Raw genomic sequence first — 72,089 nt, forward strand, 5'->3', positions numbered from 1 at the left:
AAATAACAACATATTCATGGTTCTGATAATGACTCGTGCTGCAACTAGAGGGCTCATACGAGAGCTGCCTCAGATTGTGAGCAAGCATTTATTAGTACTCTCATAACCCAGAGGCATCATTGAGGGTATTTGTACATGTAAAATTGCATAATTAATTAGCACTTAGGAATGAAAGGGCGGTACAAAAAAAAAAATAAGTACTTTGCTTATACAATAATAGCTAGTGCAGTAAACAGCAATGCAGAAATCAGTGGGGGTGTAACAAAGAATAAGATTACTCATGGTGCGGTGTCAGCTAAAAGAACGTGAACACAAATGTTCTTGAATTGGGTGGAGGGATCCTGGCTCCACACTTCACTATAATTTTAACAAAATGATACTACGTTCGTTGTTCGCTAAGACTTTCACTGCCTATCTTTCGCCTCTGTTTACATACGTTTCCCGACTGTAGCACTAAATCTACTGTTGAAGCCATTTGAATGAAGCTGTGCAACAGACAAAAAAAAAACCAAGCGACATTTTAATGGGCTCGAGTTTAAGGTCGTTCAGCATCTAGCCAAAGATTAGAAGATTTTTCGTTCTTGGTTCTCGTTTATAACTTCAGTGCTGAAGGAAGTAGGTGAATGAATTTTAACGTTATGTTTGTAATTTACACACTGCTGCAAACATGCTGAGACGTTTCTGAAATACGATATTTTGGAAGGTGAAACACAGAAGAAAGAAAAGACGAAGTTTGGATTTAGCACGTCAGTCTGGGGTATCGCTTTTTAAAAGCATGATATAATTAAGAGAGACGTCTTAGCAGAAAGCTGCGAAAATTTTGACCATCTGGTGATCTTTGACGTATAGAATACATGGGTTCCTCACGTGTATTTACATCGCATAATACATGGGCTCCTGCCACTTTGCCTCCATCGAAAAGCGACTGCCGAAGCCAAAATGTAACCCGTGACCTTCTGGTCAACAGCGGAGCGCCATAACCATAGGTCGATCGAAGCGGACGTCAGCACGTCAGTCCAGATGTGACTGGCATGTACATGCATGATACACCTAAATTATCCGCAATTATATTTGTATGCAGACAAAGTAGCTGCATTGCAGCTGTTCCAAGTAAAGAAGCTAAATTTGTACGTAGGTGTCCAACTCTCTGACATATGTAGTACTTAGTATTTCCTTGCTTAAATATGCATAAAATCTCTAGTAAGGAAATGACTATTGTTAAGGGCTAACCGCTGTAACTTCCTTGCTCGGTGAGCTGACACCTGTAGAGTACCGAGCAGTAAGGAAAGGGTTAACATGTCCTGCAATTGAGAGGCGATAAGCGGAAACGCTAGTAGAGGACGCAGATTGTTACCTCTTGCGAGGCCTCTAATTAGTGAACCATATAGTAAGTGCGCGGTTTGTGAAGCTGTAATATCGTTTCTTCCATTGGAAGTTCACTTTTGAAAAGAATGACAAGCAGTGTCAGCCTTCTTTTGCTTTTTTTCATGACTAGGCTATTTATTTGTAGTTTAAAAGCAAAACAATGTGCTAGGAGAAACTAGCTTTGATGCAGAATTAGTAAAAGTCATCGCGTGAGTGTGCCTGAAGTGCACTGTTAGCGATAACTCTGGTATGAATGGTTAGAGTGCTCAGAATATTTTTTGTCTACTTTGTTCCAAGTCCCGTCACTTTTCATTTTGTTTGACAGCTCTATGTTCTTTCTTTGGACTCTCTGCCCGAAGTCCGGCGCCGCTGTAAAACACGGAGAATAGTGAACGTTCGTATGAATGCTCTTCTTTCCGTATTTCCGACATAATAGGATTTTTTGTTTAGTAATTTTAAGCTTTCACACAAAACCGCTTTTTATTATAACTAATACACCTGTAAAGTTACGATACGTTGGCACATAAAACTTATTTTGTTTTACTCATTTGGTTTTGCACGATGCGGTTTAATGAAATTGCGCGTTTCTACGTGCTCGTCCACATGTCCCTCTAGAAGAGTGGGTCCGTCATTTAAAACGTGAACGACCATGATTTAGAAAGTACGTACGCTTTGAGAACCATACCAATCCGATTCGCTGACCTGGCGAACCGCCTGCGTTTCAACACCGAACATCCCCAACAGGTCTGTAAAGCTGGCTTCTTTAACTTTCAACTCTTTGTATGGAGAAGCATGCTTTCAAGAAGAACGCGCACCATTGAAAAGCATTCACCACTTGGGAAAAATGTGACTAGTATGGCGTGCTCTCAATAACCCCAGTTATAAAAGACATTAATTAGTGTGTGAAGTCCGCAGTGGTCCTTCTTTTGAACTTGTACACGAGTGTTGACACAGGTAGATATTGGGCTCCTAAGCATGTGAAGGGTTCTCGTTCAGGGGAGGGGGGGGGGGGGTGAAGGTTCGTCACAGTGCCCGCCCTCTATCCTTATTATGTCAATGTATGCGGCTTAATTTGCACCCCCCTCCCCACGAGTTGCAGCGCCCAATCTGTATTCTGTAAATGTATAAAAAGTATAGGGTGCCCCCCCCCCCCCTCTTGGGTGACCAGGGGCGGCGGCTGCCCCACGCCTATGTTTCGAGCTATTTCAAATCCCATTTCATTATACTTGCGCCATTTCACATATTCCGCCATACAACTGATTTCCAACTTCTCAACTGTTTTATTTTTTTAAGGCCTACGCGATCATTCTGTAGTATGCGTCTGTCTTCAGGCTGTCTTTGACCTTTTCTTTTTATTCGAGGACCATGTCGTGGTATTCATCCCTAAGTCGACATTTAAAAATAGATATAATGGTAGAAGAAGTAATTCGATTGTCACATTTAGGTCTAATGTTCATTTGCTGCGTACGTCATACCACATTTGTTCGATCTGTGACTTCCTTGTCTTCACTCGGCATCAACTGGAGGATGGTTTAGGAATATCTGCTACATCATTAGTACCATGTATCCATTAGTATTAACACAGAAAAAAAAAATGATGCACCCTCCCTCAGAAAGTTTTCACATCGAGCCTACAATACTGTATTTATCTATCTTTAGCAAAAAAAAAAACAAAAAAGTACGGTGACTTATTCTATATCGTGATTATTATTGTCTATATAACTTTTCTAAACAAGAAAACATATCAAACTCAAGCATTGTCTCCCGAGAGGGTGCCGATTTCGCGATAGATGCTATGTATAAAGCGTTGCGTTTGTGAACGTCCCCCTCCCCCCCCACCCTTTCTCCCCATCCGTGCTTGTTTTTCAACTTATCCTCCCTAAAGTGGCCATGACACCGAAATTTAGATCCCAACCTGCGTTATGTGGTTTATTATATGTGCGTTTGCAAACAAACTGGCGAAATTTCAGTGAATTTGGTGGAGCGCGTACCAGTTAACTGACTATTTTTATTAGCGAGCGAGTGGCCTGAGAGTCTAGCAACACTGAGAGCACTCGCAAGACGTGACGCAGTAGGCTGCTCGCTTTGCGAGCGTCCGCATTGCGGGCGAATGGTTCGCTACCTTGCTCAGCTGCGCGCGCACTCTGGCCATTTCAGGTTTGTTGAGCTTGGCATGGAAACTGAACGATTTGTAACGGCCGAAACGTTGATAGAGGACGGCGCCTCACTTTCACGCAGCAAATCACGTGACACACACCATGGCAAAATAGTACTCGTTTTGGGGGGGGGGAGGGTGTGTAGCTGGTGACTTCTAGGACTTATTTTTCGCACTGAAATACTCCTTTGAAGTATATTTTTTTCATACATGCATTGGCACAAATCACGTTTCGCTGAAAACAGCCAACTTGTGAGAGATTGTGCCATGGTCCCTTTAATCGGAACATAAAGTGGCAAGCATTGCTGTTTTTACCCATCCGTGTGATTGATGTTCCGGCAGTCCGGTCCTTGTTATATATCTTACAGAACTATGTCACTTGTTTATGTTTTTTTAGAAAGTTTATGTCTCTTGCGACATTCTTTCGTTTCTCGTGTAACGCTATTGCGCCATTTTTTTTTTCTTCTTTACATTTCATTTTTCATTCGTCCCACAAAGATATGTTGTTTGAAGCTCATCACTCGATGTAGAGAAACGGAGTAGCCGTCCACAGGCTCTAACATTCTGTCAACGCCGACGACAGTAATGACACTGAGGAAACAAAAACCCCAGTTCTTCCGCCCCTTCTGCAATGACCTCCCAAACAAGCCAGAAAACAGTCGCCTTTTCTCAACTTCGCAATCAGTGTACGTTCCACAGAGCGAGAAACCGCTAACGCATCACACAGATTGCACACAGCCCGCCAAGCGTATGACGTAAGCGCGATGCATCGTTTCAAGCAGTTACAGTGACAACCGGGTCTACCAGAGCTCAAGCACGCCCCTATAGGTTCTCTCCCAACAGTCCCGGCTAACCTTCTTTACTGCGCTCTTCTTTTACCCTTCCTTGATTGATTCGGTACTGCTCAAAGTGGCCCCCTTCGTCTCTCCTGTTCTTTCCTTTTTCTATTTCTTCCCTCCTCCACTTGGCTCTCTACACACCCTCACGCCAGTGATCGGGGAAGAGGAGAGTTCGCGAGGCAGTGACGTCAGTACGACGCATCACTTGCGTAAGCGGCACGCCCGTTTTCTCCGCCCCTTTTCGACCGCTATACGCCCTCGGCTCGTGGCGCCAGAGACACGGTAGTTGGCGCAAGTGTACCGGCTTCCCCTCTGCGTTGTTGGTGGCTGTGGGAATGTTACTTCGTTCTGCATGTGCTGCCACCGAGTCATTATTTTCCTAATTCGACCTTCGCAGCGCTTTTCTGACCATCACATTGAAACTATCGTTGCGGTAAAATTTGCCATTTCAGCTTACTTTTGTTTTCGTTTTCGTGTTTTTTTTTTGCGGGCAATATGCATTAAATTATTGCTGGCAAAAATAGTGACCACGTACGTTTCGTGTGATTTAAGAACGCTTGACACGTGCCTATATGAGCCATTTCTCGATAGAGATTTGTCTTCGTGTAGGGATTAGTAAACAAAGATATCAAGGTTACAAAAAGCAGTGGCTACCTCAAGCCACCATAAGAATATAATTGCAAGTCACTTTTACACTTTCTAAAGCCATGCTAACGAGGCTTTAAAAGTAAGCAAAAATTAGTTGGTGCAATACAAATAAAAATACAAGAATAACCCCAATAGCATTACTTATCACCGGCAAGCCTTTCAAGCGCTTTCAATAAATGCACTAACATAAACTAAACATTTCTAGGCGCACTGCTGTGGAACAGTGCACGCAGGTATAGCGACGGCATTTGATGCTTTGTTCTGTTGCTTCGTAATTTACCCAGATTAAGTCCGGAAAACTGGTCGCGGAGGCCGCATTTCGATACAGGTCGAATTCGAGAAAACCGTTTTAAGACCGTGGTGCATGTTACCTCTTTCATGCAAAGAACTCTATTTTTGGCGGAGACAGAGTTGTTTGGGAAAAAAAATGAAGTCTTTTGCGGAAAATTATTTTCTCGCAAGAAACACAAACACAAGAAACACAAGAGAGAAAGATAGAGAAAAAGGAAGGCCGGAAGGTTAACCAGATATTGGCATCTGGTTTTGCTCCCAGCACTGTGGGTGTACAAATAGGGGCAACAAAGAGAAGGTAGATAGAGAGAGAAAAAAACGTAAAAAACGCACAAAATCGGTAATTTCAGTTCAAAATATATCACGTGCTCACCTGGCGTCACTACTATGCAGTAAGGGTCTACTGGTCACTTTCGGTGATTGGTGATTGATTTGTGGGGTTTAACGTCCTAAAACCACCATATGATTATGAGAGACGCACCCACTTTCGGTGACAGTACAGCTCTTCATTGCTATAGTCCTTGGTGTCAGCTATTCACAGAACATGCTTTCCTGCTCTGTCAACATAGTAGGAACATCACAGTATATCTATAAAAATAACTCGGGCCCACCGTCAAGCGTGCCTTGAAAGTGACGGCAGCCAAAAAAAAAATAAAACGTAACTTGTCACATTGAAGCTCAAATGAAGTAATCTGTCAGATTTGCAAATGATTTAAAATATGCGCCACTTAAAATCCGACATGCGGGGCTCACGTGTTTCAAGTGGGATAAAAAGAAAAGATGGTTACCTGGGGAGACCACCATGTTGAAAAGAGTTAAGCAACCCTAAGTGGTGTAAATCAATCTGGAGTCCCCCACCATGGCGTGCTCCGCAATATTATTGCGGTTATATGGCACGTAAGAACCCCCAAAAAATTTTATAATCTCTTGAAATCGAGGAATTGAACGTTGCTTCACTTTCAGGCACGCCTGAAGAATTATAGCGGGCGCTTGGAACAAGAACGGCAGTTATGGACTTTTTGACGTGATGAGAACGTGATTGTGTTGAACACCAACAAAAAGATAAAATAAAAAGAAAACAAACAAAGAGAGAGGGAGGGAGAGAGCGACGGGAGTAAACAGAGGCACAACGATAAATCAATTTTTCTCTGGAATGTCATGTGGTGCACCAGCTCGCTTAACGCATGCAGACGCAAAGCTGTATCTGTTCAGTGAAGCAGCTTACTAACTTACTTTCCCGGAACAGGGAACGGACAGAGAACTTAATCAAAGGTATATTCAGCACGACATGCCGAGTGCCTCGGGGATCCCGGCGCGGAAACGAAGCCACGTTCCCCGCGCTCTTCACGTTGGCTCAATCCGATCGAGCCCACGTAAACACCCTCGGCTCCATTTATTGCGCGCACAAGATTGATTCGCCGCGCCCTCCATAAGGCCTCGCTTTCACTCTTTGCAGCGGTACACCCACGATTTCGTTCGGCTACTGTATGTCGCGATCACAGAAGCTGGAGCGATAAAAAACAGTTAACAAAACAGTAGAAGTATCAAACGCCACCTAGCTGCAAGGCGGGCTCGCTGGAAGAATTGTTGCCTTCAGTATGCTCCGGGGCATGTGGATAAACGTCTCACTGGCATAGTTGGCTGTACCGACGCTGGCCTTACCGCTCGGTTTTGTTGTCAATAACTAGTAGGAGTAGTACGAAGACCACTGTCCGAAGGAGTGTTTGTGTGGTATCACAGATATTCGCCCTGAGCAGCCCTTAAGGCCACTGAGCGATGTATGTTGAATGCACAGCTGAGAGTAGAATTGAGACGGGCTATTATGCGAGCATGCACCCAGAAATGAGGCAATGCGAAACGCCACGGTTTGTTCCCAGTCGGAACTTGCGGAGTGGCTCGTCGACTGTGTCGATGACTCGTTCACATCTCAGTCATCTAACGTGAAGCGACCCGCTTTTGTTTTCTTTAATAGCATTTTTCTTGAGGTTCGGTGTGTTTGATGCTGTTTTTAGATGCGGAGCATCTTATACTCGCGCCTTGTAGTGCGCCGTCCGCACCGCTTCTCGAACATTCGACAGCTGACGCGCGCGCATGCGCCGTCGCGCCGTCGCCCACTCTTCCACCATCTGTGCATCCCTTCCTCCTCTACACACCGCGCGCGCTTCACTCCTCCACCATCTGTGCACCCTTCCTCCTCTACACACCGCGTTCGACATCTACAATTCTCCTGATTCTCCAGTGGACGCGCATGTGGCGTCGCGCTTCGAGAACATTCAACAGCTGACAGTGCATGCGCCGTCGTGCTGTATATATACTCAAGGTCGGCGCTCGCTCGCTCAGTTGCCGCTCGTCGGTTGGTTTGTACGGCGCGTCGACGTCCAAGGTCGCGGTGAAATGAATTCCAACGAATCCACAAACACAATGATCGACGTCCCTTCGACCAGCGCCGCCCTTTCGCATACGTGTGTACGTGTTCACTCATTTAACACCCCCTCCTACAACCACGTTAACCAATTTAGCCATCGACCCAAGTAAGTCGCAATTTAACACCCCATTTCACAACCACGTTAACCAATTTAGCCATCGACCCAAGTAAGTCGCACTTTAACACCCCGTTAACCAATTATATGGTCCGCATCCTCCTCAGTGTTCCCGCGAGGGAAGGTGCGGGCAATTTTTTCCTCGACAGTGCATCTGAAGTGTCGTATAGCAATGATTCAGAAATGACATGGTGGGCACTGCGGCTATATGCAATTACGGGAAATGATCGAAGGGACGTGACGTGCTGTGCTGTGAACGGGTAATCATAACCAAGGCGAATAGAAAGGTTTCTTACCGTTAGATACAGGTGTTGATAATTTGTGCCCACGGCGCAAATATTTCTGACAGAATAATTAGGCTATGTTGACACAAACAATGCCGCAAGCATCGAAGAATTTTGTTCGGTTCCCAGTAGCCTGATCAGCATTTCTTTCAGATGTCAACGTCATATCAAAGACAAATAGCAGGAGCTTAAGCCGAATGAGATGTTCTCTTGACACTTATCACACTTCATTTATTCCACCTTAAAGCCCTTGATGAATTACAAGTGCTGGTTATCTGACGCTATTTATCGGGAAATGACATGTAGTGATTAAACTCAGTCCTTGCGTTTCATTTCGTTTTCTGTAAACTAGAAGGCCCCACCGCGGTGGTCTAGTGGCTAAGGTACTCGGCGGCTGACCCGCAGGTCGCGGGATGGAATCCCGGCTGTGGCAGTTGCATTTCCGATGGAGGCGGAAATGTTGTAGGCCCATGTGCTCAGATTTGGGTGCACGTCAAAGAGCCCCAGGTGGTCGAAATTTCCGGAGCCCTCCACTACGGCGTCTCTCATAATCATATGGTGGTTTTTGGACGTTAAACCCCACATGTCAATCAATCAATCAATCAATCAATCAATAGATCAATTGATCAATCAATCAATCAATCTGTAAACTAGAAGAGCACTGCTTTTGTATTTTTTCAGTCCGACCATTTAAGGTTGCTTAGCCATGCTAGGTATAGCTTATTTTTAAGGTATGCTTCAGCGGATAGGACACGGTCATAAGCGATTGTTCATATTCACTTAGTTGCTTAAGACACTGACACTACTTCATGAAAATGCCTTCACTGTTTCATACGAAGATTCGCCTCATGTACCTACGCTAAGAGTAACAATAAAGCTCGTGATAAACAAATAATTGACACTGTTTTGCTATGAGCATTTGCAACGTACTGTCAGAGAAGGCATGCTACGTAGGCGTTCGTTATCAGAGGCGTGTGAGAACTGTTTTACGTGAAGTCTGAGAAGCAGACCTACAGAGACCAGATTGCTACAGTGACTATAATGGACCGTGAATTACGGCTTCGGCTGAGGAACAACATCCTACATATTAAGAGTTTCAGTTGGTGAAGCGGGACTGTGATGACACTGGATGAGTCAGTTTGTGCGTTGTTCGTCGGACAGTGCTATTGTAGCGACTAATGAGTTTGTGGTATTGTTTCGTGAGCTGTTTTTTCTTTCCATGGTAGGTGCTACGAAACTGCAGACTTCCTTTCGTGGACTTCCTTGTCTATCATTTACCATTTTCTATCTTCTTAAACATAAAATTTCTGTTATAACTGGCATTGACAACGCACCATCTGTCAGAAAAAAATGTATTTTGAGTCATCCTGAGAAGCCAACTTGTGTTAATAGATGATCTAGAAAAAGTTATTTATCTATTTTTTTGGCATACACGTGTACACAAGAACACAAATAAATGAGAGAGAGAGAAAGAGAAAGGTGGCTACTGACTCCTAGAGAGAAACAAGTACTGCTTGTTCTTTCGGGAGGAGGAAGAGGAAAGAGACAGAGGGAAAGAAGACAAGAGGAAAGAAAAATGGAAGAAGAGAGGGAAGTAAAGGAAAAAAAACAATTGACGAAGAATTAGACAAGCATAAGTAAACGCGAAAAAAATAAAACGTTTATAAACGGGTGATCAGGTCTGTTTGGTCTATAAAATACTACAAAGCTCAATAGCCCTGGTCGCTTTAAAAAACACACACATCGCAAAGACAATAAGCGCGAAAAATCAATAAAGGAAAAGCTTCAGGCTACAATATTCAATGCAACGCGAGATTGTACAAAACAAATGCACGCAATTACACATGTTTATTTTCCTTTCCTTCCAGCGACTCGCAGCGTAGGCAGCAGGACTAATTCTGTTCTGAGCTCGGCCACCTGAAACCGAACAAGGTGAGTCTGCCGCTCACGATTTATTTTTCCACACAACACAGCACAATTCTGGGCTGCTTCGCTGTTCGCTTCAGTTCCCTGCTGGGATTCATTCATCCAACTTGCTTCGTTAGCAAAGCGCGAGCTATCATAGCAACAGGATCCGCTGACATCATCGACCGAGGATGTGCTTACGCCTTCGCCGCTTCCGAAGGAGTGTGACAGATGTATGCCGCACCGGAAAGTTGGCAGTGGTTGGCACTTACGCCTTCTCGGGCGCTGTGATCTGCTTCGCAAGCAAAGCAGAAATGCACCGAGCAGGTCTACGTAAATCCGAAAGACGGCAAGACTAGAATATGCAATGCAATAAAAGCGAGTGCAAGGCAAGCTGTTACGAAACGTGATATGTTCCAGGAACACTTTCGAAATCAGCTCATTGCGGTACTTTGTAAACACTGTGCGTCTGCTGCTTTGCTCGAAGCGCTGGCCCGTCCCCGCAAAATGGAAATAAGATAACGAATTACAGGCTAAAATAACGGATGCTTAGCAAGCGTGGTAGTGCGAAAGGATCGTGCACTTAAGTGCAAGGCATAGCATTATGCAAGCTTCAACCTGCCCTTACAAGTTGTCCTACTACGAAGCTTAGTGAATAAGGTGTTGTTCTCCAGAGACCTAGGTCGTGGTTTCGAATCTGGGCTACATCTAACCCCAGTTGGTCGTAATAAATCCTGTTCTTAGTATGGTGGGCTTCAGGATATTCTCCTTATGACTCACCCACTGAACAGGCTAGGAGCATTCCATGCCTTGCACTGAGGCGGAAAACCACACGTTTGAAATTTCATTATTTGCTTGGAAATTGCAAACTAGTGATTAACCGCTCACCTTATCTTTCATCTTGAACACCAACTCATTCACCTCCATTACCGCAATTCAGTGACACGATATTTTACGCGTACATATTTATTCAAATTTTCTCTTTATCCGCGCACTGTAACAGATTGTAATAATTCTTTGTTGTCTTCCATTACATTGTGAATGTTTCGAACTGTATTAACTATCTCTATGTTTGCTTTGTTTGTTTCCTATTGTTTATCTCACCCAGCATAGACCTACATATGGTCTGCGGTATTAAATAAAGCAAAAATCACATTATGGTCCTGTGACACAAAACACCAGATTTTTTTTTTTGCCCTGACAAGACTTTAGTTATCTACGTCATGAATATTTTTACCTTCAATCGCAAATGTTTGTTATTACACTTGAACAGAACTTTGTGCTAACAAGCGCGTTAACCTGTTTCGATTTCCACGCGAAATGCGAAGGGAGGCGGTTACGGCTAACTGAAAGTGTTAACCCACCCGATTACTTGGAATGCTAGACCCCGTTACGGCTACCAATTACTCCATGTGCAGTGATCACAAGCGGAGAAAGAGGAATAGAAGAAATATCATCACAGGACTAATGAGATATTGTAGGAATTGTTGAGGAAAGGATGAGCCGCTGTGCCTATGGCGAAGCCCACCCGTCGACCTTTTCTTTATTCTGAATGCCGGTCTAATCCTCTAATGATGATTGTGACTATCTTCATCTTTCACACAATATTTAACAGGAATAATGTCGTGCTGATAACAGCGAATATCTGCAATTAACTCTGCGAGTCAACGCAAGCAAATACGATTCACTGCCAGCTGCCATCTTCTATATTGTGAAAAAAGTATCAAGAAAACCTGGATGCGTATGCTGTAAGATGTACGTACGCATATTATTAATAATTTGTATCTCAGCCTCTAGAAACTACAGGGGCAAGGAAAGGTCAGAAGAAGCTGTCACAGACATGTCGACCAAGCCACTGCCCCTAAACACAAGGCAACAGCGAAGGACAGTTCAAAGCAAAGCCGTCACACACACACGGCATCATGTAAAAGTAAAAAGAAAATAAAAATGCTGCTCAGGAGAACAGACAAGAAAATCAGGAGCCGAGTCGTTATCTACACTTTCTACACACAACGTAAATTGCTTCGTAAAAATTCTTGTAGTTTGGCAGAAAACACTGTCATAAAAAAGAAAACTTTCCCATGTCTGAAGTACATGTTACTCCTGAAGGAGATTTGGTGCCAGTATTTAGACAACATGTCGAATACTGATCTTTAAAATGACGAAAGATGCTGCTTGTTTAATATAATGCTTCTTTAACGGTTCTGTTCAGAAACACGTGAGATGCACTCACGTAAACAATGCCTTAAACCATTGAGATGCGTGCAGGTCGTGATGATACTTAATTGGAAAGCGGAAACAAAAATGTTGGGTGAAGAGTGTCATGTGGGGGCCACGGGCGGGCAACCATCGAGAGACTCGCGGGCCGCGTATTTGAAACCCCTGCACTTGAGCATTATGGGGGGTCATTTTATTTTTAGGGGCGAAGCTCCTTACAGCGGCACCCGTTCGTCCCCCGTAGTATGTAACGAGTATAACATTTATACCTCCAAGGTGGTGCCGGTGAAAGACTTCTTTGGTGCGTTGTTGAACAATAAAAAATAATGCTCAATGTACACGTCAATGGCTGCTAATGGGGAATGAGAGACAGGAGCATTCGGCTTTTAGTTAACGCGCAGGCTGCGATCACCATTAGCAGCCATTGCATGTACATTGAGGACTATCTGACAAGAAAGGGTTGCTACGTTATACTCGCTGGGTGTAAACTCCTTAGCTTTAGAAAGGTTTAGCGAGCGTTGAGCCGCAGTGCCATGAATACAATGAACTTGTATATACTATGAATGAACTCGAGGTGGTTAAAAATGGGAAGTAGATACGAAGCGCAAGCCGTGAGAAAGTAAAAGCCGAATTCTCCGCCTCTCATTTCCCATTAGCAGCCATTGGCATGTACATTGAGCACTATCTGACTGAAAAAGTTTGCTACGTCATACTCGCTGGGCGTAACCTCCTTGGTTTTCGAAAGGTTTAGCGAGCGTTCGGCCGCAGTGCCATGAATACAGTGAACTAGTATATACCATGAACTCGAGGTGCTTAAAGGTGGGAAGTGGACCCGAAGCGCAAGCCGTCAGAAAGTGTGCGTGTGCCACATCTCGTTTAGTCCTTGGAATGTCCGCTGGATGGCGGTGCTTCTATATGGGGAATATATGAGGAAAAGATGCGAGATGGTGGTACTTGGAGTGATGAATAGATGGACGAACGGACACATAGACAGATGCATGGATAGACGCATGAACGGACGCAGGGGCGGCTGCATGGACGTACGCAGGGACAGACGCACGAACAGACGCACGCACGGACGGGCTGATGGACGCATGGATGGTCACACAGACGGACGCATGGCGGACGGAAGCAAGAACGAATGGACGGATGAATGCTTCGCCCCACTCTCCATCATTCACTCCGTGGATATGCTGCCATTTTTTTGAACAACTTCAAGTGAATTCCGGCAGCAGGAAGCATGCATCTCGCTTTTGCACCCTTGCTTTTTCGTCGAGCGAATCCTCAACTGACCGTCAGACCTACGTCAAGGTGTACGTTGGACTAGTCGGTTCACATTTGCAGTAAAGAGGGAAGATACCTAAATGATAGATTAAAGAACACGAATAATACGCAACTAAATCAGTTTCAGGGCATCTAGATATTCATTGTTGGAACTGTGGTCACTCACCTTGATTTAAAAACACAAACGTCACGTGCAAATTAGCTGACCGATTGACGAAAGATGTTGTTGAAGAACTAGAGATTAAAAAAAAAACTTGAGGAATTTTGTGTCAGAATGCCATCGGTATTGCTGTCTGAAAATGATGTCAGATTTCTTACATGGACTCTTTTGCACGCGCAGTATATGTAGAAGCAATCACATGATAATCTCACACATCACTTGTTTTTCCTGTTTTCTGTTTATTCGTGCACAGTTCGCGTTTGTTCGGCGCAACTACTGAAAAAAGCCTTCTGTTGCTAGTGCGCCTTTGTACGTCACGTTGCTCCTTGCCTGGTGCGCTTTTTTTGCTGGTCGCTCTGTTACTGCAGGGGCGTAGGTGTTACTTTCCAGCACGTTGTGGTTATAATGATGGCAGCCGCCGCTAGCCAGATGTATCCCCACGAGGACAGTGCATCGCATAAGGCGGAAACGCGCGCCGAGTTTCATGCAGATTGCCGTATGAGCCAATCTGGGCGCATTCCTCGCCTTGCCGTATAACAAATCGAGCGAGCCGACAACGAACCGAAGCCGGCGCGATGCCGCCTCACTTATTCAACTAAACCGCATATGCTGCTGCATATTCATAAACCGCGTGTGGTTGCGCATTCACACGCGAACAACAAGCACTGGTGGGCGCTTCCCTGGAGGTTCATGCGGTACAGAAACGAACCTACGGCATCCACCTCATTTCCCACACGGTCTGAAAGAAAACCGCGCCAAAGTAAAATAAGAGAACGCCCGAGGACAGGCCGGTTGGGGTGGCACGTTAGTTGACTAGCAGAACGGGGACGCGCCGTTGTCATTATGCTGCCGGGTTCAATGTCTTCCCGAGAGCCCTCTGAAAATGCTTCCGGCAGTTGGACATCGCAGACGCTGCGGCGGTGGCGTTGTAGTTACCGGGTGTAGAAAGCGTGTTTGTTAGTAATAAAGACAGCGGCGTAGTTAGAATAAAGCATACAAGTAAAACAAGAAAAGAAAAGCGATGACAAAAAAACACGCCTAACCACTTAGTACAGGCGCTGTGAGTCTGAAACAAAAGTCATTACCATCGAGCCGCAGACACACTTTCCCATCGGTTTGCAGAACTAACGCGGGTCGTACGTTTTTGCGTCTATCGCTAGAATCACACGCGGTGGCCGAGCGAATCGTTTTTTTTTTCGGCTGGTTAGTTTTGTCAGTGATGTAATAGTTTTTTTACCCCAAACTTTTAGCACGTATCCGGGGGGCGCGTAAGGTAGTGTTTAGGTTCTACCAGCTGCTAATGACGATGATGGCGAAACAAACGTTTAATGCAGGGAAAAAATGGAAGAATACAAATAGCAAAACAACCGTGCCCCACTTTTGGTGTCTTGAAAGCAAAGATGTACTAGAATGAAGAACCGTGCTAGTAGAAATTAAAGCTTCAGGACGTTTTCATTTACTTTGGAAGAGGGCTCTACTGTCGGTTATAGCGTAAGAAAAAATAGGAGGGGCTAATCAACTTTAGCCAAAGCTTTATCTATACAAAGAAGTTTTATTAAACCAGTGAGTTGGTGTTCGTTAAGTAAAGAACAACGCAAACCAAGGGTATGTGTAGAATTGACAATTACATGCAAAAATACTGTGATATAGCACTGCACATATATTAGCATACATGTGTTAAAGGCAAAACAAAGCGGAAACCGATGCAGAAAGTATTCACTCAGAAGAATGGGTCAATGCAGTCGACTAACACTGAAAAGGAGACAAACTTCAAGTCACCTTGAGGCGAATGCTTGAGGGACTGCATGCATTTTTTGGCTTTTCAGTATCTGCAGGGGAGTTTGTGACGCTTCTGACGTTCATCCTCTTTAAAGATGGGGATACATACGCGAGTCTTCCAACCACTTGCATTGACCCTTGTCAAAAAATAAAGAGCCTGTTAAGTCCACGTCATTAGATCTAGAAAGTCAATCTGGGGTCCCGAGACTGCAATATATCGGCGTGTGTGTGACGAACGCGGTCACTAAATATATGGGAGTAATGTAGGGTTACAAGGTGCCAGTAAAAAGCTTTCCCTTATCAAGACGTCGGAAACAGTGTCACAGTCAAATCGCAGCGTTCATCATGGCAGCCTTACTATCCTGTATATTTTTATTACCTGTATATTGGTTAGCGAAAAATAAACTTCCGTTGTTGCAGCGGAGACGGCTTTATGCTCTCCCATAGTGGAGCACTAAGTACTCTAAATCATTACCACTTCTTCCGCCCCCCCCCCTACCCTCCCCCAGCTTGATTGATCAGTGGTGACGAGCTAAGCAGCATGCTTCAAGGCATCCTTGGGCTGGTGGGCACCCCTCACGGCAAGCCAGCCACCGAAAAAGGTATTAGCTTTTGATGTCGTCGTACCTGAGGAGGCAAGTCCTGAAGACGTCGTTGACGTGACCTCTTAAATAGTAGGAATCGAAGAAGCATACTGTGTGCAGCACTTCGGAGGCCGGAATTATAAAGTTACCGTGAACAGCGAAGCCTCCCTGGCTGAAATCGTGGACGCGTCACATCTCACCATCTGAGGAGAGTGCGTCGCCATCGTACCCCTAGGACCCCAAGTCACCCAAGTAACTATCGTGTTCCTGCTGTGCCGCGTCCCCAGCGAAGATCTCGCACAAGCACCATCCCCCTACGCGAGAATGCTACATATGACCAGAGGACTCATGGGATCGCGCCCAACCGTGACCACTGGGACGTGATACGTCTGCATGGAAATGAAGGCATTGTCACCTGTACACAACTACTTCAATGTCACCGGCCACCGTGTGACCTGCGGCTATAAAGGAATACGATGGGTGTGCTGACGATGTGGTGACAGTGGTCACTTTCGTACGAACTGCACCTCTCCCATTGTGGTCAGTGTGGAGTCTATGGCCATGACGGGAAGGGCTGCTCACAGCCGTGCCACCGCTAAGGCGACCCACATGCCACTCTAACTTGCACAAAGAAACAGTCGTACTCGGAGGCGGCATCGACGGATTTCCCTTGACTTCAGCCAGGAATGCCGTCTAATAACAGGTGCGACGGTTCGTCAACACGAGCTGCAGCAACCGACGACGACCAAAGCGCGCCAATAGTGACGCTGCACCAGACGCCCACTCCGTCCCCAACAATCCTGTACCTGGTAATTCCTCCAGTTTCTGAAAATTCAAGTTTCCTGCGTCTGGTGACCATTCCTGAAGAACCGCAGGCTGAGCCCTCGTCAGACCTTGTGAGGAAGGCGTCTCGGATGACATTGTTACATCTGACGCTCATAGCGTGGCTGCTCAGTTGACCACAAGTTCAGATGTCATCGAGGAGCCTACATCCCAACACGACGACACCTGCGTCTACGAGGACTCAAACACCACCACGAGTGAGGCGGCCCTTACAAATTGACGAAGACACCAGCCCCATGCAGCGACGTAAGCTAGGACTATGTAGACCCTTTTGTATCATCCTCGCTCAAGAACCCGGGCACCAAGTGTCACCGGTTATATATTGGCTTAGAAGGCCCCAGCAGAGACTGTAGTCACCTGCGGACTTCGACGTGGCCTCGCGAGCCCCAAGCCTTCGGTGGATCGCCTGGCCGTAAAAAATTTAGTCAGCCGCTCACGGGGCAGCCGCTCCCGCGTCTGATAAAGGTGCCTCTGCCGCTTTTCTGTGTTTTCATATCGGATTTTACTTTGTGCGAATTCTTCAACTCTAAATGTTCTAACGTTTAACGTTAAGGGTTTCCAAAACCCACGAAAACAGACTGAAGTATTGGCTTCCGCACGTTCAGTGTCCTGTGACTTACTATTCGTGAAAGAAACTCTTTTTTTTTTAGCTCTCTTACGTACTCGCTTTCAAACGCGCGTTCGGTGTCCATTGTTTCTATTCGTGCGCCAACACGCGTTCGACTGGCGTCCGAGTCATTGTATTTAACCGAAGTCTTTTGCGTGACCATCATGTTTCTTCCGATGCCTTCGAACGGGTGCTTGCGTTCGACTGTACCTTCTTTTCGTTGCGTATAACATTTGTCGGTGTGTACACCCCAGCGGTGTCTGTGAATTCTGGCGCATTTTTTTACTCTCTTGATGCATACCTTTTAAATTCACATGTGGTACTCTTAGGGGACTTTAATTGTGGCTTACGCTTTCACGCAGACATTAGAGGCCCGGGTCGCGGCTGGCCAAACTGGAACGCCAGAGAACTTGAACGTCTAGTGCAGCGATTAGCATTGAGTGAGACACATGAAAGTGTACATAGTATCGCAACTTTCACAGATGGTGGCGTCGCCATGCGGCATCCGTCGTAACTGTCGTTTGGGGGATGTCCACGCAGCCAGCCCATGCCATCGTTTAGTCGGCCTCACTTTGGCGGCTCGCTGGTGTTTTATATTTTGTCGCTGGCAATTTCTACTACGGTTATTGTGAAGTCAGACAGTTACTGCGAGTCGTAGTAGCAATGATTTAATCTTTATTGTTTGCTTGCTGAGCTAGAAGAATCGCAATAAAAAAAAACTCCCAAGCATTTCCCCGAGGGTGAACATGGTTAAGTGCGAATGCACGGGGTGATGCTATGAGAGGGAGTAAAGTTAAAATCCGTTGGCATTCACCACTGAGTTAACGTAAACTCCCCCGTGTGATCACATTGCGATTCCCAGGAACTATTAGACCCTCTCGGGAAATCTTGGTGAGTTTAGGCGTATATGTGAGAGTATATTCGCACTATAATGATGTTTATGCCCGCGGCCCGCTTCGCCCGTCTGCTCTCGGCATCACGGGCCCTTCGCCGCGCTGCCTTGTTTTCAACCGGCGCGACATCTTAAACGACGCGTGCAATGCTCGCATTTGATTGCGTTGTACTCGTTGTTGGAGGTATCGCAGTTGAGGTTGATGCCTGCGATGGATCCATACCTATGAAGACTTGCCGATCTCGAGCAAGTCATAGAGAAAGAAGAAGACAAGAGCGGACACTCCGCGAAACCTGGCCTCAGGAAGTGCGTCACGACTATGTAACGAACTAGTGCTCTCACCAAACGTCAGAGGGCGCAAGCGCAAAAAAAACTGTTATAATCAATGCAACAAAATTGTTTTTACAAAATAATAATTATACGCCCAAATTTGGTATGTTCTTTATACATAAAAACAATTTATTCAACACACCTTACGCGATTATTTTTCTTCAGCCGTACTGTCATAAACACCATCTACCCAGCGACAAGCCCATGCATGACTGACAGCGAGAAGCTTTCGTCGCTTTCATCAACGTCGGCTGCGTCAGCGTTTTCGTGCGTGAGATAACAGGTGAGGCACGTTTTCAAGCGAAGCTTGTTGAATGACATGTTGTTGGGCTTGTTGGGTCATTTTTTCAGAAAACGGTTACACCTGCGCGAATAAGACACCATGCAACAAACATAGAAAGATGCACACACACACGTTGCGCTTCGTGTGTGCGAGTTTGTTTCTTACGTGTTTCTTACGTGTTTCTTACGTGTTTCTTACGTGTTTCTTACGCTCAAGGGTACCCACCAGTATTTCACAATGCTCAAAGCATACGACGTCCCCAGCAAACTTTTTGGGAATCTCACTGTGCCATCAGAAGCAGCTTTTGCATACGTACAACAACTTGAATCTCACTTTCTTGCCATGATTGAGGCCACTGTACATCACCTGAAAGTGTGCGATATTTTGTATCACCTTCTGTCAAGTGTTGGCGATTTTAATTTCTGCTATGCTGGGTGTCGCGCGAAGTTTCTGAAATTGTTTTGCCGGGTTCGTTTATGTTGGCATGTGCGTTTTGTGAACCGAAACTTAGATAGGGTTAGGTTCCAGTCTTCAATCTCAGGCATACGGCTTGACAAGTTCAAAGGTTAGCAATTAGCGGTGGGTTTACACTAAAGTATTCGAGTTGAGCCGAATCCTGCAATAGCTTTGTTATGTTATTACTTCGTTACAGCAGACTTCATTATGGTCTTATATGCTTATATTGAGTTCAACTGGACTAACCACTCCTTCGTTGCATGCATTGTTTTGGTTACCCGCTATGAGGAGTAGGGACACTGTGTATTCGCTCGAAGTGATTTGCACAACCTTAAAAAGAATGTTGGGTATCCTGTCTGTATTTTCGTAGCAAATGCGGGCGAACTGTACACTTTACTGTGGCTCGCTTGGTCACTGTGTATGCTTTATCTCTCCAGCTCAAGTAATATATTGATAAAAAAACCGCTTGTTGAAGTGTCTTCGAGCGAGTAAGGAACACAGTATGAAGTGGGCACGGTTCACGTTATCACGCTTTTCGTATTTTAGCTTCTCATCAACCTCCTCATCTCGCCCATCAAAATTTTCAAAAGAATACTCAGACTTGTAGCGTTTGATGGGGCTGCGGACGCTGCCATTTTATTTTTATATAGCTTGTGAGTGATAACGTACGATGTAGAGCTTTTGTGAAAAATAATGAGCCAAAGTGGTTTCCTTCTGCTATTTATTAGCCCTGTAATACCGCTCTCGTAGCACCAATTAAGGTCCACAATTCTGGATAAGTGATGACTACAACATATTTTAGCTCGCAAGCGTCACAGCAACACCCAGACGCAAATCGCTTGGGATCTTAAGTTTTTGATGAAGGCGACGCATAAGAAGAGCCGCAAGACCTGCCAGTGTTGTAGCATAAAGCTTGTCTTTCACGTAGTGAGCAAGCTGCAAAGCCCTACCTTTCGGTGGACAAGCAGGCATCAAGTCTGCTTTTTTTTTCATTTTGGACTAGCTGTTCTTAAGCACAGCCAGCACACTGCACCTTTGCCTTTCTGCTATATTGTGTCGTGTGGTTTCTGTGTGCTCTTTTTTTATATGCATTATTTCGGTTAACCCCAGGCGTGATTCGCGACTTCATTGCTGTGTATATGTCACTTCTTCCTTCTTCATCAGCATTGTGCGCTGTGTTTTTGCCATAGATCCTTACTTACCCACTGGCCCGGTGTGTCATACTTCACCAGCTTCTCGGCTTCTGCCAACTCTAGCGATGTGTGCGTTGTCTGTGTTCTCTCTGTATTTGTTACAATTTATTTGTAAGGCGAGATGCATTTGTTGTCTACCTCTGTCATATTGTGCTTTTTATATTCTCAGACTCTACCTTGCCTTTGAATAAAACATTACGGATACTCGGTCTCTTTGACTGATATATACATTGATCACTCGTTCCAAAAGAAAAACACAAGCGCGATCAATAAAACCGTAGTGAATTATTATTACCTGCATCTCTTTTTATTATAACTTAATCGAAATAAAAATTACGTCACGACCGATTCGCACAAACCACTGAACAAAACAAAACAGGGAATCGCCAAATCAAAACGACCTACAAAAACTATCCATTTGGGCGATGATAGTGGTCTGAAATCATGAACTTTCGTCATAGCCAAACGTCGGTTATGCAAAGTAATTCAAAATTTGCGCCAGTGAAACCGAAACAGGAAGCGCACGCCACTTGCTCTCACCAACCACTAGGTGTGCTAGGGTCGATTGGGCCGCTGGGGTCTACGGGAGTGTCCACTCTTAACCTTTATTTCTCGATGAGCAAGTCGTGGGGGTGCGCGCAGCCACGGAGCGGAGGGCGGAGCGCGCGCAGTCACGTGGTGTGTGACGTCGCTGCGCCGTTGCTACAGACGCTCCTCTCTGCTCCTCGCGCCGTTGCATGGGGAGAGGAAGAGGCGCACTGCGGACGGCGGATTCATAGTCGCTTATAAAGGGCATTCGCACCTAAACTATGTTGGATGGCGCTGCGCAGACGCCATGCAGTCAAAGGTGAGGTTTCCTGCTTTGCACGAGCACCGCCGCTCGGTCTTCCCCACGTGGCATGAGCAGCGTTCACAAAGCTGTACACCGCAGCAGACGATGTGCCCAGTGTTCTAAACTTCTTTTCCTTCAATATACGCTGCACACACGTTTCTCAACACGCATTGTGGGATATAATACATGCTAGAGTCAGTGACCTTCTCAGCAAAGCCTTGACAACACGGTGGCTGCAGCCGAAAATACTACGCAGGTCGAAGTGACGGGCACACCAGTGGCGGCTGCCGGCGCGCCGGCTGCACGATCCCCCAAACGACAACCATGTTGGGCTTGCACCAGCGCCTACTCTAGGTGGGGAAAGTTGCTAATACTTGGTGTCGAGCAGAGTAGAGAAGCAGACATCTTTTAACCATATGGTGTAGTAGCGCAAATTCACGGGGACGAAGAGGACAAGAAAACACGACACTCGCTACTTGTCCTCTTCGTCCTCTTCTCTTGTCCTCTTCGTCCCCGTGAATTTGCGCTACTACACCATATGGTTAAAAGATGTCTCACCAACTAGCCCAGCTCTCAACCCTACTAGAGAAGCAGAATCGATCGTGTGTACGCATCCGCCCATATCATTACCTACGTTCACGACACTGGGATAATGTCATTGCCACCGACAATAGTGTATATTAGCGACCATCACCCAGTTGTGCTCTCTCTCCACCTACCAGCGGGGTGTTGCGACGCGCGCTTCCGACGACGTTACGAAGGGCGCCTCGAATCTCACCGCTGCAACCACTGTTGCTACGCGCGCCTCCGACGACGTTACGAAGGGCGCCTCGAAATCTCACCGCTGCAACCACTATTTCGAAAGACGGCGACGCCAACACGGTCCCGAAGGCGCCACTGCTTCGAACTCCGCCGGGAAGGTCACCAGCCGTTTGGTAGCGTAGGTTTCTCAGCTCGCGACTGCTTCTGCGCAGAGCTGATAGACGAGCGGACGAGACGACGGTGAGTTAAACAAGGTTTATGTACAGCATATATACACAGGCGTTAGAAATTCGGAACTGGGGCTGACAGAGACTCAAAGAGCCGAGCTCTCCTCTCTAACACATAGGTCTGCTCTCAAATGGGTCTGCTGTCAAAGGGGTCTGCTGCTTACACATAGCTCAACTCTTTGTCACATAGCTCTCTTCTCTGACAAACAGCTCAACTGCGACACACATATCTGCTCTCACAAAGGACTGGTAACACATAGCTCAACTGCGACACACATATCTGCTCTCACACAGGACTGCTAACACATAGCTCAACTGCGACACACATATCTGCTCTCACACAGGACTGCTAACACATAGCTCAACTGCGACACACATATCTGCTCTCACACAGGACTGCTAACACATAGCTCAACTGCGACACACATATCTGCTCTCACACAGGACTGCTAACACATAGCTTACGTAGGACTGCTGCTAACACAAAGCTCAACTGCGACACAACAACAAAGCTCTCCAACAAGGCTGCTGCTAACACATAGCTGCTTTCCAACAGGGCTGCTGCTCGCGACGCACCGCAAGGCTTCTTTTATATGCCCCGGGTCCAACCCAAATGTCCAACCCGAAGCGCCGCTGGTCGCGAGGTCAGAATCCTCCAATGAGGTCGCCGCTGGGCCGCGTCCTTCTTTCTCATCGAATCTGGAGAGGCTGCGCTGCAGGTGGCTGCACCCAAGGACGAGTGACGTCGCCGCGCATTGCGTCAGCTGCCAGACAGGAAGACGCCGGTTGTTTACTCGACGGGCTCGCTTGCTGAGGTGACTCACTGCACGTGGGCGACAGAAAAGCGCCGCGCGTGTTTACGCCGTTGAGTTGTTCGCGTCAGGCGGGCTGGCCTTGACACAGATTGCCTTTTTCAGAGGCAAGGACGTTCGCTGTGGACTCGCACACATAACAGGGGACGCCAACGATTCACAGCCCGTGGCGTCTCGATTTCCGTGTCCTCCAGGACTCTGTCTACGAAAAAAATGTCGCGAGCATTACACGCATCGCTCATTGATTGGGGCGGAAATAGGTGATTGAGATCGCCTCAAAGAACAGTGGCGCCATTATTGCAGTGCATCGGACAGGGGACTTCACGAACGTATGTCCAAAGCTGCGTCATTGTTAATCCAAAAAAATACGCATTGCCCACCTTGATCATAACCTTTCCCCCGTAATGCGGGCATGGCAAGAGGAGCTCGTCGAACGGTACCAACGTACTATACGCGTTTGTTCGCGCTCGGCTGCAGCTCGTCACTGTAGACGTGCACCGTGTGCGCACCCTGAGGTAATAAAGTATGCACGCAGAGCTCTGCTTCGTGCATCAGGCTCGCCTGCCCACTTACGGAACTCTGCCACGCCAGCTGCTGCGGGTACGCGCGACTTTCAGGCATTCACTCAACACTTTCAGTCAATGGCTCAATCTGTCGCTAATGTCTGTTACCCAGGATCTGTTTCTTCGCATCCACTGCTAAAAGACTTACCTCATGATTCCAACATGTCACATGATGTTCTGCTATCACCGCCATCCGATGACGAAATAAAGGGTACATTAGACGCAATGAAAAGGGGTTTGGCCCCAGGGCCTGGCGGACTCCCTGCAGAGTTTTATCTACAGTTCTGGCCTACCCCTGGTACAAATATGTGACGCGTCATTCACAAGCCTCTTTCCACAAAGGCCGTATAACACTAGTTCCCAAGAAAGACCCAATTTTCACGTGACCAGAAGATTGGTGCCCTATTACCCTGCTTAATGTAGATTAAAAACTCTTGGCCAACATTCTGGTGCGACGAATCAGACCGTCTCTTGCAACATTAATCGCTCCCAACCAAGTATGTTCCAATACGGGCCGAGAAATAGACACCCATACGTGGTTGACGCAAGACATCATTCAGTACACCCCTCGCTGAAGAGCACAAGGACTGCTGGTTTCCTTAGATAAGGAGAAAGCTTTTGATTTCATAGAACATGGCTGCTTACTACTTGTTTTACATGCATTTAGGTTTTCGGATAAGTTCATTGACCTCCTTCACGCGATGTACACTAATTCAGAAAGTACCCTTTACATCGAGTTCTATGAGAGTCACCCATTTAATTAAAGTCACGCGTTGGGTCCCTAAAGGGTGTCCCCTCTCACCAGTTCTATTAATCCTTGCATTGAAACCCTTCTTAAGGGCCGTTGAACGTGACCCGCAGCTTATCGCTACCTAGTAACACTCAAGTAAAGGTCACTGCATATGCAGATGACATTACTCTATATGTACATAATGAACAGTCGCTGCAGCATGCTCGTGATACTTTCTATGATTTCGTCATAATCTCCGGTGCAAGGTTAAAGTATTCTAAAAGCCAGTACTTGTTTTTATTCGCAACCTCAGTGGTCGTATCAGCATCACGTCGCCGTTACAGGGGTCTCCTAACATTGCGATTCTGGGAGCTACTTTCACTGCATTTGGTGTACAGGACAGCATCTGGTCATCCGTTGTGCAAACTATTGAAAGTGATATAAAAGCAGCCAGGTACTTCGAATTCCCCCTCTTGGAACGCCGATACTTATCGCAAACGGTGTACCTGGGAAAAGTTTGGTACCTTTGCCGTTCTGTTAAGCCGCCGCTCCACGTCTGCAGGGAAGTGCAAAGCTGCATCATTTCATTTTTTTTTTTTGATCTGGTGGCACAGACATGTTATCTCGTTCGGCGTTAGCTCAACCGCGAGATCAAGGCGGTTTTGCATTCCCCGACGCATCCGTCACGGCTTCTACCATGTGCCTCCGCACTCTGTTGCGAATACTAAGCAATGATGGCACGCCCACTCAGACACTGACTCGCTACCATCTGGGGCCGTCACTACGTATCTTCCTGACAGCTGGCCAAATTAACCAAGGTCTCCAATCAACTGAATTACCATCTTTTTATCGATCCCTTGTGGCATTTCATTGACGTTTGGAGGCTACGTGCTGAATAAATAAAATAGAGGTGGCTGAATCTAAAGTGGTGGACACAATGGTCGCTCTTCTACGACCCATGGTGCCTCAGCATGGTCAATCTATGATGAACCGAGCTTGGAAACCAATAACTGCAACAGCGTTGCAAGGGTACCTCCGGGACTTTGTCTGGCGGCTGGGGCTTGCTCCCCACTCGAGATTGGTTGCAGCGGTGGCAGGTGGTTCACACTTCCACTTGCCCCAACTGCGTCATAGTTGAGTCCAATCGACATGTGACGATTGCTTGTGTGGTCTCCCACCGTTTTTTTTTTTTTTTTTTTTGGCGAGCGGTCCATGCGGTTTTCGGGGACAGGGTGCGCGAACATTCTCGTCCTACAGCCGATTTCCGCGTGGGCGCTTTTCGGTTCTTTTGATTCATAGTTGCAGGGCTGTTCAGCCTTTGGCGACACCGATGCGAGGCTGTAGCTGAGAATTGCCGCCGGCGTGCTTTGTGGTCGATAATGGGCCGAACTAGGCGAGAAATTCTAGCGTTTCTCTCTGAGGAACTTTTTTTTTTCGGGGAGCACGAGTTTCTGCGGCATGGGTCGCCCTTTGATCAGCGTTGAACACGGAAGGTTACAACTTATTTTTCGACCGACGTGGGGCTAAGTAGCTCCCGTTGAGTAGCTATTACAGAGCTTGTTTGTAACCAATTGTGTGTAATTGCATCTATTGTAGCGTTATACTATTCATTGGATCATGATATCACACTGAGTTTTTGTGTACATGTGTGCCAACATTTAACCTCCCTGTCCTTCCTCATTTATTCCTCCTCCTCCTCCTCATTGCAACGTAGTGTTGTTTGTTTTGGTGCATAAATGTGCCAAAGTGCATGTTTATTTATTACTGAACTGTTATAAAATCTGTGTTGTTTGTACATAGTGCAAATAAACTTTCTTTGAACATCTTTATAAGAAAAAAAATCGAGGATAAGTCTTGCAACGTTTTTTTTTTCAATGACACATAGTTATGTGACCATAACTGAATGGACTAAGTTGAAAGTGAGCGTGACAAATGTGTGTTTGTTCTAGCCAAATGAGAACATTCCGATTCACCGATGTAGGTCTGCATACAGGCTGTTTCAAGGAAAGTGTCCAATATTCTTTGAAAATCACAGGAAAGAGGTATCTGCATGCTGCTGGCGGAGTTGCCTTTCCTGTGGTAGAACACCATTTTGGATGCGTAGAAACAATAATTATGACAGTAATTGTAGAAATGAACACAATTAAATGTGTAACCAGTGATCATAGGTGGTCGATTCTGACATTTGGTGCGTTTGGCACGTCGATTTTGGTTTCGCCAGCTAAATTGGCCAGATTGAATCACTCCGCTGTGATTACCAGTGGTAGATTTTTCAAATGTTCAAAGTGGCGTTGCACTATTCGTAGGAGGGGCTTGAATTCGCCCTTTTGACTCGACCGGCTATTACCACTGGTTAGAAAGTTGATTGTGTTATTTTCTACAATTACTGCCGTTATTATTGTTCGTGCCTTTCTCGATGTGGCTTCTGCCATAGAAAAGCAATGCTGCAAGCAGCACTCAGATACCTCCTTTCTGTAATTTTAAAAGAATATTGGACACATTTCTTAAAACACCTTTTATATGTGTATGTGCTACTTTGTTTTAGAGGTGAAGCTCCTGAAGCCATGGGTCGTGCGTCCTCGATGTATGTTGTACGTAGCCACCTGTCGTTTAGTTCTTGGAATGTCATATGTCATATACAAGTACCGTTACATGAAGTCCATCCTTCAATCTGTCTATCCGTGCGTCCGTCCATCTGTCCGTCCTTTATATTAGTCGGCGGCTTCATTGTTCACATTATGAACCTTAGGACCTAACCTCACCCACTCTTCAACGTTCACTTCGTTGAAATTCGTGCGTTTTTTTCTCATTTAATAAACTACTCTTTCGAAATTGCAGAATCATCACTATTGCTTTGAGAAAACGCGATGCTTGATAAGCGGGAAAACACGCATAAAAGAAAATGGGACAGGCGACGTCACTTGGATGTCACGACGCTTGGTGCGAGAATTTCAAATATTTTTACTGTTTCTACATAATGTACGTAGGTCCAAATCGATAAAAAAGAAGTATACACGCACCTCTGAATAAGCCATAAATTTGGCATACCCATTTGCAGAAGGTTTTGTTGAGCAAATGTGGCCATATTATGACAAATGCACTTAGAAATCCATGACATCATTAGCGGGGACATTGGCTCGAGATTTCAGATAAAAACTATGACCTTGATCTGCTCCTCTCTTGATAAACCAATAATGGTGGAATTAACTACATTGGAGTTCTACTGAGAACTCCAATCTTGTTAATTTCGCCATCATAAACAGATGGATAGATGGTGGAACTTTATTTATACTCCTGGGAGACGCGGCTAGAGCGCAGTGGGCTGCAGCCACGTTGGGACGGGCAGGATAAGCTTGAGCGCCACATTGTGGGCTCTCTGGACACCCCAAAGTATAATCCCTATTGTTGGAGCTTCTGATAGCGGAGCACCTTCATAGATGACATTTGTGACTGCGTGGTACTTGACGGGCAGACTCTTCTTTTACGGTTTATCAGTGATAAGGGTATTTAGGTCATTGGCATTACCCCCTTTTGATCCGTGAAAACTCTTTTTTTTTCCTAAGGTGCAAGGGTGTTAGTTATAGACCCAGTGAAACCCTCTAGAAGTGTTACCTGATTTAATTTACGTAGCACAATTTATTATTATAAACTGATTCACTGTTTCCTTTAGTGTCGCTTAACTATCTTCTGTGTCTGATTACCGTATAGGACATGGAAAAAATAGAGAAGCAAAGTCGCACTAAGAGGCGCACGAGCGTAACTTGTTACGAAGAAGGTAATCGGAAGCTAACTACCAAAGCTTTTACAGCGAGATTACGAATATTACGAGCCGGTAAAGAGAAACATAGCAGGCTGTGTTCATCAGCGGCTCACAAGGAAGAGCGTAAAGGTCCTGTTGATGCGTGGGATGCCTTTCCATAGGGCCTCAATGAATGAATATCAGAGGAGGAGTATGGAAGCAGCAACATCAGCACGAGTGATCGAAGGAACGTGCTTCAGCATGAACGGGAAAAACAGAATCAGTTTGGTTGCTCGCACTATGGTTGCGCTTGTATATGTATACGCGTTGCAACGCCGGAAGTTGAAGGGCAGAACTGGACCTATAGGAAATCACGCCAGGACCTGTTTCTTGCGCTTGGCTCCCGCTGAGCATTGGTTCGCTAGGGCGTTGCTGTTCGACGGGCATCGCTCAGCAGCAACAAAACAAGGACTGTATCGGCTTCTTCCTATCTTCCATAAAACACTCGGAGAGCATCTTCCGGCGCCTCGTATACGGCGTGCTCGCTACATCCCCTCGGCCCATCAGTCTTAGCGGTCAGAAAAAATCGGCGCGTGCTGACATCTTGACCCTTCTTCGCGAACTTGCTTCTCCACTTCGGCTGCACGACTGTCGGGTTCTTTTATATCTTCTTAGCTTGATCCGTGGCTTATCTTTCTATTTCATCTATAGGACGTACTCAGCTGGATCTTTACTTCTTTTTTGCCGTCCACGTTGGAGGCGCGTCTTGGAGGTGTGGTTCGGTCCGCCTCTTTCAATCGCTCACCCGTCCTTAGATTGACGGCACGCTTGCCATCATCCGTGGGGGCGGGGGGGGAGGGGAGGCGCCATGCTGCTCGCGTTGCGGTAACTCCGCATGCTTGCTGCATAAGCGCTAGCTTCTCGATGGGGGGCTGTAGCGTGCTGCCTGATTCTTCTAAGTGAAACTAGGCAGAACGAGTTCTGCCTGCTGTAGGGAGGTGAGCGCGGATAAGCTCTGAATGCTTTGTGACAAGCACTTACGGGTGAGATTTCAAGTTCCAGGGACGAGGTTCTTTTCCCAAGTTTTATTTTGAGTCGCGTAACAAGACTGTGAAAGACTTTCTTGTGTTTTTGCGTTATTTATGGAGACAGATTAGTCTTACGGTTGGATGCTAAGCAGCCTGCGGGACAAAATTAATTCAGGAGTGGAGGCCTCTTGTCAGGCTGAGTAGTCTTTAGCATCTGCTCTTAATTCTGTCAGATTTCGGGACAACTAAACTTCAATTCGACCCAATTCAAGTTCACTTGTGGGCAAACTGGAAATTAATAGCTCCTGGACACTTTGCTACATGCAATGTATTCTAGAGCGTATGGAAGAGAATGCCAATTTTTGCAGGTTGCCGAGTGGCCTCTACAGCATGGTCTTAGAAAGTGACAATAATCCGCAAACAACGCCTATCTAGCCGCCTATTGAGGACCAGTGTGAGGCACGGATGTCAAACCCGAATATCTAGGACTAGCTACAGGTGATGAACTGAGCTGGGCTATCAGCTCTAGTTCACGACTATACTGGGCTTTAGCAGGCCGTCGACCTCTGGACGTAAACAGTTTGGTCAAGCAAGTCAACTTTAGTTTTGTTTTTTTTTTTCGCTTGTGGACATGTATTCACAAAAACGCCTCACGCTAGAATAGCTCGTGAGCGCTGAAGTGACTTCCCAGTCATCCTGCCGATCCAGACTTTAGCATCTCATTCACAAAGTCAAATAGCCAGCTGCAAACGATATTTGAAGAGAAAAAGCTTTTCTTGATTCAGCGCCTGGTTCGTTCCCGGTGAAGACCTGAAAGGTGAAAATTTCGGCACGCTGGCACGACGTGATATATTCGATAGCAGCTCACCATACAAAAATTATCCCAGCGTGCGTGTTTTTCGCCAGTCCTTGTCGGTTTGCGCTTCTTTTATATATAATCTGAACCCCGTTAATGGATGTTGTCGATCCTGTATTCTCTGACGGTGTGCTGTGGCACAAACCACGCCGAGCGAGCAATGATTAATAGGAACTTCTCGGCGTCCGTCGCTAGAAGTAGAAAAGGACGTTTCGCGGTTCGTCGAGCGTGTCAGCGGGAGTCGCACGGGCTCGGCGAGATGTCGGTAGAGGCTGCGTCGAAAACACGACGTTCCGTTGAAAGATCGTGCGCGCTTTTGTGATTTATGTGACCGAGTCACCAGCCTGGCTTGAAGCCATTGCGGATAGACCCGCAGCGCCATCATGCGAGTGCCTTGGGTACCTTTTGGTCGTGCCACCATTCATTACCCGCAGGCGCGTCAGGTGAAAGGGAATTACTTTGGCGGGAGTGCAGCCTCGAGGCGTTTACCAGGCGCCCCGCATTTCGTCCCAGCACTTCGCGAGACACGCTGCGTTTTCTCTCCGTCGCTACAAACGATGCCGCTTGGGTGAAGGAGGCAACAATTTGAACACTAGCTTGCCGAAATAGAGCGCCTGATCATTTAGTATGGCTGGAAGTTCTTCCATTAACGTGTCGATTGTAATAAACTGGACAGTTCAGGCGTTCGCAGGGGTAGCAGCAGCAGCGTTTTATTACTATTTTTTTCACGACAAAGAACATGGCACAAGTCTGCGATGAAAATGTCGCCGATTTTTTGCGAGCAGGCATAGTCCATACAAACGAGAACAAAAAAAAAAACCACCCAGTTGATCTGGGCCATAACAGCATAATTGAAATTTGCAGTCTGCCAGCGTAGAATGTGGGGCTTCTGAATCTAAGCCGCCTTTCTTGTTTGGGTCACGTGTAAGAGAGAAATGAAGAATTGAAATATATGTGTGCGGACTGCTCCCACAGAGTAGAATTATTTGAGACATTGAAATTGTATCGGTAATTTTAGTACACACACGTGCATCAAAACAGACATCGTCAACATACGACATAATGGTAATCAAATAAGGTATAATAGCGTACTTCTAATATCAGTTCTGCTATTCTCGCGTAGCAGAAAGGGGGTGAAAGAAACACTGCGGCCGCTATTTTGGTTAAATGCTGTCTTCTCATTGGAACCTCGAGGTATAGCAATATACGTCAAAAAAAGGGAATAAACAAAACGAACAAAGTGAGTCTCAAGATTGAAAAGGAAAGCGAATGGCGCCAGAGCTGCCGAACCGCGAGCTTCTCGGGATTGCGCTATACGAGCCCTCGAGCGTCACTGACACCGCTGGACGTTCGTCTTAATGAACCTTGGTTTACATGCTCACCAATTTGTAAGGGATTTCAATATACCCTGCTCACGCACGCCGATCATGACAGTAGACCGGCGAAACGACTTGGGATACTCAGTTTGCCGTTCACACTGACGTTGTGTTTTCATACTCTCCCCGGCCCCCACCCAGCCTCACTCGTAGGCACTGATGCGCGCAATTATTGACGTTCATGAGCGCACGCAATATCGCCACAGTTCATCTTGGACAATAAAGGATGGCGTTGGGTTCGAGGAAATGTGAGAGGCGCCAAAGGGCTGCGAATGATGCCAGTGTAGTGCGACCTAGATAGCAGTGCGTGAGGGTAATTAGTTTCTCACGTGCCTGTAGCTAATTCGACGCAGTTTTTTTTTCTCGCTGAGCACGAATTGCGCTCAGTGTCTGATCGGAACGCGATTGGCGCACCGGGGCCATCTATTTGCTCTCGCTATATAAAAGCCAAGCGGTTGAGTCCCTGGCCGTTATTATTTTATGTTGTGACATTTTGTTCTTACTTATGCTAGGAACGAGGAAATGAGCTGACGTTTGGATACGACGACAAGCGAAAGAGAAATAGGGCGAACATTCGCTGCTCGCTCGTTTTGGTGGTGTCTCCTTTCATCGTACCAGTGGCCCCGGAAAGTAACGAGTCTGTTTTTTCCTATGACGGCGGGCGAACGAAAGATGCACGGCTGTGTTAACTTGTTACCGCGTGGTGTGCGGCGTGGAAGGCATAGCTGTTGAGCGAATGAAACACGGGAAACAAATTCAAGGGTAGATTCTAGTTGGTAGAAGTGTGAGAATGCTGTGCCGAAATGGGTTTCAACAATACTAGAATTCGTAGGTGTACACACCATTTAAGGTTTTATCGGCGCTCATCCCTCTCTTCCCTGACGCTTACCGAGTCTGGAATGAAACAAGGATCACAAGAGATGACAAAAAAGTAATTGAAGTCATTGCATGCTTCTCAACACCCACTCACTTTTGACTCCCGGCTTTCTGAAAGTACAGATCCGAATAAACAGTTCTTATAGTGCAACTGTTGCAACATCTAGGCTTCCCAGTCACCTATAATATATATATATATAAGTGACTGGGAAGACATATATATATATATATATATATATATATATATATATATATATATATATATATATATATATATATATATATATATATATATATATATATATATATATATATATATATATATATATATATATATAGTATGAAGAAAGGCAAGGAAAGGAGCTAACCAGAAACCAAGTGTCTGGTTTGCTACCCTGCACTGGGAATTTAAGTCACACTGATAGCTACATCTATGACAACGTCTAAAATGACAGCATTATCAACAGCAGTGCCCTACGTACCGAGACGTTAAGCTAAATGAGCAAAAATATATGCGCCATGAGTAGGATATTCGCGAAATAATCCCGATGACGTCAGAGTTATCGCCCACAAGCAATCACTAGAAATCGAACAAGCTGCAATAAAAAAGACCGTTTCATGCATCAAGAAATGTATTAAAAGACTCCGGGTCCGTTTGTGTTTGGCTTAAAAAAAAAAAAGCTGGACCTCACTATGGAGAATGGTGCGAGTGGTTCGAAAGTTCAATTTTTGCTCGGCTGAAGAGGACAGGTTGTGCCACCTAGCAGGGCCCTATTGAACCAAGCAAGCTTGTCATCTTGGAGGCAATGGCAGAAAATTGTTCAAGGGCTGTTGTTGTGACTGTGGCTCCCGCTACTTTCGAACTGCTGCTACTAGTGTCGGTGGCCGCGCAGTAAATCCGAGCAACGTTGTGAATGGCCGCAGTGACGTGTAAGCGTCCACTCTAAGGCGGGTAATTTGAAGTGCGTTAACGTGATGCGGACAACTAAAACGTGACTTTCTTTCAAAATAAACCCTTATTTAGCACAAAATCAGCACAATAAAGTTTATGGACCCCTATTTGGGCGATCAACATCCACTTACTATTTGCCTTTATTGTCCCTTTAATTAATTATTTACACGTAAGGTTGAATCGAGTAAAGGTAAGTAGCAAACCTTCTACCAGCCTTTAATGATTAAGCCACACTCTTAGCTTATATACGATGAAGGGACAGATGCATTAAGTAAAATAATTGAGTGCGCCTCACTTACACCTTAGATGAATCTGGAGAAGAATGGAGCGCTCCCACCTTTTGCACATGCCTATGCCGCATGTGGAAGGGCCCTTACTTATTTCTTCGCAAAACACGTGGAATGTTAACACGAGGCGTTCAACTTGTCAGGATTTCACGGTTTTCGACTTCACGCACTGCTACTATCTCCCTAATATAGGGTAACCGCAAGCGCAGAAAGTTAAGTGAAATGAGTATATCGTGCACGGTAATCACACGAGACATTGCAGAACGGGGTTGAGGCTGCGTTTCAAGGCAAGAAGGAGACAGCTCCCAAGAGACAGCTCTCGTATATGGACCAACCGAGAGCTTATTTCAAACGGGTGTCATGTGAACAAGAGGCCAGCGTCGCCAATTGCGGCGCTAAGACTGGAAACACCGGGATAAAATAATGCACTATATTTTCGCATTTTCATTGGTTGTTTATGAGTCCTGCACGTATTTATTGCTATTTTTTTTTGAGAAAAATGCCCGTGGTGTTTTTTTTTTAGCAGCGGTCCGATTTAGGTGGGTGGTGGTTATTAGTCTGTGAGCTGCGAACAGAAAATGGCCATCATAAAGGACTTACACGTGCTCTCTTTATCCTCTTCTTCATCGTCCTCGTCTTTTTCATATTTTGCTTCGCGTACTGAACTCGTGTGCCGATTTCTTTGGCCCAGGATGCAAAGCTTCGATGGGTCAGACAGCGATTACACACACACAGAGAGAGAGAGAAAGAGAGAGAGAGAGAGAGAGAGAGGGCAAAGCAAAATAAATTACAGAGATTTTTTCGCAATATGAGATTGAAACCCATGTACTCACGAGCTGAAGGGACGTGTTTCAACCACTTGGTTATCCAGGCACGCTAACAGACCATAGTCAGAGGTGGGTAAAAGAAGTGGAGGGGGCATTTGAGGAGGAAAAATGGACGGAGGGGAGATAGGGCAGATTGTAGCCCATAAGGAAAAAGAAAAAGAGAAATAAATATAAAGGCCGAAAGAGAGATAAAATAGAGTTAGAGAAAGACAGGGAGAAACAGGAAACAAGAAAAACAGAGAAAGAGAGAAAGAGAAGATAGTAATAGAGAGCGAGAGCAGTAAATATGGCACAAGCGCTGACCTTCAACAGTTGAAGTTGAGCGTTTGTGTCGTATTTTTCGTGTTTCTTGATTGTGTCTTAAAGGCAAACTGCAACGAAGTTTTGCACTGCGTAATAAGTCACTAAATACGTAGGGTAGCCAGAGAAAATACTGCCTGCCAAATGTCACCTTCGAAATATCAGTTCTTCTCTTACAAAAAAAAAACTATATACTACCCCATAAATTCTTCTTAAGAAGACAAAAAACTACCTACGTCTCCGCAACCTTCACTGCATGCAGCATTGTGCCTCAAGTGCAAGCTATGCTAACTTCCTTTTGGATTATCGAAGGTTGTTTATCTTTATTCCTATTTTTCATCATCAACTACGAGCTCCAGCAACTTAAAAAGGTGATGAAAGTTCCTCAATGAGCAAACGACATGAGTACAGTAATAAAAGAAAGGAAGGAGTGTAAGCATTCCTGTGCATCCTGCGGCTGTCGCGTTCGAGCGGAGAACTGCGTCGGCGTGCGAGGGATGAAAGTTGTCTTTTCTGTGGATAGAGCCTGCGGTTTTCGCGAGGCTGGCGATTAGTGCACGCCAACGCGCTTGCTTCCGCAAGAGCACCGCAGCTGTTTGATTCAGCTCCCGACTGGCAAATCTTGGGTGTCTTTTTTTCCCGTCATCTTTCTCCCCGCGTGCATATTGCATAATCACTGACACCTTTTTCGAGGCCCGTGCTAATTAACGTGAGCACAACCTGTTCAGAATACATGCCAAGGCGAAGAATAGTGAATGAAAAAGGCTGTGAGCTTTGCGCCAACCCTTGGGGTACCTGTGTCCTTCAAATTTTTACATGGAATCGTGCGATTTTCTGGCATTCTAGAGGAGTGTACGTGACAAAATGAGGAACTGGAATGCTTTATTTCACAAATTATCAGATGAATGGAAGATGGATGGAGAATGGATAGAGGATCAAGGCAAATATTCTGTAGGCGAAAATGCTCTAGGCCTGTGTGCTCAGATTTGGGTGCACGTTAAAGAACCCCAGGTGGTCTAAATTTCCGGAACCCTCGACTATGACGTGTCTTCTATCATGGTGGTTTTGGGACGTTAAACCCCACACATATATCTTTCGCGCTTTATGCTGCTCTCACCCCGAGACTGGAATCCGCCTGCAGCAGCCTCAGCAAACTTTGGCACCCGGGGCGTGCTTTGCGGGACTCGCCTAAAGTTATTCCGAACTGTGGTTTTTAGGTTATATTAGTATTTTTTTATCAAACGCTTTTTGAATCCGTGCTGCCCCTGCAGAGTTGTCGCCTCGTGCCACTTCACTTGCACAACAGCTCAGGCTAACACAGTATCGGCGCCTGTATAACGTCAGTTTCGCTCGAAAACTGCTCGATCACTCGCCGCGTACCTGCTGTTGCATCGATGCCAGTCCATGAAAAAAAAAGAAAAAAAAAGAAATCCCATCATTGACTGTTAACGAGCGAGAAAGGAACCGTCAACAGGTAGTTCCAGCTGCCGCCAAATATTGCAGCGAAATAAAATACACGTTGTCGGGTGTGACACTGGTATTACACGCTACAGAGCCTTTTTCGCAAATTCGGTCGTTTGCGAAGCGCATGTGAAGGAATTTATGGGCGTTTGGTAATCGCTACTGCTCCGATCAACACGGCTGGTCATAAACTTTATGTCAAGGAGAGGGGAGGGGGAAACACTGTCACATTTTTTTTTTGCTTTTGAGAGGTAGTTGATTGATTGATATATGGGGTTTAACGTCCCAAAACCGCCATGTGTTCATGAGAGACGCCATAGTGGAGGGCTCCGGAAATTTGGACCACCTTGGGTTCTTCGACGCACACCCAAATCTGAGCACACCGCCCTACAGTATTTTCACCTCCATCGAAAATGCAGCCGCCGCAGCCGGTATTCGATTCCGCGACCTGCATGTCAGCAGCCGAGTACCTTAGTAACTAGACCTCCATGGCGGGGCTTTCAGAGATAGTGTGAACGGAGATTAGAACGCTCGAATCGAGCAGAAATTTATTACGAATGTTTAGTTCCATTTAAAATTTCTTGCATGTAACAAGAAATGATAAGCATTTGAATTTTATTAATTGGTTTGCGCTTGATTGGATTAGGTGCGCGTGGGTTTGATCGTTCGTTTCGCTTATGTCATCTTCTCATGGGTGCCTATTTTTCGGAATTACGACAATGTATCTTAGAGGCCACAAAGTTGGTAGTTTATCTACTAGATAAATATAGCCTAATGAAAAGAAGTGCCCAAGATGATATCGTCACAGGCGCATAGCTTACAGAGCCGTTGCGGCAATGAGAAAGTAATTCAGTCTTGAAATGTTTCGCTCCATATGTTCACAACTATCAGCGCACAAGTGTAAACGTGTCAGCAATTAGATAAAAATTCAGTAGCTTATCGAGTCGCTAATGATGGTAGCCTTTCTTGGGATACTTGAACGCATATATTTTGGTCTCTCTGTCTTTCTGTCTGTCATACGATTCAGCCACTCTGCCTAACTTGATGAACGTCCAGCCATCTTGAACTCGCGGCATTCATACTTCGAAATATTCTCGACCAAAAAGCATATAGTAGGCATATCTCAAGCACAACATAATTACGAATTAGCTGGTGTATTCCTTTATAGGAAAATGCATATATACTTAATTTTGAGAAACCTAGTGTTTCTTACGCTGCACTGAAAATGTGACGCTATGCACAAAGAACAGCTTTGCCGACTAAAGTTCTTTGATCTTGAAATCAAGGGGCTTTATTGCCGACGATATGGGGCTACCACCTGGCGGTGGCCCTGGGTTCTGCACAAGCTCACGTTTGCCGACGGCACTGACAGATGGCGTCCGTATCTCATGCAGCGTAGAGTAACTCTATGCTGCAGCCATTTAACGTAGAGAAGGCGCTGGCTGAGGCATCACGGGTGGACGCGGGTGAGACCAGTACTCAATTAGTACAGCCGGCTGAAGAATATTGCCTTTCGACGACATTTGCAGCGAAGCGTGCAGATACGTGGCCAACTTTTTTTCTTCGCGCTGCGTAATTATGTCCGATTAAATGACAATCATCTTAGCGTGCTCAGATAACCAGACCTGATCTGTCTAATGATCAGTCAAAAGATCGTCTTGTGAGGTGATCTATACCTAGAATTCTCTGCAATGCTGGTGAGTGAGCGATGTGGGCGTGAAGATTTGTTCATCGCGCCATCAAAAAATATCATTAATACGTTTTTCCACATGAAAAGTTTTTTATTTTATTTAGAAAGATCTAAGAGAAGAAGCAATCATCAAAAGGGTTTCAAGCTTTCTTTAGATGGTTTCTAAACTCTCTTCATAGAGCTTTGCATCCGCACCCGCGCAGGTGATCATCGTCTTCCACAGGCTTCAGCGTCTTCACACTTTCTGGTCTATAGACGGTGAACGCTGTGACGGCGTCAGACACCTTGTTGGGACCTACTCAATAATGCACGTACCACTCTGATGGGTTGAGCCCGTGGGAATGGCCATTAGGAGTCACGGCATGTTCGACTTAAAGGTGACTCACTGCGAACGTATTGCATACACTCTGCCGGAGCGTGATGATTGACGCTGCACTTCTGCCCACGGCATTCGCTTGGGCTAATGGCTTGCTATCGTGAGGCGAGACACACACCGACACAAAAAGATTTATGACCCCAATACGGGACTTCGCCACAATGTTGCAAAAATTAAACCAAAGTGTAAAAGCACCCAACTGACAGAGACGTTTCTTCGGTTCTCCACGACGAACTAACATGCATACAGATTCGGTTGGTGACGAGTAGAAGGCGAGTACGGATTGGTTTCCTGGTTCCTCGTGTATAAATACAGTCACATGAAATGCGAGAATAAGAGTAGACAACGTGAAAGCCTCTGGGGGTTTCCAGGTTGCCCGCCCGACCCCGCTGTATGAATGATTGCCGGCTAGCGTGCTCGCACTGGGCCATACGTGTGCTATTAGGGTTGTCTTATCTACACTGTCCGTGTGAGCTCAAGATAGTGATTCTTCGCGTTCTCGCTTCGTGCATTTTCCGCCTTGAATGTCTTGCTTATGAGGATATTGTGAACAGATCTTAAATACACGGTGTCACGACTCTCCTTCTGGGGATAGCACCGTGCTGGGAACCCCCCTCCTCTTTTTTGTTAGTTGCCTCCATCCGGAACACCTCAAATTTTAATTAGTCTAGTCAGCTATACAGGCGATTCTCTCTAAATGGGAAGAAAAACAGGTCACGCTTTCTTTCGAAGCAGCCTCATCTTCTTTTGTCCTGTGTGCTAAATTATCAGTTTTGATTATTTGCTCGGAACAATACGTAAGCTCCAAATGGACATACCTACAAACCTCAGCTATTGAATGTACACTACTCCAAAATCATATGAGCACTGATTATATCCAACCTAATAAAATCTTGATTGATATGTGGGGTTTAACGTCCCAAAACCACCATATGATTATGAGAGACGGCGTAGTGGAGGGCTCCAGAAATTTTGACCACCTGGGGTTCTTTAACGACCCAAATCTGAGCACACGGGCCTACAACATTTCCGCCTCCATCGGAAATGCAGCCGCCGCAGCCGGGATTCACTCCCGCGACCTGCGGGTCAGCAGCCGAGTACCTTAGCCACTAAACCACCGTGGCGGGGCGACCTAATGAAAGCTTTGAACTGCAATAAATCCACTCTCAACGAGAAAGCTAATGAAATACAATGTTTTAATTCAGTAGTGCTTGAATACTGCCAAAACAGGCACGAAACATTGGTATATAACGCTTTGCTTGGTAATACTCTCGAGAAGATAATGGGCAGTAGGAAACGAGGCTCGAAGATCAATGTACACACAACACGGTGCAGATGTACTCAAATGGTTAAGTCAGCTAGTAGATGCACAGGGGCGAGGAATGATAGTTGCCATGCATATCACACTTACGGAATGTGTAAGCAACCTATAAGTAAATTAACATGGTTGCTTGGGTGAGTTGGTACGACATGATTCACTTAAAAGAACAGCGCCAATAACGAGGGACAAGAGAAAGAAGGAGACAGACAGCGGCCCTGTCTCCTTCTTGACCAGATGATACGTGAAATTTATGAGGGTTCAGAAATAGAAAGGCTGGGCAGTGCATGTGTCAGCAGGCCTTCGATTGTGCTATCACTAAAATAAATAGATTTCCTTCGGAACATTAGCACACGTGTTGTTCATGGTGCGTTGTGGAGATGACTACGTGGTTGTTAGGTGGATTCTGCTTTGTTTGTTTTGTATTTTTCTCTTTTTGTTAGATACTGCCCAAGTATATATTGTGCGGTTCTGCCAAATAAATCTTGTTGTAAGCAGTGCCGCTGTCTGTCTCCTTCTTTCTCTTGTCCCTCGTTATTGGCGCTATTTTTTTAAGTGAACTATATGTAAATATTTCGAAGTCATTAATGAGTGTGCTTCGCTACTGTGTAACGATGCATGCGATTTTTGCTCTGCCATGCTACGTAGGCTCCAAATGCGTACATATTGTGAATTTCTGTATTTGTATAAACACTGCTCAAAAAGGTAGAAAGACAAGCTATCAAGACGCATGAAAAAATCATAAATTGAAATAAATAAAACATTGAATGAGAAAGCTGGTTCCCAAAACAGCGTTTTATCCGACAAAGTTTTAATACTTCTGGAGGAGAGGAAAAGCAACGTTTCGCTTGATAACACTCTCGAAAACGTAAAAACGATAACAGGTAGTCGGAATAATGTCGTGAAGATAAAGTTACGCACAACGTAGCATAGATGTAGTAAATACAGTTAAGGCAGTTGATCCTCCACCAGTTAATTACAGGCGCACAGTGAAAACACAACGTGGTTGCCTTACAGTTCGTTTTTACGGAATACGAAAGCGTCACTTGTGTGAACGTTCCGAAGTCATTAGCGTGAAAGCTTATGCATTGTGCAGTACTAAGCGAGTTTTTTGATCAGCGCATGCATCCTGCCTTAACGTGCGCCTGGATTCCTCCAGGCGTACTTGTCATTAGCGTGCCCTGGGCGCTTCATTTATCATCGATGTTTTCCGTGACAGCGACATTGCATTGCCTCAGAGGTTGTTGACCAGTGGGCAAGTACGACTGTCAGGCATTTTTCGCAAGCGTGGCACGACAGAAGCGAGGCGCTGAAGGTGATACAGGGTGCGGGGCGCGGGGCAACTGAAAGGAGGTTTGCAGGCACCTTCACGTGACAGATTTGTGTTTCTAAAGCACGTGCTGTACAATTATCATCGTTCAACAATTTCTGCCCAATTTACAACTCTGTGCCATTTCGCGTTTGCGGACAAAATCGAATCGAAATGTGGTGAAACATGTAGCGGCTGCTCCCGATGGCGTTACAGAGACAAACGTTGGCAAAAACATGAAGAACACAGGTGGTCTAGTGACTAAGGCACTCGGCTGCCGACCCGCAGGTCGCGGAATGGAATCCCTGCTGCGGCAGCTGCATTTTCGATCGTTCGCTCAGTATATAGGTGTCGACAAGGCGAAATGAGCTAGGCAGCTATAATCCGTTTCCCATTCATACCCGCTGAGCGACGAAACCATGGGCTGATGAATCTGCGTCTAACAAAGGCGCCTTCACCCATAGATCAATTACAGCTCGTGACCACAGCCTCACGAATGGGGTATTAAGACCGCGAGGACCCGTAAAACATGACTCGGCTCAGGCGGCGACTTCTTAAAGCCACACAAGAATGTGCGTTCAGTGTAGAAATCGCGCTGTGATGGCGTCAATGGGGCGGGGTGTTTTTAATTGACCGTCACCATCTTCGTTTATTTCTTATCACAGAAATACGCGGGCAATATTTAGAATAGAAAAACCTGTGGCCGCAAGGTTTTAGACGCCACGCCCATACGTAGGAAGTAATTGAAAATGATAGATGCGCCTCGTTCGCCATACGCGATTAGCGTTTTCGGATCACGCCTGGAGAACCTGGCTTCGTAAACGCACTTCATCGCTCTCAGGCTCCTGCGGCCATTCTTAGTGTTTTTGGTCTTCGCCCGGCTATCTAATCGATCGACTAAGTGACGTCAGCCACTCGTGAAGTATAGGAGATCGCCGTCGCGATAAAGCCGGTCCCAGTGACGTGCGTGTGCAATACCGCTGCTGGCCAAAGTCGGACTGCTTTCCTAGGGGTGCAGAATTCAACTCCTAGGCTCTTATTTTTAGCTTCTTTATGGCAGACGGCCCCAGACAGTGCACAGGCGCACAGAGAGCACGCAGCATGGAAATCACTTTTGATCATTTACAAGTTACGTAATACACCCGCACACCTGAAAGCAGGTATATTGGTGATAATGGGAAAATAAAGCAAGAAAAAATAAGCGAGAAAGGAAGGGAAGAAAGAAGGAAAGAAGACATAATCAATTTTAAGCGACCACATATTCATTAGAAACAAGAGCTAGAACACAGACATTGTCTTTCAAAAAAGTACTGGCCCGAGATATGGGGTCCGCTTCTGTGGAGTAGTAGTAAAGTATATATACTTGGCTGCTGACCCAAAAGTCATGATTTTCCTCCTGGCTGTGGCGGTTGCATTCAGATGAAGGCGTATTGATAGAGGCCCGTGTAACGTGCGATGTTGGCTGAAGAACACAAGATGGTAAAAATTTCCGGAGCCTTCCGCTATACGACGTCTCTCATAACCATATCGTGATTTTGGGACGTCAAACCCCGAGATACCCATCACCTCCACCAAATGTACCAGGCGTATTCTTCGGAAGGGTTTCAGCCAAAGGAGCACGATTGCAAGCAAGACAGCTGCAGCACAGAAAACAGCAGGCCCGAGAGCGTGTGACACACGAACGTTGTCGTCTATACTCTCGGTGGCACTGACATGGATCTGATGCGCACCCGTACATTTTATTGTTGAACGAAAATTTTTAGTTGTCGTTTATTACGCAACAAATGAAAGGTCAAACAACCAAGTGCAAGAAAACGTACTGCGAAGTGTGAGTGTACATCGAAAGTGTTATTAAAACATGTTTTTAAAAGCTAATTTCTGTTCCTGCTGCATCCTTACGTCAGAACACGGTATGAACTTCTCATGACGTGCTAGCGCAAGATGTCATGTTTCCACGGCCACTCCACACTATGGCTCTTTCGGTGACGCACAAGCGGTCATATTCAATGTTTTGATGAAGAACAAGCGGCCATTTCGGAAGTTTAGGAATTCGAGGCCGTTACAACCTGCCAGACGGCAGCGTGAGGTCACCAGAATAAGTATTGTAGGTTGGCGCCAGGCTAGTGTCGATCTCAGTAGGTGCGCCATGAGAAAATGAGCCTTAATGTCAAAATGAAATACACTTTCACCGTTTGCTGAGCACCACAGTTGCTCAGGGCTGTAGTATACATGGGATATGTGTGGCGGAGTCCTTCAAAAAATGCTGTCAAAACCACTCAAAGGTCATTGCGGCTAAACTCGGTTTGTAAGTGCTGAAGCCGGATTGGGTCTTCGGCAATCTAGTGCTGTCCTATACATTCCATTGCGTTACAAGTAATTGAAAAAACATGGAATCGGTGTTTCATCGGATAATGCTCACAAGAAAACATGTGTTCAATGCACTGTTTCATCATAGACCCCTGTCGGAAGGTTGCACGTGTTTGGACCGGGTTTATATAAGACAGTGCTCGCGAGACGTATCTCTGGCAATTCAATTCAATGCGCCACTTTCGTATCAGTAAGTTACAAGTAGTCGCTGAAAAAGCTCAAACTCAGTGTTCCAGCTGATATTCCACAGAAACGTACATGCGTTCATCGCACTCTTTCGTCATCTACCCCTATCATAAGGTTGCATGAATTCAAACCCGGCTTATGTTAGAGTGAACACGAGAAATATGAGAGTTCCATGCAACGGTATCTCAGACACGTGGATATACCTTTTTTCACCTTTATGTTTTGCCAAACAGTTCACTTGGCAATGCCTGCATGCCTTGGCTCCGCATTGTCGATGCGCCATCGTTCCAGCGACTGGTTGCGCAAACTGCCGTGCTACTTTTTTTTTTCTGCAGTGCATAGCCCAAACATAGGAATGATCATCTCTACACGCTTGTTCTTTTTTTTTTTTGTCTTTCCCGATCACTACCCGCTTTTCATTCTTGTAGGTGAAGCACTATTTCAAAGACAGATGCGTCTCTTTTTCTTCATTTGAAGTTTGCGCTCTCCGGATGGCTACAGCTGCGTTGTCATGACAACGCCAAACCTTGAAAAAGGAACTGCAGCATGTACCCCTCTTGCTCACCCTTTTACATCTCCTCACGCAATCACTCAGACAATATTCGATGGGATCAGTCTCACAAATTGAACCACGCGCGTGGTTCGACGGAGGATGAAATATGAGAAGACCATTATTGAAAGAAACACAATCTGGAGAGCGAGCTTTCATTCTCGGAACGCGTAGCTCGACAAGTCTTGTATTCGGGAGGCCACATTCGAGGGCATATTCAGCACGCGTTCTCAATACGCACGAGACGGTAAGGATTTGAATGTATTGAAGTGGAACAGGTGGCATGCTCTCGTTTAAAGTTGTCGCTCTGCCTTGATGCATCTCAATGTTTTCTTCTGTGGAATTTTTTTTTCGTTGCACATTTATGATTCATGAATATTGTGTTACGTTCTATGGAATTCCATCTATGATAGCGAAATTTTGGCAGTTTTGTTGAAGAAAATTCTGCCGATCTGCAGTCGAGGCTAGAACACGCCAGTAAAATATTATAGCAATGCCCGCAGTGGGTAATTTACCATTCTGAGGCGAAAATATTCAAATATGACTCACATACTCCTCGGTGGTGTCGTAATAAAGCACGAATTGAGATGGAACAAGTAAGCGTGACAGATGTTGGCTGATTTTGGGAAGTTGGTACCAGCGGTTGACTTTGGAATCTACGTGCCGCATCGTGTAAATACCGCGGTCGTATGCACAGGCTGACGCCACTTGTTGGCACCACTCACATTTCAACCTGAAGCAGTTGTTTTTTTTAAAACCTCCTTGTCCAGAAGTAGGGGCTAGTATGGTCAAAAAAAGAAAGAAAGAACTTACCCCAGTTACACACATTGTCGCCTAGCTGCGCTCAGTCGGCTCCAATTTACTCTTCAATTGCACTATATAAGTAAAACTTCTAAATTGCAACCAGTGCAACTTTCTGAAGCTAGGATTCCTAATCTTTCCTTCTGTGTGAGCATCTGCCCTGTGTGAGCTACGTTCTTGCGTCGATTTGTTTCGTATCTGTTATTCTCCATGTGATCAGGTCGTCTTGGTAGACATAAGGCTACTACCACAAGTCAACTGTTCGAAGCATATCATATCAGAAAGATACGCAGGAGCTGGGTGAGCGACAATTAAACCTGCTAATTTGAGAGTGAGACAAGCCATCTTGAATTTTTTTAGCTTTGCCATGGCAGAACTCGAGCACAAGAGCTTGAGTGCAAACCAGTTGTGAGTTGTCCCCTGTCTCGTCCTTCCTTTGTACGTATGGCCACCTTTTTTTTTTTTCCCGAATGCGCGAGGGTCACCCACCCAGTTGATAAGCGGTGCTTAACGAAACACAGCGGTGAAATGAATGAGAATGCGTGCATGTGCGCGACGAACAGCCTTGTGCTGTTGTCTTCTGTTAGAATGCTCCGGCGACTGGGCTCCAGGATGCCCGTAACAGCCCCTTTTAGACTAGGTGGTCGATGCTCGCGCGTCCAGGCTAAGGAAATGGTGTCTGCGCGTGTTCTTTCTGGCAATGGGGACTTCTATGTGTGGAGGCCAAATAAAGCAAGATATTTTACATCATGCGATCAACAGTTTCTGCGTTAATGTGATCCTCTTCGAAGCGACACAAGGAACTCATACAGCCGGCATGCTGTAAGCTTATGTATTTTTTTCTGTACATTTTTTTGCTCCAGAAGTCTTCAATAGTCAGAATATTCTCTTTACCTTAGAAATCACATTTTTCTACCGAATAGGAACTTTATTGATAAGGACTTGGAGTGAAGTTTAATGAGGCTCATTGGCGATTCTTGAAGCCCAGGACTTACTTGCTTCTGCCGCCAGCATGGCGTTACTTACAGGCGCTATCGGCAAGCCCGAGTCAAAGACGGCCAGCTATTCCTCCCATTGCTCAAAATGTTTCCAGAGATTATACCAATCTAAAGAGGCATTACAACTTTGTGGTCTAGCTCTTTTGGCAACATCACGAAATGCGTTAGACCGATGGTGAGCCCTGTTGCGAAACGGCGGACCGATCCCGCCGAAGCCACCACTGTTGCGAAAGACGGCGACGCCAACACGGCCCCGGAGGCGCCACTGCTTTCAACTCCGCCGGGAAGGTCACCAGCCGTTTGGTAGCGTGTGTTTATCAGCTCGCGACTGCTTCTGCGCAGAGCCGATAAGACGAGCGGACGAGACGACGGTGAGTTAAACAAGGTTTATGTACAGCATATATACAGAGGCGTTACAATTTCGGCACTGGGGCCGACAGAGACTCGAAGAGCCGAACTCTCCTCTCTAACACATAGGTCAGCCTTTCGCCTAAGACCGCTGATCGCGACACGCCGCAGGGCTTCTTTTATTTGCACCGGGTCCAACCAAAGTGTCCAATCAGAAGCGCCGCAGGTCGTCCGGGTAGATTCCGCCAATGGGGGCCGCCGCGCCATGCGTCAGACCACCTGACACGAGGACGCCGGCTCGCTGTCACGTGCGCAACTGACTCACTGCACGTGGGCCAGAGGAGCGCCGCGCGTGTTCACGCCGTCGAGGTGATCGCGCCAGGCAGACTGCGGGCTGGCCTTGACCCAGATTGCCTTTTTCAGAGGCACGGTCGTTTGACGAGGACTCGCTGGCATAACAGCACCCCCGCCGCCAGACAATGCACCGGAAGGACGAGCTGCTTCCACGGGGCTCGGATGTCAGGTGCGCTCGTTCGCCAGGTCCCTCCAGGTTCGCCTCCAGGGCCATGGGGAGAATACAGCTTCAGACTGTTCCGGGAACACATCCCATTTTTGACGACGGATCCCCGCTCCACTGGCTTGTCGCCACAACTTGTCGACCAGCTTCACTCGTCTCTTCTGACCATCTTCGGTTTCAGCACTTGTCGAGGGTTCTGCAACTTGCCAAGAACGGATCGACAACAGACAACACACGACACACGCAAGTGCCCTCGGTCACCCGACAGAACACCAGACAAAGTATAGTACAACATATACCTATCTACGTATCTATCGGAATTTTGTTCCCTCTACATCAAGAGGCACATGTGGGACACAAGACTCTTAAAGTAAGAACTTGAATTTTTCACAATTACAAAAACGCAACGAATTAGAATACCACATAAAGTTGGCCCCTTGAGAGCACTCTGAACGAGAGCGCTCGGCCCAGGTCGTGATGAGGTCAAAATTTTGCCCCGAATCGCCAGCGAGAAACCGAAAGGTTGAGAAGGTACTAACTAAACGCACGGCTCAATGCGTCGGCATTAGCGTTTAGCCTTCCTTTTTTGTAGCGAACGTCAAAGTTGTGCTGTTGGAGTATCATGCTCCACCTCAGTAACCGGCCACTTTTAGGCGACATGTTATTTAACCAGGTTAGAGGACAGTGGTCCGTTTCAACCACAAACCTCGAACCGGAGACATAACAAGCTAGCTTTTGAACGGCCCACACGAGGCAAGCGCATTCCTTTTCAGAGGTACTGTACGCCTCTTCCCTGCCGCTGAGTTTTCGGCTTAAATACAAAACTGGCCTTTCGTTACCAGCACTGTCCTCCTGGCACAATACAGCTCCCATGCCGCGATCACTCGCGTCGCATTGAATCACAAATCTCTTAGAGAAATCGGGTGCCATGAGAACAGGCTTTTCGCTTAGGGCCTGTTTTAGCTGGCAAAACGCAGTCTCCTTTTCTGAGTCCCATACTACTTTAACCGGCTCGGACTTTCGAAGCGCGTCAGCTAGAGGGCTGGCCATGCTAGAGTAATTTTGCACGTAATGCTGATAGTATCCAGCCAGGCCCAAGAATGCCCTTATCTCTGATTTTGTGGTTGGTCGTGGATAGTTCACGACAGCGGCTACCTTAATTTCTGAAGGTCTACGCCGGCCACGCCCCACAACGTGCCCCAGGTAAGACACCTCGCCACACCCTAGGTGACATTTAGTAGGTTTCACGGTAAGGCCAGCCTTTCTCAACCTGTTCAGCACGACGCGTAAGTGCTCGACATGTTCTTCCCAGTTGTTGGAGAAGATGGCGACATCGTCAATATACGGCAGAGCGAACTCGGAGAGGCCTTTAAGAACGCGGTCCATTAAGCCTGAAAAACAAAAGGGTGCATTTTTCAATCCAAAGCTCAGCTTAAGTGGGCGATACGTTCCAAATGGAGAAACAAATGTGGCATAGCGGCTGGCACGCTCTGTAAGGGGGACTTGCCAATACCCTCGCACGAGGTCTAACGTGGAAATATAGCTGGACTGTGACACAGTTTCCACCCTCTCCTCTAGGTTTGGTATCGGGTAAGTTTGGTCCCGAGTTATTGCGTTAAGACGCCGGTAATCGATGCATGGCCTCGGATCTTTTCCTGGCACCTGAACCAATATTAGAGGGGATGTATAGTCACTCTCGCCCGGTACTATGACTCCCAACTCCAGCATTTTATCGATCTCCTCTTTCATGATCTGCTTTTGCACGGGGGAACAACGATACGGCTTGCTACGAATTGGCTCCTCACAAGTTAGCTCGATATCGTGCTCGATCACCGTCGTGTTTCCGGGACGGTCCGAAAACACGTCTTGAAACTCGGAAACAATCCTTCTCAGGTCCTCCTTCTGGACTTCACTTAACCTAGGCTCTAGGTTCAACTGCTCCAAGATTACCTCCGATCCCCCTTCGATTACATCACTAGAATTCAAAATTTCTTCTCCTTCTTCCTCTGCAGCATTCAACAGCAGATTTACGACCGCTTGACGTTGAACGTATGGTTTCATGAAGTTGTAAATTTTGTCCGGCCGCCTTCCTAATTTCACTTCATAAGTTGTATCGCAAGGCTTCGATAATACTTTGGCGGGCCCTTCCCAATCAACCTCAAGCTTGTTCCTTTTTGGTGGCTGCAGCCGCATTACCTGATTATCAACTTCAAAAGCGCGCTTCTTCCCCGATTTCTCGTAGTGCTCCTTCGACAGCACTTTTGCCGCGTTTTTCTGGCTTTCCACGAGCGCTTCAATTTGGCTTTCCACTAGCGCTTCAATCGAGAGATCCTCACTCTGCCCTCGAATGAGCGTCTCTCGATCAACTCTCGGCAGCTCGCTCCAACTTTCCGCTACAGGCGAGAGCGTTGCAACCCTCTCGCTCTGACTCAATGGCGCCACGTCGTCTCCCCCAGCGCATACCGCGCCGGCCGCTCCCGCGATGGGCCGCTCGCGTGACTGCTCACATGACTCATGCGGAAAATTTCCTTTCTGGGGTTCCGTCGACCCGCCGACAAGGTCACTTGAGAGTTCACCGCATGGAACCAAGTCAAGCTTCCGCGAAAGCTTTCGCGCTTGCGATCGCGTGGGAGCCATGCACGCTAAGTTGGGGAAGAACGATTTGCCCTGCTCTTTGAGAAGCTGCTCCGAGTTGTTGGAGAAAAGATAAGAAAAACGACCATTCAGCGCGGCAGACACAGCCGCTTCGGTGCAAAGCTTACCGAACGGGCCTTCAATGACAACGGTGGCGATTGGTAAGCGAACACTCTGCTCCTCGGCGACTTGCCTGATCCACGCGCATTCTCCTGTGAAGTCATCCGGAGACACCAATGAAGGATGGACAACATCCATGGTTGCCGCTGAGTCTCTAAGTGCTCGGCACGTTTTCTTATTGACCCTAATTTCTTGGAGATACGGCTCCAACAACCGCATGTTTTTTTCTGATTCTCGGATCGTTGCGAAGGCAAACTTTTCCTGACAGTTTCTCGCGATGTGCCCTTCCTTTTTACAGTTGTAGCAGATTAGCGGCTTCCGTTTGTTTTCCGGTTCAAATGACTGTGTGGTAGAAACCTCACTCGATCTCTCCGCTTCTGTTTGCCCTTCCCCTACACTGTCCTTCGTGAGAGACGGGTCCTTTTTGAAATTACGGTGCGGAACGGGTTTCCGTTGATCAGGTTTCCTTGAAAAGCCCTCTTTCCTTTCATCCTTTTCAACGCGCACTGCCCTGCTATGCAACTTTCGGCGAGTATAATACTCCTCAGCTAACTCTGCTGCCTTGTTTAGCTGTACTTCACCAAGTTTGTCCTGCAGCCAAAGTTTGACATCCTCCTCGATGCAGCGGTAGAATTGCTCCAATGCAACGCATTCCACCACTTTATCGCGGTCGTCATAAACACCTTCGCCCTTGAGCCATTCAATCAAATCGGCTTTAAGACGAAACGCGAAGTCAACGTGTGACTCATTCCCCTTTTTAGCATACCGGAACCTTTGCCTGAAAGCCTCGGGTGACAACTTATAACGTCTCAAGAGCACTTCCTTAACCTCGTCATAGCTCTCAAACGCTTCCCTCGACAAGCAAGTTATCGCGTCGGACACTTCGCCGGGAAGAAGAGCTAGCAGGTTCCGCGCCCAAAGAGACTGCTCCAAAGCGTTTCGCTCACAGACGTGTTCAAACTTGACGAGATACTTCGCCATGTCCTCGCCTACTACGAACGGTGGCAGTTGATCCCGAATTCTAATACCGCTGACCTGACTCGTCGGAGAAGCTACGCTAGGCGCCTGCGAACACTGTAGGATTGCCAATTCTAGTCGTTTCAACTCTAGGCGCTCTTGTCTCTCGGCCTCCTCGCGACGTTCGCGCCTTTCAGCTTCTTCGCGAGCTTCGCGCCTTTCAGCTTCTTCGCGAGCTTCTACTTCTCGCCTTTCAGCCTCCTCACGGCGTGCTTTAATATCCACCCAGGCCTCATCGACTTCCTCAGCCGACACTCCCTCATCCTTCATGATCTCAAGGATCGCTTGCTTTCGTTTCGCACGGCCCAAAGTAATGCCGAGTTCCTCACAAATTTCGATGAGTTCCTTCACTTTAAGGTTCTCCATCGTTCACACTAGCCTCTTGCTGTTTGCCCCTGTTAACAATTTACTTGCCGTACCCACTATAAGTCAACTAGCAAGACGCGCAAGCAATTTTTCACTCTCCCGTGTTTACCCCCTCCGCATTAACTTTGGTTTCAAAGCGCTTCGACTTGGCTTGAAACGATCAAAGCTCACTTCAATGCTTCACACAGCCCTTCTCTAAACTACTACAACCTGAGCTAGAGTAGTCTGGTGAACTGAGGGGAAAACATCAGGCACTCACCGCATCGATGTCGCTGACGCCGGCCGATCCCGCAGCTGCCAACCACTGTTGCGAAAGACGGCGACGCCAACACGGCCCCGGAGGCGCCACTGCTTTCAACTCCGCCGGGAAGGTCACCAGCCGTTTGGTAGCGTGTGTTTATCAGCTCGCGACTGCTTCTGCGCAGAGCCGATAAGACGAGCGGACGAGACGACGGTGAGTTAAACAAGGTTTATGTACAGCATATATACAGAGGCGTTACAATTTCGGCACTGGGGCCGACAGAGACTCGAAGAGCCGAACTCTCCTCTCTAACACATAGGTCAGCCTTTCGCCTAAGACCGCTGATCGCGACACGCCGCAGGGCTTCTTTTATTTGCACCGGGTCCAACCAAAGTGTCCAATCAGAAGCGCCGCAGGTCGTCCGGGTAGATTCCGCCAATGGGGGCCGCCGCGCCATGCGTCAGACCACCTGACACGAGGACGCCGGCTCGCTGTCACGTGCGCAACTGACTCACTGCACGTGGGCCAGAGGAGCGCCGCGCGTGTTCACGCCGTCGAGGTGATCGCGCCAGGCAGACTGCGGGCTGGCCTTGACCCAGATTGCCTTTTTCAGAGGCACGGTCGTTTGACGAGGACTCGCTGGCATAACAGCCCCCACACTACGAGAAAGTGGCCATGGTTAGTCCAGATAGAACGTGACAGATGGAAACTAGCAAGCATGGATGAAGGTACAGCAGTCGCGCTTAGTCGGATGGCCTCGTCAATCCATGATAATACTGAGAGAATCAACGGAAATGACATAAAAGTGATCGACGGTGAAACTAACGTGCATGGCTTCTAATATTACTATCAGATCAAAATCAAGAGATATTGATGATGTCGATGTGGTATGGTGTAGTAATTAGTGTAGGCCCGTGTACTCAGATTTGGGTGCACGTTAAAGAACCCCAGGTGGTCAAAATTTCCGGAGCCCTCCACTACGGCGTCTCTCATAATCAAATAGTGGTTTTGGAACGTTAAACCCCACAAATCAATGGTGTAGTAATTAGCAAAGCGGTAGCCAGTAGAATCTGAGGCGTTGTGATCGCTTGAAGTTTTCCAGTCATAAAGTGTCCTCACACAAGAAGCTGTCTGAGTTTTGCATCCCAAATCCAAAATATATGCCCCGCCATGGTGGTCTTGTGGCTAAGGTACTCGGCTGCTAACCCGCAGGTTGCGGGTTTGAATCCCGGCTGTGGCGGCTGCATTTCCGATGGAAGCGGAAATGTTGTAGGCCCGTGTGCTCAGATTTGGGTGCACGTTAAAGAACCCCAGGCGGTCGGAATTTCCGGAGCCCTCCACTACGGCGTCTCTCATAATCAAATAGTGGTTTTGGGACGTTAAACCCCACAAATCAATGGTGTAGTAATTAGCAAAGCGGTAGCCAGTAGAATCTGAGGCGTTGTGATCGCTTGACGTTTTCCAGTCATAAAGTGTCCTCACACAAGAAGCTGTCTGAGTTTTGCATCCCAAATCCAAAATATATGCCCTGCCATGGTGGTCTAGTGGCTAAGGTACTCGGCTGCTAACCCGCAGGTTGCGGGTTTGAATCCCGGCTGTGGCGGCTGCATTTCCGATGGAAGCGGAAATGTTGTAGGCCCGTGTGCTCAGATTTGGGTGCACGTTAAAGAACCCCAGGCGGTCGGAATTTCCGGAGCCCTCCACTACGGCGTCTCTCATAATCAAATAGTGGTTTTGGGACGTTAAACCCCACAAATCAATGGTGTAGTAATTAGCAAAGCGGTAGCCAGTAGAATCTGAGGCGTTGTGATCGCTTGACGTTTTCCAGTCATAAAGTGTCCTCACACAAGAAGCTGTCTGAGTTTTGCATCCCAAATCCAAAATATATGCCCCGCCATGGTGGTCTAGTGGCTAAGGTACTCGGCTGCTAACCCGCAGGTTGCGGGTTTGAATCCTGGCTGTGGTGGCTGCATTTCCGATGGAAGCGGAAATGTTGTAGGCCCGTGTGCTCAGATTTGGGTGCACGTTAAAGAACCCCAGGCGGTCGGAATTTCCGGAGCCCTCCACTACGGCGTCTCTCATAATCATATGGTGGTTTTGGGTCGTTAAACCCCACATATCAATCAATCAATCAAATCCAAAATATCAAGGAACACTAGATGAGGGCTCCGGAAACTGTGGCCACCTGGAAATACTTAACGTGCACCTGTATAAAAGAACGTGGACTTCTAACATTCATCTTCCATCGAAATGCGGCCGCCCCTGCCGGGGCTCGATCTCGCGACCTTCGAGTCAGCAGTCTAGCAACATGATCACTTCACCCCTGTAACAGTGACCTTAACAAAAGATTGCGTGTGCATGCGTGATCAGGCAGGCCAGAATGTGCTAACAGTTCGCGCGGTCAAGGCAGCTTTTTAAAATTTTGTTCGTACAGAAGAGGGACAGCTTTGATTGTCGTCTCGCAGTATATTCATGGCCTCGGTTAACCTGTTTCAGTGGGATAAAACGTTATCGAAATGCCACATAGCGTGTGCCGGGACAGCGGCACAAGCCGCGTTTTATGTCCTATAATATTCCCTTGACGTCATAAACTGGCTTTCCCAGTGAGCTTGTATTAAGTCGTGGTGGCTTTAAAGACGTCAGTGCAAGTCATTTGCAGATCAGATGCAAACAATGGCCCCAATCCTGGGCTGCAATACTACGCTCGCAGCAGACCATACAGCCCGTTCTCAGTATGTACATTGCCATTCAAAACAGTGCCCCTTAGCTATAGAATCAGCGTCACTCCAATCAGCTTGTGTCGTAAATACTGCCTGTTTATCGAAAGGATGGTTTCTCTCAGCACGTTGTCTGCAAAGAGCATGGATAAGATCGACGCCAAGATTACGCCATCGACCACATTTCGGCGTAGCCGGCTTTTCAATTATCCTGTTTGGTCTCTTTTAGAATAAGCTGGTCACGTAATCCGTGTTCACCTACGAGGCGGCTCGAAGCCGACTTAAAAGGACCGACTACCAATTTTTGTGCTGCCTAGTTTTCTTTTTTTTTTTGGGGGGGGGGGGGTGCAACAGAAAGCTTACTAGTCAAGGTGTCTAATGGCCAAATCGTATAACATGGAAAGTGCCCTGAAACGCTGATAACCATTTATAACCACATGTGCACTCTAAGAAATGATAGAGTAAAAAGGTCGTCTCTTGTCCCCCCCACGGTGGTCTAGGGGTTATGATGCTCGAGTGCTGACCCGCAGTTCTTGGGTTCGAATACTGGCCAGGATGGCTGCATTTTCGATGAAGGCGAAAGTGTTTGAGGCCCGTTTACTTCGAATTAGGTGCGTGTTAAAGAACTCCAGGTAATCGAAATCTCTGGAGCCCTGCACTATACGGCATTTCTCACAATCATATGGTGGTTTTGCGACCCAAAAACTCCGATATTATCGTTAAACGGCGTCTGCGTGTCCCACAACAGTAATCGTCTTCTATGTCGCGTTCCTTGCCTTGCATTATCACCGTGCATCCGGCAGTTTAAGGTCACGGAGGACATGCGCGTTATCGGTGAGACGTAGCCTTCTCAATAAGAAAGCGGAAAACGCTGAGTTTTCAAGAAAGGAAGCGCAGACAAGCTGAACGACAATTATTCTTGTGGACGCCAATCTTACTCGGTCATCTGTTTGAGTGCAGAATGTTTTTTTATCTGTGGCCACCGTGAAGTCGTACACACAACGCATGCTGCAAAAAGTGGAAGTTGATCGCGACAGCGGCTCGTGTTTGTCCGCTGCGGTGTGTCGCACGTGTGTGCCCTCGGCCCGCATGTGCCGTAGGTCGACATGCCCCACCAGTCACCGTGAAGGCAACTCCGCTTCTGTGCGTCGACCCCCTTTACTTCGTGAGAAGCATAGAGTACAGCCGAGGTGAATAATTATATCTGTACTCTACTTTCGAGCTCTAATTATGGTGCGCATCGAAGCATCAGTCTGCGTCATCAAGTGGAACGACTTCATAGTAGAGCGTGAAATCTTTTCCGCTGGCTGCGACACATGTATACGAGTTTATTCTTACATTTAAAAACAACTTAAACAGAATCCGGCTGAAGTATAGGAAATGATGCTTGAATAATTGACTATTATCTACGGTCTTTTAATTTCTACGAGTGTCGGTCAATCCACCTTCACATATCGAGGGCTGCGTCACACTTGTACTTGTCATAATATCAAGATGGGAGCTGAGAAACTGAAACATATCGTGGGATGAGCAGAACGAACACAGGACGAGGCGGAGGAAGGAAAGAAATGAAAGACAGGTAAGTCAACCAGATGCACGTTCGGTTTGCTATTCTCCACTGAGGAAAGAAGAGAGAATGGAGGGGCAACGTGTGGGTACATGTGACCTTGTCCCTAGCACGCTTATAAGCGGTCGCGTAGTCCGGTCGCATTTAGTAAACCTAGCAATGCCCGCGTCGCTTTGCTGGCCTGCGTCGCGTAGAGCCATGAACCAAGGATCTTCTCTTCGGAAGAAGGTCTACTATTTAGTGTCTCTAACGTTTCGCGTAGCAAGTTGCGTTTGCTCGCAAAACGGTCACACGAACACAGTAGATGTTCCATTGTCTCGTCGGTGTCGCACGATCCACATCGGGAGCTATCCGCCATTCCTATGCGAAAAAAGTACGCCTTCGTAAGCTACTCCTAACTACAGGCGGCACAGGAAAGTTGCATCCTGGCGGGAGAGGTCCGTTGGAACTTGAAGATTTCTCGATGGGTCGAATTTATGAAGGCGGTGGTTCCCAACACTGGGGCCACTCAGCCAAGTTTCCGACATAGTGTTAGCAAATGAGTGAAGGCCCCTTGCAGCATCAGTTCTAGACAAGGGTATCGGGGTTGTCTGGGCGTCCGCGTGGCCGGATCGGGCAGCATCATCAGCAAGGTCGTTACCGACAATGCAACAATGTCCCGGTAACCACTGGAACACCACGTCATGTCCTTTCGATAAAACTTCGTGAAGCCCTTCTCTTATTTCATTCACTATAGTTACGTGCTGCTATACTTTATATCGCGGAAGCCCGGCCTCAAAAATAGGCTGCGTTCTGCGACTCCAAGGCATCCCTTCAGAGCTTGCAATTAGTTATACGACAAAGGGTGCATCAACAAACAGAGGAAGTGCCTCAGAGAAGCTGGCCGATGTTTCGATAAGAGCACCTATGTATGCTTCTCATATGAGACAAGCGACATTCGCATGCGAGGCTCTCGCGGTATGAAGAGCCAAGCCACCCGCAAATCATTTCGATCACGTGTGGCTAAGAGGTTAGATTACAAATTATTAAACGTGGACACTTTCCCATCGCAAATGCGAACGCCTAAAACTATTGTCGCAGAAGAGGCATTAAGTTCATCGACTATCATGGGACGAGTAGGAGTCACTTGCGGGATAACTTACAAACGTTTGCGCTGTGTCTATTTAAATTACGCGAATGTATATCGTTTCTTTCCGGCGATTGTTAGCTACCATTTGGGAGTTTGCATAGCCACAATATGTTTCTTCAAGCGTTGGCGAATTGTCGATTCTTATGGATGATGTGTGTTGCCCGCTGTGTCGCGTTTGATGATGGCCCTACTTCTCCGACCATGGATGAATATTTGCCCATACTAATTACGGAAGAAACCTTACAAACAAAACGTGCAACCAGCGAGATGCACATTGAAATCATCTCAAGTACATTTGAAGGACGTTGAGCACACATTCAAACAAATATGCCGGCCTGAATATTCCGGATATTGCTTTATTCGTTCGCTTGCTGTATTCAGAGGTCCAGTTCTATTGTTTATGCAGCAGTCATCTGAATTATTCAAGGTTGTGAAAGCTCGTCGAATGCTCGTCATTTACTTTTGCTGATGTGTGTGTCCCTCACGGTCGTATTGTAATTTCAGGACGTGACACCCCAACAATTTTTTTTCTGGCGTGTGCGTTGGTGACGTAATGCCTTTCTCTTCAGTGTTCATGATATTAAACAGTTAATAGGCGGCTAATATACGTATCAGTTTTTTCACTGATATCACAATGCAGAGTCCGCCGTGATGGTGAAGCAGTTTCGGTGCTCTGATGTTGCCCAAAGGTCGCGGGTTCGACCACGGCAGCAGCGGTCACATTTTGATGGAGGCGAAAGGCTAGAAGGCCGTGTCGTGTTAGGGCCCGTTAGACAACGCCAGTTGGTCAAAATTTCCCGAACCCTCTATCACGGCCTCGTAGCGTTGGCACGTAAACCCCCAAATGTTTAATAATAATAATATTAATAATATTAATAGTAATAATAATACTTATTATTATTATTATTATTATTATTATTATTATTATTATTATTATTATTATTATTATTATTATTATTATTATTATTATTATTATTATTATTATTATTATTATTATTATTATTATTATTCACTGGTACTAATAGAGTGAATAACGGTAATCATGAAATAATAATTCAATCTAACCCTGCCTGATATTTGGATATATAAAAGTAGACAAAACATTGTTGCCTGCACGCCGCTGCAGTTGCTGAACAGCAATTATCTCCAGAAAGGAGCTCGACATTCTTGCTTGCTCTCCGGGCCAATATATCGCCGACGCGCACCGATGAACGGCCTCTGCCGATGAATATTTATCAGACGATGCTGTTGTGGCGAAAGCACCACGACAGTTGAGGCGATAGTGGGCGCGCAATCTTCTCCCGGGAAGGCGTCCTGCAGACCGGAATGATCAAGGGACAATTCATAACGCTGGGCGTATATATGGTTAAACACGCCCTTTCGCACACACCATGCTGTTAGCTCTTGGGGTGAATGATTTCGTTCACGGGCACGGTTCTCACGCTCTCACAATGCTGAGCATATGCACAGCGATGAGTCTCTCTAATATAACAGGTGGTCAATCAGGATGACGTAATGGGTGCCGAAGGAAGCGAAGCGTGGTTGAGACAGAGAGAGATGGGGACAGATAATTCGGTAGGTGTGACGAATTACGAAAATGACAGGGAAAACTTGAAACCAGCTTCGCTAGAAGGATCGCACATGAGCATCTCTGTGAGAAGCCTTCGTCACGCATAAGACAAGAAAATAACTGCGACAGCGCAAATAACAGGTTGTACGCACGTTAGCAGGCCGTCTTGTATACAGAAGTGGTTAGAAAATTACTCGCGGTCTACGGTTATTCGAAAAAAATATTGGGTTAATATGTTCACCACGCTCAGACGAACTTGAGAAAATGTGTGACAATTTCTCACAAACACTGTCTAAGGTATAGTAAATAGTTTCCTTGTTATGTATGCGCATTCATGTAGATCCATTGAACGTTTATTTGTTCAAGTTATACTGCAGAGTGTAAATAAAGCCTTCGGCTTTTCTTGCCTTGTTTTTGCAGTGACTGCCTGTGAGTTTCCAGTCAGTTGGATGTTCTGGTTAGCCTGTGTCGAGAACCACGAGCTACCACGTTCTCGTTTACATTGCACGCAGGAATTGCTGTGACTCTCTGCAGTTTTTTAAAGTGCTCCTAAATGAAAGTGTACGGGTATTCTTACATGTGCTCATTTATCGTAACGCTGCCCCTGTAGGCAGGAATAAATCATGACCAGGTGCTGTTCATCCAAACACCTTAGGCTCTACGCCAGAACTGCAGGTCCGAGAAGGCAGAAATGATGCAATGCTTGATCGAAACGAAGTTCTTCTTAATTAGGCGCACGTTGAAAAACCCCAGATCATGAAAACTTTCGGAGCCCTCGGCTACAGCTGCCCTCATAGTTAGGTCATTGTTTTCAGGCGTAATACCCGACTAATCATTATTAAACTTGACATACGCCTCTGAGCCACTACGGCTTCCGATATGTATATTTTAGCCTTCCCGCCAGTATTCTGCGAGCGTACAGTCGTCAACAAGCTGGACTCGAACGCTCCGCAGCATCACCTGAAACTGTTGGACTGACGCCAGCGCCACGTTATAGCCTTGGGTTCTGCAGGTGTTAGCTATGCATGCATGCGGCATATACTACGCAATCACTCCGTAAATCTCGGTAACAACACCAAGCACTTTGCGGCAGGCATCAGTCAAAGCAGTCCAGGTCGGAGCGTTCGAGACAAAATGGTTGAACACTGTACGAACGTTGTGCTCTATTAAACCAATGCGAAAATCTAGTGAGGCTTACATGCCAAGTCAGCAAACACCAGGCTTCATCAGTCGTATACGTGAGCAACGACAAAATTCGTGTGTCTTTTATGAGTCCGTACGTGCACATAAGCAGGTCAAGCGAAATGATACTCCATCTGTTCGGTAGATGCAGACAACGACCACGAAACGTACACGAGGAACGTAGCTTTTTTTTTCTCACCATGATAAGAAGAACGTAAACACGTACCGATTTTGTTTGCGTCCTATATTCCATATATAAGGACAAGAGAAAAAAAAAAACATGACCGGAAGTGCGATTGCCTATTTAGGGGGCTGCCAGCTTCAGAAGTACCGCGTGGGAAAAAGTAAACAGCGCAGTGGCAATTCTCAAACACGGTGATGGCGTTGGTGCCACTGCGTCGAAGATTCGTTGCAAAGATGGGATGATAAAAGCTTCTCAATTTTCTCGTTCTTTTTTTTTTTCTGGAGAGGCGGCCGTTCACTTACTATGTACGTACGCGAAGGTGATCGGCTTCATGGTTCCTAACGCTGAATGGAGCCTGATGTTTTTTATGTTCGTTTTTCGATTGGCTGAGCTAGTACGCTGCCAAGCTTCAGACCGGAAAGTAACTCTTGCCCCGCCGCCGTCGGATGGCGTGAGAAAATCGCCTCGGGCTGGCAACGCGATGAACCGGTGTTCGCAGTGTGAATGGCCCAGGAGTAAAGTTATCGAGATGAGCGGCGCCGTACGCGTAGTGGACCGTGGTCGACACGAGAACGCGTTGTCAAGCTATAAACGCAGAAACGCTGAGGTAAATGTACTGTTAATTTGTTGGTCAAACAAAAAAAAAATAATAAGATTCGTGTAAAATGTCGCGTCAGTTGAAATATACGGACACATCAAAACTAATGGACAGAAAAGTGATCCATGCGATACTGTTGCACATCATACACAGCCAACAACTGTCATAATTTATCCATGCAGCGGCCGTGGTATTGGAATCAAGTTCTATTACCCTTTGACATACGTATGCGGGAAACGTAGATTCACAAATATCTCTCCTCTAATTTCAGTCTTGCTAAAGTCGATTCACTATGACCTGGCACCAGCACACATGCAGCTGCGGTCTGCCATCTTTTTTTTCTTTATTTTTTTTTTAGTTCGGAGCTCAATCGCGTTCGACCCGTCAGTGCTGGTAGAGACACACCGAAACGCGCGAATGGCTCACAAGAGATCCAATCTCACGGAGCAGCCGCCGCGCGGATTTTCCAAAAGAGCGCAACCGCAAACTCATATGCTGTTTCACGAGAACGAAAAAAAAAGAAGAAGAAAATTAATAAAAGATAAGCTGAGAAGCAGAGGAGTAACATTCTCGAATGACAACCTAGGTTTAGGAAACATACCAGGCGAAAAACAAAACTAAACAGAGCTTTTGGTATGGCGAGTCGTGTACTTAGCCGCCGAAGCCGGCTTTGTGGTCGACGATTTCGAGCGTCCCATGCGGCAGTGAGGACAGAGATGAACTCGCTGTTCGTTTGCCTCCCCGCGCCTATTTCACATCCCGCTGCTCTCGTCAGGAGGGACCAACTGCCTGTGAGAAAAAAGGTGGTTAGGCTCTTCTTTGTGATGTTGGGTGAACTGGAATTGCGACCTCGGCATAAGGCCTTATATAGCGATTCAATCACTATTTTAAAGACGAGAGTCTTTCTTGGGGGCCTTCAACGCAAAAGAATTAGCCCCGTATCTGCATTTAATCTGCAAATATCGTCGAAAGACGATATCTTGCCTGTGGAGAGAGTGAACGAAACATTTATTTGATGTTCTGCTCAAGAAAATTGGTGAATGATATTCTGGAGGCACTGCGTTAGAGTGCCTCAAGCGTGCAGCGGAGGCAGCTTATATTTTCAGTCCAACTTCCTTTCCTTTTTATTCCTCTTCCTTGCAGCTAACATTGCCGCTTTGGATGTAGTAGATTTATATTAAGTCATGTAATGGGTTTATTCCCTCTCCTCGATGTTGCTGTCTTCCCGTTAATCAACTCTAACCATTGACTGATGTTGTTAGCAAAGGATGCGGATCTCTCTTGAGGGACTACTGACAAAATGTGGATAAAAAAACATGATATTTAAAATAACCTTTGGGTCCATGACGAATCCCAAGCTCTACTTATGTTTCGTTTTCCTAGTGATGGAGAATATTGGAAGCGTGGACTAGCATTTATAAGAAAGAAAGAACGTAGAGGCAAGTGCATACTGCAAGTCGTGCTTTGTAATAGAATCACGTAGATGCCTCGGTTACATCGTTTTTGTTTTTCATACCTAACATCAGAGCCAATTAGGCTCGGGAAATCCCCGTTAGGGTTTAACAGAGATCATCATCACGAACGGGTATGGACCTTTTCTATCCGCTTCATCTTCTGCTTCGCTTCCAGAACACGTGCGCTGCCTTGTCAGGCGTAGCGTGCAACAAGTATTATGGGTGATAAAATGAGCGCACAGGGAGATATGGAGATAAATTTTTATGAAGAGAAAGAGAAAAAGATAGGCAGGAATACAGAGTAATTAAGAGTAAGTGAGACGTAGTGAAAAGAAAGATATAAAAAGTTAGATATAAAGATGAAGAAAAGGAAAAATTAGAGAAATCAATGAATATAAACAAAAAGGGGAAAGTCATCGAAAGAGCAGTGAGCAAAGGAAAAAAAAGAAAAAAGAAAGATAAAAAATAAAAATAAAAGAACATTAAGTCCAAGCTCCTCTTTTCTTCAGGCTTGGCGCCACGAGTGTGAAGCTGTTTATATATATGTATTTAACTGATGTTGCCTTGTTGCGGGTTGTTTGTAGCAGATGAAATCGTACCCCACTTTACGCATACTCTCAGTTCGTGGTGATAATTGAGGGAATCTAGCCGAAAGACGAAGTCGGACTTGTCATATAGCTACTGCGAAAATGATGCTCGACACTCGACAGCCTAACTCGAGGCACTGCCACAGCGCAACGCCGGCGGCACGTCCTACGGGGTTGCATTCTTGGAGCTGCGATCTGTTGCCATGCGTTCGTATTATGCGCACGCGACCTTCCAGAAACAACCTCGACACCGCTGCACAGGCACGGCTGTTGCTAGGCCGGCCGCTTCGCCCCGCCATGCACTGACGCGGGATGATACGGCGATTCGGAGGACACATGATGCATTGTTGCTGCTGTGCCGCGTTGCTCGATAGGAGCGTGAATGATATTGTAGAGCATGATGTAGACGTACCGGAGATCGCATACGTGGGTGTGACGCACGTGCATGCGCGCGCCCGTGCGCTACCATGGAAACTCGAATGACATGCGCGACGTTGCGTAATGCGTCATCGTTAATCCTTGGGACAGGCTATCCGTGCGGTAGCAGTGGCGGAAATCGATCTGAGAGACGGGAAGCTAGGAAGCGATGCCTGTATACTTCATATATATATAGAGTGTCATCAGTGACATTACATGCTGCAGAGTTGCAAATATGATGAAATGGAGGAGATGAAGGGATAGTGAGAAAAAGAGAGAGGGGCCTATGTGCTTTCTGACCTATTCGTATTGTACATATACGCCCGCCTGTACCCGCCTACTCTCACGCATGCATGCACACAGAGACACTCCGTTTGGGGCTCGTCTTCGACGTCTATACCGTAGGCAATATCAAATGCCTTGAACTGTGACTCGTTTCAATTCGAAAGGCTTGAACATGTGATATATTGCGTGTTTGGCATAATTTCTTTCTCTTTGGTCTTTTACAAGCCGGCTCAGAGGTGCTAGTGTGTTTTCGAAAGCTTCTGTAATCATTGAAAAGTATACGAACATACTTTTTTTTCTCCTTATCCTTTTTTCCAACCTTTACACCAATGGTCGGTGCATAATAGACAAATAATTTTTTTAACCTGGTAAATATATATGCCCTTATTCTTTTGCTCGCTTGTCCTATTCGCTCTCTGTTAATATTTGGATAATCCCGCTATGGTGCATTTGTCACGGCGAAACTAACACCTAAAGAGGTAAAGATGCGGATAAGGTGTGGGTAGTTTGAACAAAGAACTATTTCGCATTGCCACAGAATCGTGCCGCCCTATCCGGCCGCGGGAGCTGACAGCACGCCGTCACTTAATGTGAAGGTTAGTTTCGATCAGTGCTCATCGCCATGTCAGAGTTAAGCGAGGGGAGACGGCTCTGCCACTCCATTCATTTGTATCTGTAAGTACCCACGACGGCGGCAACTGCCGCAGAAAGATTTCTATAGTAGCCTGAGCGTATAGAGGACGCGATTCGCCCCTTCGCGAATTTGACGTTGAAAGCGCGCGCTTGTTCCCGAGTCAATCAGCATTCTGCAGCGCGCGCTGGTTGCTCGTTTCGGGCGCGGTCGTAGTTCGCTGCAGCTTCACCGAAGGCCGGCCACTCCCTGGAGTTTCCGAATGATGCGCTTGAGGAAAATCTAGCGATAGTGCAGTACATGAAAGTTGCAACGCATGGCCCTTCAGCCAGCATGGGAATGGAGGGTTAGTATATGGATAAGCATCGTAATTTCGGCTCCCATTGGCTGCTTGTAGGCAGAACCAGTTTGTCGCAAGAAGAAGATTTGAAGTTCAGCAAACGTTGAGAAGATACGCTTCACTACCTAGACCTGTTTAGACTTGCGCGCCATGATCTAGGCGCTATTTCAATTTGCTGTCATGTGGAGCTTGTCTGCTTGCAATATACATGCATTTTGCTTGAAAGTGAATGGGAATGCCGATTCATCCTTTTTTATACACCTTTATAATTTTAGCTTGCTAGGCAGAAGAATCCCTTACTATAGCTTGTTGGTGTTTGCGTGTGTTAAGGCAATTCGCTGCATCACTGACCGACCCCATTACACTCTTTCAGGTCGCCTCTTCACGTTTATTTTTTTTCCTGCTGTGCTCCTAAACTAAACCATGCACGTTAATTTGCACTGCCTAAGCTTCATAACTATTTTCACACACGCTTGTGTGAGTATGATAAACTATAACGAGTAAAAAGAAAGGAGTTTCCTTCTCGAATGTCAATTGCTAATCATCTTCGCATCCTAGAGCTGCCTGCACCCAAAGCGCTGGATTACATGCTCTTTACTCGATAGTTTAGCTCAGCTTGTAATTTTCTTAATCGAGGCTTTGCGTACCACGTTTTCAAACACGCTGTTCTGGGAACCTCCCACTGCTGCATGCATTTAGCTCAATCATGACGCACCGGTGGAGCCAACTGTGGGTCCTCGATCCTGGTCGCAAAAGAGCCACGTTCTCTCGCTGTCACCAATCCCTTTGATTGATTGCCACGCTATCGATTCCTACACATTCATGATCAGGCTTCGAGGAAGATAGTGTAGCTGTCACTACGTATATATACTCTCCGTTGCTGGGGCCTTGCGTGCGCAGAGTACAACATTATTTTACGTTTTTTTTCTTCTTTTTTTTCTTATGCTTTTTTTAGCTATGGCTATGAAACACAGCGCGCTGACGTAGATGCGGCGCTCACATAGACTGTGACGCTTTTTCGTTGCTAGCGAAATGAATAGCCCTTGCGGAACAACTTTTTTTTTTGGGGGGGGGGGGGGGGAGTATTTGTGGGAAGGATGAGTGAAAGAGTATTGATTGATAATTACTATAATATGGTGTCACAAACCTCGTACAATTTGATAGTTGCATGACATAACTTAAATGGTGGACGCTTCTTTTGAGCATATGTACAACTGTACCAAAATTTGCCTGGTTAGATTAGGGTCCTTCTGCGCAACGTGCATATTCGCAATGATTTGCTTTTGCATTGCTTCGTTAATGCGATTGCTTTTAGCAGGAAATGAAGGAATGAGTTCTGCCTCAACGAGGAAACCAATGATTTTGTAAAGTTTTTAAAGTTAGCCTATTTATCGTAGCTACAACATGGCAGTACTAAGAAAGCTTATAGGCAATATACTTAATAAACATAATAAAGTTCTACGCTTCCTGTCCTCAAAATAGACAAAATTTGCAGCAATACCTCTACAAACAATAATGTTGCAGAAGAGAGGGAGATATGAGAGAAATACAGTTTATTACGAACGCTGTTCTGCCTCTCTTAGGATGCAATAAACTATACTGACAATGAAATTTTATAATGTGTGAGGGACGTGGTGGTGACCAATACACTGTAACCATATGTTACATACTTTTTTTACAACGTGTGCAGAAAGGGATGGTTACCAATTCACTACGCCAGGGCGTCACACCGTTTCTGTTAAAGGCACTCTTCGGCCCGTCATATTTACATTGTCACTTATTGGAGTCGCGCGCCGTACTCAATATTACATAGTAGTGAAGTTGCTTCGAGGCATTGAGTATGAAAACGTCTTGCAGAGGTGAAAACACCTTAATGACGCACATATCTGCGCACGCCTCGAATAAATGAGTGCTCGGTATCAATTTAGATCGCCGCCTTTCATAATCGGCTGCGCTCCACGTTGGCTGTCTTTCGTCCTCATGCTGTAGGCCCGTGTGCTCAGATTTGGGTGCACGTAAAAAACCCCAGGCGGTCGAAATTTCTGGAGCCCTCCACTACGGCATCTCTCATATTCATATGGTAGTTTTGGGACGTCAATCACTACGTAACAACAACAACAACAACAACAACAACAACAACAACAACAACAACAACAACAACAACAACAACAACAACAACAACAACAACAACAACAACGACAACAACTTTCTCAGCCCAGATTGTGTCAGTATTCAATTCAACAGAGTTTCACTTGTCCCTTTAAATAATTTGTAGTCTATAGTTAGACACCAGAATGTTGCAAAGGTACAGCGAAAAAGCCGCAATTTGGTTTGATTGAGAATTATTGCCATGAGTGCGTGGCAGGTATGGAGAGACACAGTAAGAAACAGGCTTGCACAATGTTCTGCAATAGGGAGGACCAAGTTTTACCTCATTGTGATTTCAATGATCAAGTCAAATGCGTCATACGTCGAGGAGCGAGCTATGCTCGATAAAAGAACTGTAGCTCACTAATACTCACTAAAGAAACATATTTTGCTCTGTGGCCTCACGCGGACCGAGACTCGCCAAACGTTTCTTCGACCAGACTTACCCGGATTCAATGCGCCGCCGTGGTGATCTAGTGGCTAAGGTACTCGGCTGCTAACCCGCAGGTCACGGGATCGAATTCTGACTGTGGCGGCTGCATTTCCGATGGAGGCGGAAATCTAGGCCTGTCTGCTTAGACTTGGGTGCACGTTAAAGAACCCCAGGTGGTCAAAATTTCCGGAGCCCTCCACTATGGCGTCTCTCATAATCATGTGGTGGTTTTGGGACGTTAAATCCCACATATCAATCAATCAAATCAGCCGAATTCAAGTTTATCAGCACTTTATTCATCCGGAATCGCTGAGTCTCCCGGGCTCACCCGATTTTGAGTAGGCATGAGTGCGTCGACTCGTGGCTCCGTTGGCGTAAAATTTGCTTTTACGATCATTGTGTTTATGCTTTTGAACGCCAATATCTCGCGTAATAGGTGCTTTACAATACACCATTTGATCTTGTACAGCCAAATGAGAGTTTTCGGTGGTTTCAATCTATAGCAAGCCCATTTTTATGGAACAACTGATTCACATGAGATGTTGCTATGATTGACTTCCTTTAGGAGAGTTTGCAGAGCAAGTAAAAAGCCCTCCTCTCTCCTACTTCATCTAAATCATGTATCTGATCAATAAAAATTAAGTTGAGTGAACGCTAGTGCATTGAAGTATATGTGAATAGACTTCCGTATAAGCTTGGGCCTATATAAGGCTAATAGCAATGCTGAACGTGAGCAGACAGGAGTCCAAGCGAGCACTACTAGCGTCTCTGAAAAGGGTCACAGAAAGCGTAGTGAGATTCGCCTGCTGCAAGGCGGGTTAGGCGATATGTGCCAGCGACAGGACGATGCGTTTTCCTAAGCCTGTAAACAGAATTTGATATCGACCGGGGTCGCTTGATTTCGAGCTAACACTGCAGGCTTCGGGGCTGGTGGTGAGACATATAGTTGGCTTCTTCACATTCTTGTCTGCCGCACCTACGCTAAATCGACGCGTGATTGCACATTCAGACCTCTTAGCAGTTAGAGAAATACGCAGGCATTGTCGATAAAGCGGGTCGGTGTGTTCGATTGTTGGTTCTGTTGTGCTACTTTATGACGAAGACAAATGTTCAGTTTATTTCCGTGGTCCAACATGTCACCTAACCATTTAAGACGTTTCGATGATCGAGTTATTCTAATGGCAGCGTGGTTACTTGAATAAAGTATGATTACCTTCCCAGAGTATATTCATTGTCAGGCACATGCAGTGCTTTAGCGGCGATCATTTATTGATGAACCAATCATCATGCACTTCCTCCTCGTTCAAATGTACTTGCTGCAGCTTGCTTGCGAACATCTTAGTGCCAAATCGAACCATGCTACACTGAGTCATGATTTTGAGCATTTATCGCAACAGAAATGCAATCACCATCTGTAACAGGCTGTCAGACGTAACAAGTCGCCTCCAATGTTGTGAAAGAAAGGCGTGGTACCCATATAAAACCTTATGACATTATCACCTACATGAATCATCACTTACGGGCGTATTATGCCAGACATACACATTACAATTATTATCACATACATAGTTGACGTAAAATGTCGCGTACGCCATTTATTTGCGCACTTGTTTACAGGTTGTGTACCAATAACAGGAAATTTTCAAAGCCCACTTGTCGTTGGCCTAACCTACAGGGGCGGGGGGCGGGAGGGGTCAAAAGTTTCCATGCCATGCTGCCACACGAATACAGGGGATAATGTCCTGGGAACTTTTCCCCAGCCCTGTATTTCTACTCGTATTGGCAATTTTGGTGAGGCGGGGCCTGCAGCGTCCACGTGTACGCTGCAGTAGTGTGCTCGTAACGGCGCAGGGCTGTGTGTATATTCAGGACTTGCTCACCATCAGGTGTAGCTGGTGATAGGTATATATGATGGGGAAATCATCAAGCACATCCACCGCAGTACACCTGCAACATTGATAATGTACTGACTAATACTGAAGGAATGAATTTAAAAAATATATATTAACAATAAGGCAGATGTGTTTAGCACGAACGAGACTCTTGGAGTGTTTTCGCTGTTTCAGGATCGTGTGCCTAACTCATTGAAGGCTACACAGTCGGAATTAAGACAATATATTCAAACTAATAATCTTATTTGCGATGTACTCTTTATCATGTGTCGTATGGCCGGATGCCTTATAGCTCCAATATGGTTGAAATTTTCGCATGCGATTATTTAACGATATCCTTTTAACTGCTGTTAGTTCACTTTCGCGTATATGTAATATTGCTGAGACTGGTACGCAGAACGAGTGTCCTGGATTTAGGTGGAGTATACCTGAAGTAGTTGCAACTTACTAATTTATCCCGCATTTGTATCACAGCTATTTCATATTTACGTTGATTACCTGGCACTTCTCAAGCAACATTTTCCTCCAGTCTCTTTCCTGACGAAAACTGAAACTTTAGCTTAGTGCTTTGATGTTTTAACGAGAAGTTCAAAAACAAATGCACCGATGTGAAGAAAAAAATGTAGCGAAAAGATCTGTATCAGATGCTTTGAATTGACGAAACTGCACGAGATCATATAGGACTTCTATCGGGGTTCATGGTCTGTTATATGTTCGGCTAGTATATCCAATCGCCAGCCTTAGGTGTAGGATTTGGTAACGTTTCATTAGGTATACAACTGTGACAATTTTTTTTCCAGGAGTCATTTAACGACCATAGGAGAGTACATCATACTCTGAATATTCGAACATTTCTCCCTAACACAATCTGAGCCTTTTGGCTAAGATCAAAGTATAGCGTGTGAGCTGAGCACTGTTGTTCTTGTGTTCACGCCAAGTCGTTTGGATGTTGCTATCCATATCCATGTGCGGCTTTGCTTAGTTCGGAAGCGTCAATTTTTGTCGACACGGCCCCACCGAGTGTGAGACAAATGAGACAACTTTGCGCTTTTCCATAGTAGAGTACCAAGTCCTCTAAATTGTTAACAACTTTATCCAAACACATACTAATTCATGTAACACTAGTAGCCATAGGGACGGCTTTATGCCCTTTCTTATCAGAGTTCGAAGTACTCTGAATTGTTAAAAATTTTACTCTACACGCAGCCGAGTGTGATCCCTCAGGAGATCTGGAACGGCTTTCGGCTCTTATATAATAAAGTACCTATTACTGTAAATCGTTGAACACTTTTTCCAAACATACAGAGCTGCACACTGTTCACGATAACTACATTGTGCCTTTTATATGCAACCTCATTCCAACTATACAAGCACTTAAAAATGTATATAGGTCAGCAACTCGTATGCTGGCCTTTCGGCGGAGAGAGTGCATTCAGAGCGCCTCTCCCGAGAGAGAGACAGATAACGCCCACGTGTTGGGTGAAGCTATTCTTACCAGTATAACAGCGCTTGCATTACCATTCGTTCTCGTCACAGCATGAAAGCGCAACACCGCTAGGCGTGTTCCGCTCACCTGTCAACCCAGTTCCACAGCTACGCGCGACTGAGTGACAAAGTGTCTGGGCGTTCCTCGCACATACTCGAGTACTTCTTAACAGAAAGCGTAATATAAAAAAAAGCGTGAACCAACTATACAGTTCACAAGGAGACATGAGGGACTGTTATATATGGCGGACTTCACTGGGTGTAGACGTAGAACGTGCATCCACCATGCTGCCTAATGTTGTCTAAACCTATAACTGTTGCTGTAAGTGGAGCGTGATCCGAACTATACTTCGTTCTTTACATAACGGCCAACGCCGGGGAGTCTAGCGAGACTTCTTGCGTTAGATGTGTACTCACCAGGAGGTAGTTGAGTCTTGTTTCGCACCCGCAGTGTGGTTATTTCTAGTTTAATGCTGAGCAGTAATCAGAAAGCTTTGTGGCACAAAGATAAAGAACTCTACTATACCGCTATGAATACGATGTTATGTATTTCTTGGCACTTCGTTGTCCTTGTTCATTTTTTTTATTTCAAGTTTCGCACGGCTTAATGCCCGTACCCTTGCTCTGCTCGCAGTTACGGAAAGTGGCTGTGAGACACGTGGAGTAATATTTTACCGGCAAAACTTCTTGCGTGGCCTTCACAGCGCTAACTGCTCTGTATGGAACGGAGCATAACGACGCCATTGCTTTCGCTTCCCTCACGTAATGGTCGCCGTACCAGCACCGCGCAAAGGAGATGGTGCATCTTCGCTGAGGGGGAAACGTCAGCGGGCATCAATCTTGTCCAAACCAGGCGTGGGATAAGAATTATTGTACGCCTCGCAACGTCGTGTGGAACTGCCACATTTTACCCTAGCGGCTCACCAACGCTCGCCTTCTCTCACTTCCGTACCCCTCTTGCATTCAGCGCAGCCGTTCACACTTCAGCTGTTGAGAGTGGCGCCATCGGGGAACATGAAGGCGCGTCTTTTCGAAAACCTGGATGACTGCAGCGGCTCTCCCTGCTTGCACTGTACTTGCAGTTATGCAAATGGCGAAGCTTGACACGGCTTCGCTAATGACGGGCATGCACTGCTCCGACGGAGGTGCGTTACATATTCGTCGCGTTGGCGGACCGTGAAGGCCTGCCTCGCCCGTTGTCAGCTGTTAGCTGCAACGACATGGAGCTGACGCCAGAGAGTTACACGTAAATGTCAACCGCTTGCATCCGCATTTTCAAATCATTTACTGCGTGACTGCGTGAATTCGCTGTGACTGCTTATTGGTGTCTTTCTGCTAGAGATTTGCCTTCAATGCACAGCTGACTCAAAAACAAAATAGAAGCGGCTTTGACTAGGCACACCTAATAGCACAAGTGAACCAACGCAGTATTTAGCTCACCGATAATACATGTCGACCTTGTAGAGCAGTCCACATACAGACGGGCACTGGAAAGGTCCTTCTGATTCCTGCGTTTTGTCTCATTTCAAAATACGGTCCAATTATTGACATACGTGGATGGGGGAATACACGTGCAGCCGTCATGTTTATTAAAGGGATACATGCGAGCGTGTAAGAAATATCCTCAAACCGCACATGTGGTTCGGCGCAGAGTGAAGGAGGACAAGAACAACAAGAGAGAAGGCAGGGAGGCTAACCAGGCACATGCTCGGTTTGCTACCCTACGCTAAGGAATGGAAAAGGGGGTATAAAGATGAGGGAGAGAGACAGGAAAGATAAGAGAAAGAGAAAAAAGGGATTGTTAGTCAATGGGCTGACGCGTATGCAGCGGTGGCACTACACAAAACTTAAAGGTGTTCACATAGGCCTGTAGTCCTCAAAAAGACGTAGGACGAGGACGGCGTTCTAGTAGCATCTGCATAGAGAGTGGCCGATTGTCCAATTTCGCAATGCGTCTGAAAGCTTCTGCCTTTCAGAGGCAAATCGAGGGCAACGGCATATATCATTTGGTCGATTTATTCTTCGGTATACCGGTGGAGTACAAAATGAGTTAATAAAGGGAGATGGTGATGCCATTCCTTATATTTCCTGCCACAATTTTTGAGTTTTTCCTTCTAATTTAGCACATCATGCTGCTGCGACAACAACGCTCAAAAGCTGTGGTAGCGACAGCCTTTATCAAAAAGAACTCTTGTCCGCTGAAACGTCCCTACTGAATATAGATATAAAAAAGCATAAAAGAAGCATAAAGCGCATTTGAGAAGGGAGTACGCGCAGTAGAAAGACGCCACTCTTTCCCTATTTTCTTTTTTTGTAGATCTTGTGACTGTGCCATGCCACATCTTCGTC

The sequence above is a fragment of the Rhipicephalus microplus genome, chromosome 5 (assembly GCF_043290135.1).
Source record: "Rhipicephalus microplus isolate Deutch F79 chromosome 5, USDA_Rmic, whole genome shotgun sequence".
Classification (NCBI taxonomy): Eukaryota; Metazoa; Arthropoda; class Arachnida; order Ixodida; family Ixodidae; genus Rhipicephalus; species Rhipicephalus microplus.